Source organism: Chinchilla lanigera, unplaced genomic scaffold, assembly GCF_000276665.1.
Source record: "Chinchilla lanigera isolate Chin_1 unplaced genomic scaffold, ChiLan1.0 scaffold00002, whole genome shotgun sequence".
NCBI classification, from domain to species: Eukaryota; Metazoa; Chordata; class Mammalia; order Rodentia; family Chinchillidae; genus Chinchilla; species Chinchilla lanigera.
In genome coordinates this window covers 43,640,172-43,706,420 of record NW_004955403.1, presented here as the reverse complement: position 1 = coordinate 43,706,420, position 66,249 = coordinate 43,640,172, and the positions used below count along the sequence as shown (strand labels likewise).

At 39.1% G+C, this 66,249-nt stretch overlaps 1 protein-coding gene across 1 annotated transcript; it reads right to left on the bottom strand.

Annotated features, from left to right (window-relative positions):
• Positions 1-34,304: 34,304 nt before the first annotated feature.
• On the bottom strand, positions 34,305-60,337 carry Lpl (lipoprotein lipase). The gene is made up of 10 exons (XM_005373625.2): positions 60,024-60,337; positions 52,150-52,310; positions 48,278-48,457; positions 46,907-47,018; positions 45,497-45,730; positions 44,049-44,291; positions 41,876-41,996; positions 40,312-40,494; positions 38,350-38,454; positions 34,305-36,208 (listed from the first exon to the last, which is right to left on the bottom strand). Coding segments are annotated over exons 1-10 (1,428 nt in total). The 5' UTR covers positions 60,112-60,337; the 3' UTR covers positions 34,305-36,207.
• Positions 60,338-66,249: the final 5,912 nt, after the last annotated feature.

The following is a 66,249-nucleotide window of genomic DNA, read 5'->3' as shown; positions in this document are numbered from 1 at the left end:
GCTTGCCAGGCAGGCGCTTTTGCTGCTGAGCTAAATCCCCAGCCCCCAATAATGTCATTCTAAATGGTCAAAAAATGGATAGTTTTCCCTTTAGTGTCAGGAACAAGACAAGGATGTCTACTGTCACCACTCCTATTCAGTACAGTTCTGCAAATATTAGCCAGAGCAATTAGAAAAAGAGAAATAAGAGGTATAAGGATAGGAAAGGAAGAAGTGAAATTATCATTATTTGCAGATGACATGATACTCCACATAGAAGACCCCCAAAACTCCACCAAAAGGCTTATAGATTTAATAACCAAATTCAGTAGCATAGCTGGATACAAAGTCAACACTTAGAAATCAATAGCATTCTTGTACACAAACAACAAACAGATTGAAAGAGAAATGAGTGAAACCACACCTTTTGTAACAGCAGCTTAAAAATGAAATACTTAGGAATAAATCTACGAAAAGAAGTAAAAGATTTATATAGTGAATATTGCAGTACTCTGAAAAAAGAGATTGAAGAGGATATCAGAAAATGGAAAGATATTCCTTGCTCATGGATAGGAAGGTCCAACATTGTGAAAATGACAGTACTCTCAAAATTGTTGTACAGATTCAAAGCAATCCCAATTGAAATACGATTAGTATACTTCACAGATCTAGAGAAAACATTCCTAAAATTCATCTGGAACCAGAAAAGGCCTACACTAGCAAAAGCAATCCTGGGTAACAAAGGAAAGGCAGAAGGCATCACAATTCCTGACTTGAAATTATACTACAAAACTACTGTGATAAAATCAGCATGGTACTGGAAAAAAATACCAGACCTGAAGATCAATGGAACAGATTAGAAGATGCAGACACAGCTACAAATACACTCAGCCACATTATCTTTGACAAAGGGGCCAAACATATTCACTGGAAGAAAGATAACCTCTTTAAAAATGGTGCTGGAAAAACTGGCTTTCCACATGCTGAAGACTAAAACTAAGACCTATGTCTATCACCATGCACTAAACTAAAGTCAAAATGGATCAAAGATCTAAATATTAAAACAGAAATACTAAATCTACTGGAAGAGAAAGTAGGTAAAATCTCAAAGACATAGGGGTAGGCAGAGAGTTCATGAACAAAAAATAAACTGCACAGGAAATCCTTCAAATAATCAACAACTTGGATCTTATCTTATTGAAAAGTTTTGGCACATCTAAAGAAATCACCAATAGAGTAAAAAGAAAACCCACGAATTGAGAAAAAATTTAGCCAACTACCCCTTAGACGAAGGACTTCTATCTAGGACATATAAAGAATTTCAAAAAATCAGACCCCCAAAATTCAAAGACCCAATCCAAAAATGGGCATCTGAGATGAATATGCAATTCTCAGATGAAGAAATACTAGTGGAGAATAAATACACGAAACAGTGTTCAACCTCATTAGTCATTCGAGAAATGCAAATTAAAACAACACTGAGAGTCCTTCTCTCCCCAGAAAGAATGGCTATCATCAAGAAATCAACCAATAACAAATTCAGGAGAGGCTGTGGGGAGAAAGGAACCCTACTCCACTGCTGGTGGGAGTGTAGACTGGTGAAACCACTGTGGAAATCAGTGTGGAGATTCCTTACAAAACTAGGTTTAGAAGTCCCACTTAACCCAGCTCTTCCCCTTCTGGGTATTTTTCCAGAAGAATTAACAACATCATACCGCCATGATATATGTACACCCATGTTTATAGCAGTGCAATTTGTCATAGCTAAATCTTGGAAACAACCCAAATTCCCATCCACTGAGGAATGGATAAAAAAGATATGGTATTTTTATACAATGGAGTATTACTCAGCTATAAAAAAGATAAACTCAAGGCTTTTATAGGTAAATGTATGCAACTAGAGACCATACTCATAAGTGAAATAAATCAAACTCACAGGTGTAAACATCATACTGTCTCCCTAGTGTAAGAACATGAAAGAGTAAATAAAATCCAAAACATACAATAGATGATAAGAAAGGGAAAGAAACTGCTCAAAGGAGGGAACAATTTGGATGAGGGAAAGAAGAAGAAAGAAAGTCTTAAGGCAATATATACATATATATGTCTACATAGAAGAATAACTGGGATAACTGTACTGCTGATGTCTATTGGCTTGTTGAAGGGCACAGTTAATGCTTGAATTTTTTAAAAAATTTTTTTTGCAGTTTGTATCTGGTTTGTATCAGTTTTGCCTGTTTGTATCTGGTAATTTGAGCAACAGATGTGAGGATAACAACATGAAATGTGACAACTGTTGGTGAGTTCCTACCATCCTGCCTAGTGAAACTTTGTATTGTCTCTAATTTTTTTTTTAATTATTACATTCTTATTCTCTTTAATGATTTGAGCAATGTTTCTGTCTTGCATCTGGTAATCTGAGCAACTTTGTTGAAGATACCAATATGTAATACAACAATCACTGTCAATCCCTATCATTTGGCTTGAAACCCCATATCATTTGTTAATGTCCTTCCTTCTTTTGTTTGTATTTTGCTATTGTTCTTTTTTTTCACTACTCTCTTTGAAATAAGAAAGAGAAAAAAATAAAAATAGCAATAAAACAGTTTCAAAACAGGTTAGTAGGAGAGTTTCAATAATTATTTTTGTTTTTTTTTTTTGGTACCATGAATTGAACTCAGGATGTTGTGCTTGCCAGGCAGGCACTTACACCACTGAGCTATATCCCCAGCCCCGAGTTTCAATACTAAATACATTGTGCTTTGTGTCTTTGTAGTAGGTATTCAGAGTACAAGATATAAGCACGATATCTTGTCCAAATAATATTAACACAAACCTTTCTTTTCAAGGAACTAAGAGAAACTAGCTGTACAAGTGTCTTAACTATCTTGTGTCTACATATATTTTTTCTTTTTCCCTTTCTTCTTTTTCCGTTTTCCCCATCACAGTTTGCCTTTTCGTTTGAAAAGTTTCTTTCCAATTCACTTTATCTATTGCTTATTTTGGATCTTATTTACTTGTTCAGTTTCTCACACTAGTGAGACAATATGATGTTTACACACATGGGTCTGATTTATTTCACCTGTAAGTATGCTCTCTAGTTGCATTCATTTACCTATAAAAGTCTCCAGTTTTTCTTTATTCTGCCAAGGTTTAGAGTATCTCTCTGAGCACACACAGCTTTCTTCAATAAGAATTGGAGGTGCAGCGTCTGCTACGGGGTTGTAGGGGCTTGCAACAGCTTGCAGAGGGGATGTCCCAGGACAGCCCATGGGAGGAGAGCCTAGGAAGTTTGGGAAGAGAAGATTTTTTATAAATCTGTGGGCTGAATCTTACAGACATATTAGGATTTGCTGAGCCAAGGTGAGTGTGGAGTACCCTTGATAGATGGCTTTCTCTTGATTATGTCCAGTTAGTTGCCAGTTATTAAATAGAAATACTGTTAATAAAAAAAAAGAATTTTCCTGGCTCTGCTAGAGGCCAAATTGCTTTCCAGTATTCTATTATTATAGTGGATGGCTTATTGCTATTAATCCATGAATAACTATGGCAATAATAATCACTACCACTTCTTCAGCAAATGAGCTGAGCTCCTTGGTAGGGATTTTGACTGCATTATCTCAAATCTTTGTAGCAAATGCACAAAGCAATTAGAAATATGTCTCTTTAAATGCCTTTGTACTTTGAGATAACTGGCAGCCTCATAACACTTTTCTCTACATTTTTGGACTTGGCTTGTTGACATTCTGCCTCCCTGCTCATGTTTGCTGTAGCCATAAACAGTACCAAAGTTGGGCTGATGTCATCCATCTTTGACATATGTCCTGTCTGCAGAAGCTGACAGAGACAGCATGGAGCATTGTCCATGCTCTCTAGATAACAGGTCTGTTTAATTCAGTAAGCATTGACTGGGTACCTAATGTTCAAAGTTCTAGGTCTCTGCCAGGGTAGGTGACCCAGGGATTGCAGACTAAGGCATGATGCCAGTCCTGTGAAGACAGAGCCAGGATATACAACCTAGTACAGTGTAAGTCAGATCATGATAAATGCAAATAGAAATAATTTAAATTGGGGATGGGGATTTAGCTCAGCAGCACAGCACCTGCCTGGCAAGTGCCAGGTCATGAGTTTGATTCCCGGTACCGGAAAAAAAACAAACAAAAAAAAGGAAATAATTTAAATATACTGTAGGGAATGCCATAAACACATTCACAATCATCATTTTTTAAGCCAGTTATGGAACCATATTTACAGGGTCTTTGATTGCTGCCGATTTTGTGTTTGAAAATATATAAATACATTTGAATTGAAAGTTAATTCACAACTAACCCTTAAGAGTCATAAAAATTTCTCCATTGTCATTTCACTGAGAAAAATTATTAGCAGAATATTTCTTAACATGTAGGCCAAAGAGATAACCAAATTCTGCTTTCTGTTACCTAACAGGCTGTCCAGTAATGGACTACTTGATGAGACACGGAGAAGGCAGATCTGGAAAGTCAGACTCCTTCAGGAGAGTTGGAGAAGATGAGAGGGTTGAGTGGCTTTAGGTCCCAAGCCATGTCCAAGTTTGCAGAGCTGTGCTCCATCTACCTTGCTTTATGATCATTCTCTTTCCTGGCCTGGGCCCTACATCTCGCCTGCTGGGACCCTGGCATCTCAGAAGGCTTCACACTGAGCTGGGACCTTCTACTCCCATCTCACCTGAGCTCTGAGGAAACCTAGCCAGACTCGTTCAACTTTGTTCAGGAAGTTCAGAAATAGTCTTCTGTTGTTCCAGATATACAAGCTAATCCCCCACAAGGTCAAGGGCTTCCAGTGTTTTGGAGTCTGTTTTTCTCGCCTACTCTCCATGACAAGCCTCTCAGTTCTCCTTTAGCTAAGGCTTTTGAATTTAAGATATTCTTTTCCAATGAGCCCGGACCAGGCAGCCAAAAGAAGCACTGTCACTAGTTTGGCTTTACAGCTTCTCCCAAGTCTATATGTATATCTCACTTAAAACTAGAATTCTCCCAAGGCAAGGGTCACATTCAACATTCATGGGAAAACTAACATTTCTAGAGCCATCTACCCTCATAATAGACCCAGTGATTAGAGTTATACACCAGTAACCTAGATAGGTGTTGTCTGTATGTTGGAGTCTTGTCTGGTAGGGATTGCTATTCTGTTGTTTTAGTCAATTTTCCATTGCTATGAAGGAATACCTAAGACTGAGCTATTTATATAGCAAAGAAATTTGTGTAGGATCACAGTTTTGAAGGCTTGGAAGTCCAAGATTGGACAGTTGACTCTGGTCAAAGCTACAGAGTCAATAAAGTAGCTAGGTGAGCACCTAGGTCTCTTGAATCTGGGATCTACTATGTGCTGTCCACCCTTTAACTTTTATAACCTATGAAGTAGGTCATACATCTACTTAAATGTGAAAAATGGGCCCAGAGGAGTTAAATAATTAGCCCAATGTTATGGGGCTGGTAAAGGATGGAGCTGGTTTTTAGAATACACATCTTTAAAACAGTTTTGCTGCCAATCTGGGGCTTTATCTGTTATACCTGATATCTGTAAATTGTTTTGCTTATTATATTTTTTTTGGAATCTGCTGAGTGCTGTGGATCTTCTCCCAAGAAAGACTGGTATGTGCCAAGTATTTATTAAGTATAATTTAACCTTCTGAAAAGCATCCAAGGGCAAAAACTTCCTAGGAGGAACTTCTGGACCCTAGATAGGATCAGTTGTTTTGGCAAGTATTTAACAGTTTGCTCTGTGAATGTAATTCTGTCAGGAATATTGGTAGCGCTTTTTACTGAAAACAACTAAGATGAAATGAAATAATGAATAAACAACTTCTGTTGTTTCAGAAAGGACTTGACTTTTTAAATTTTGTTTGTTTTTTGCTAAATCAGATAACAGTTGGAAAATATTTCCCAAATTTTGGGTTATTTATAATATAAAGCAATAGTCAGAGCTTACTTTAAGTTTAATTTGCATTATAATATTTGTCCATCACATTCTTAAATCCAGATAGTCCTCAGAACAACAAATTAATCCCTGATCTGCAGTGCTTACTGATTTTCATGCTGTAAATTCTCTCATGAGGGCAATTTGAAGGTGCAATATGATGCCATTGATTGCATACAAGTTTCCTAAGAGCTATGTAGTAGCGCACAATTATATACAGTGCATAGGCAATACACATACTGTCAAGAGTACAGATAATAATAAAACATAGTAATGAGGAATTGAGAAGTTTTATGCATTTCTTGTTTTTGTTAATATAATTTATTTAATTTTAAGTAAATGTAATTTAATTTTTAATAATGGCTGAATCTAACCACTGGCTTATGAAGTTCTTGAAAATGTTAACAATGGGGTCTTTTGACCTAGGTATAAGTTATTTCAAAGTCACAGCTGATGAAGAGTCACTAAATTGTACTGTCCACAGTGCTCACTGTGACTTGCTTCACTTCTGTCCTCAAATAGGCCAGACAGAGAGTCCTCAGAGTAAACCAATACCATCATCATTTCTGAGAGTTAGTAGGATATATCTGCAATGGTTGATTGAGTGTGTCAATCTGAGAAGTTTAGAAGCTTAACTAAGTAGGCTCACCAATTCTACACTCTAGGATGTAAAGGAACCACCCTAAGGAAGCTCATCACCTGGATGGTATAAAGGGGAAATGAGGAAGGACAGACTTGCTTCTGTTCTTCAGAGGAGCTCCACTCTTTACTTTCAACTTGGACATCATCTCCTGGCTTCTAGAGCAGATGCTTCAGCTTCTCCCTGATATCCTTCAGCCTCCAGTGTAGTCTCTTCAGCTTTCTGGCATAGACTCTTCAGCTCTTTGTTATAGACTCTTCAGGCTTCCATTGAAAACACATGGCCTGATATGGACTTGCATAGGACATTATTGTGGGTTCCAGGTCTTCAGATGGACATGTGCAGGACATTGTCATGGGATCCAGGCCCTCAGCTGGATTCTTTGGGTTTCTAGCGTGTTGACAGATCTCCTGCACTCTTTTGACTCATTGGGTGAATATTAGAAAATAATCCTATACATTTTGTCTCCTAAATTTAAATCTTTCACTGACTACAAAAAAAAAAAAAAAAGGTACCAGAAGTGGGGTCATTGCTGTGACATTGCCTAGCCATGAGGCTTAAGAGCCTTGGGAATGAATTTGGAACGATTTTGAGAGACTGGCCAAACAGGCAGCCCCCATACACTGTGAACTATATTGGAGACTCAGGTCAGAGTCTGGAAAATCAGAGTACTGATGGAATGCTGCTGGTTAAAATGAGGCTTGGGAGGCTTCTATTGAGAAAGACAGCATTGGCTGCTGGACTCCAGGTGGTATATGTTGTGCCTTGCAAGGAAGTTGGTCTGAATTTTGTTTCTGTTAGAGATATTGCCTAAGTGGTAGAAAAATTTCACTGCAGTCTACTTTTGGAATGGTGGCGTGCTTACTGTTGAGGACTTTTGGTCAGATTTATGTTTGAAATTAAGATTGAAGAGGCAGCACAGTGATTTGAAGCACTTGGCCTGAAGGAAGGCTGTAGTGGAGCTGTGTATTGCAAGGATGAGCAGAGAAGAACATGGTTGTTGAAAAGGAATAGGACAATAAAAAAATGACCTAAGACCTTTGACCAGAAGGGAAGAGTGATTTGAAATTCAGGAGATCCATTGGGGCATTTCTTAGTGTCTCCATGCCCTGTTGTTAAGAGTTAATGAGAAGCTTGTTAAAAGTTAATGGGAACTACATTAAAACTACATTTTAATGTAGTTTTTAGATGCATGTTTGTAATCAAGTTAACTAGTCAGAGTATTGTCTTAATCTTGAATTGTAATCACTCTTTGAATATTTTGCTTTTAGTGCAGAAATGAGTGCAATAAGAATTGTATATCTGTAATTGTGATATTAACATAAATCAGAATAGACCAAAACACGTTAAATTTTCAAAAATCTTCCACTGGAGACTACCATTTAAGGAAATGTGCCTGGTTATAAGGTTGAACAGGATTGGACTGTGGTGGATTAACTAATGGTCAACTTGGAGCACCCAGATGAAATGAATCAGCATGGTGCTGGGTGTGGAAGGCCCACCTGAGGATTGCTGCCAACAGCATAAAAGGAGAACTGGCTAGGAAGATGGTGTGCTATTTATTCTCCTGGAGAAGCTTGTCATGCTGGCTTTCCTGATATGACCTCAGCTGTTATCATCAGAAGAGCTCAGGACCTCACCATTGCTGAGTGTGGCCATGTTCTTTTCCAGGGGATCTCTCTTCCTTACCTTGAACATTGTTTCCTGGCTCCAGTGTAAATCCTTTAGCCTGCTTGGATGGATCCTTCATCCCACTGGCACAAACTTTCTAGCTTCTACCACTAACCTGTGTCCCTTCCCAGTGCAGACTCCTGATACACACTTGCATGAAATATTCTTATGGGCTCTAGGCCTCCAGCTGGGCTCATGCAGGACATTGCTATGGGATTCAGGCCCTCAGATGGATTCTTTGGGTCTCTAGTGCATGGACAGATCTCCCGCACTCTCTTGCATTTGACTCTTTGGGTGAATATTATGAAATAATCCTATAAATTATGTGTCCTATATTAAATCTTTTCCCGTGTAAATTCTGACTGCAACAATACCACACTTAATGTTTAATGGTACTCAAGGGTGAGTTCAATCATAAAGTTTTTTGACAATTTTTTTGTTGTTGTTTTTCATTTTTTTTCTTCCGGTACCAGGAATTGAACTCATGACTTTGCGCTTGCCAGGCAGGCACTTTGCCACTGAGCTAAATCCCCAGCTCCTCAATCGTAAAGTTCTATAGAAATATTTATAAATTCCAACAGTGTTCATTTTGGAAGGAAGATAGGGCTGAACTAGATGCAGAATGATTAATTTTATCCAAAATTTCACACATTCCGTAAGTTGTGTCAGTTTAAAGCTGAAATAGAAGAGCTGATACTGCCTGCAAACCTTGCCTTTGGGTTGGACACACACACACACACATCCAAATCCTATTTCTCAGAAACTATGCATATGTCAATGGCAAAAGGGACTTAGGAGGTATAATTACAGGATTTTTTTAAACAAAGAGATCATTCTGGTTTACCCATTTTGCCCAATGTGCTCACAAAGGTCTTTATGAAGGACAGAAGGAAACCAGAAATCAGAGAAAGAGATGTGTGTGTGTTTCTCTATGTGTATCAGAGAAAGACGAGAGAGAGAGACAGACAGACAGACAGACAGACAGAGACAGAGACAGAGAGAGACAGAGAGAGAGATTTCAATATGGAAGAAAGGAGCTGCAAGCCAGAAATGAAGGCAACCTATTAGGTCAGAACAGAAGAGAAAACCTTTCTCCTCTTCTCCTCTTGAGCCTCCAAATGAACAGATCGCGGCAGATGCTTTTATTTTTACCTTAAGGCAAGTGGTTTTTGGATTCTTTTCTTCAGAACTGTTATGGCAATGTATCTGTGTTACTTTAAGCAACTACATTAGTGATAATTTGCTATAGTAACAATAGTGAACTAATACAGCTGCTACAAATATCTATTGTAGGTCACTGAGTGTAAATGCATTTTCACTTCCCTTCAAGAGTGAAAACCTGGGTTCTAGAAATGTGCAGGTTTAACTTCACACGAATCAGCAAAACTTTTCCGAAGTATCTGTGCAGGTTAGTATTCCCACCAAATATATATGAAAGTACAAGTTACTCTACATCTTTGACAGCATTTAATGAACCTATGCTTGTGGTGGTGTCTGGTAGTAAGAAGGGTTCCTGCCCCTTAAAATGACTATTGTTATCACTGCAAAGTTGTTTTCTGTTTGTTTCTGGTAAGACCTTCCACAAAAACCTACAAAGAACCAGCCAAAATCACCAGCTCATTCTGCTCATCTCCCTTTTCATGTGACCTAGAGTAAATCTTGCTCAGTACAACACTAATTTCTTTACCTAGAGCTCTTTCCAGTCACTGTTTTTGAACATGTGATATATGAAGAAGCATGACCTGAAACCGAGTGTGCTCAGACATGTGCCCACTTCTACATGTGATGGTGATCCATAGCTACATGAAAATGTATGAGTTTCCCAAATAATCTGAGCAACTGATTTGAAAACAACAATATACAATGGAACGACCATGGTTAATTCCTACCATCTGTTTAGTGAAATTCTGTATTATCTCTAATGTTTCATCTAATAATTACTTTCTTATTCTCTTTAATGGTTTGAACAATCTTCCATTCTTACATCCGGTAGTCTGAGCAATGTAGCTGAAGATTACAATGTGTAATATAACAACTTCTGTTAATTTGTATCATTTTGTCTTGAAACCCTGTATCACTTTAAATGTCCTTGCTTTGGTTCATTTATGTTTGTGATGCTGGTATGCTGCTACTGTTCTTTTTTTTCTCATTTACTACTCTCTTTAAAATAAAATTTTAAAAAAGCCCCCATAGTTTCTTCACTCAGGAAGGCACTATGTTGGGAATTATCCTGTGTTCTCCGTGTTTGCAGCAAGCAATAAACCTTTCTTCATCCCTTCATTTCCTGGCTGTTGTTATCATCTTTGCACTCACTAAGGGATCAACTCATTGCTTTCAATAACAAAAATACTATTTGTCCCCTTTGAACGGTCTTGAACCCTTCTTCAAAACTGCTTGAACATAAATATATGGATCTCTTTGTGGACTTCTAATTCTCTTGCATTGATCTATATTTCTATACTGTGTCAATATCGCAGTGTCTGGATTACCATTACCTTGTGGTAAGTTTTGAAATCAGGCAATGTGAGCCCTCCAATTTGCTTTATTCCCCCCAAGATTGCTGACTATTTTGAGACCTTGGCAATTTCAGATATATTTTAGAATTAGCTTATCAATTTATGTGAAAAGACAACTAGATGTCCCTTCAAAGCCTCAAGTGCTCATTGGTGGAGCTTTTCAGAGCTGGCTGGATCTTGGGTGTGTGATATTGGGATTGGAAATCTTAACAGTGTTAGATAGTAACATTCCTCAAATTGATATAGAATTTAATGATTGCAGAATCCCAGTTGTCTTTTTGTTATTTAGATCCTTTTAATTTCTTTCAAAATGTAGTTTTCAAGGTACAAGTGTTGTATTTCTTTTGTTAAATTTATTCTTTAGTATTTATGATAATAAATGATATTGTTTCATCTTCAGAAGTGTATAAAATCTAATTGGTCTTTAAAACGGATGATTTATCTTGTAAACTTACTGAATTTCTTTATTAGAATAATCTGTTGTCAAATCCAAAATTGTGAAGATTTACCCTGTGATGACTTGCAAGAGTTTTGTAAATTAATTTTTGTACGTGATGTATGGCAAGTGTCCAAATTCATTCTCTTGCATGTGGTTATCCAGTTGTTCCAGCTTCATGAGTTGAAAAGATTATTTACTTAGTAGTTTTTCAGAGGACTCCTTAGCATTTACTGTGTATAAAGTTGTGTCATTTATGGATACAGATAATTTTGCTTCTTCCACACTTTTGGATCCTTCTATATTTCCCCAGTTGCCCTCATTGGAACCTCTAATACAAGGTTGAATGGAAGTGTTGAAGTGGCCATCATATTGATGTTCCTGACTCAATGGGGAGATCATCCAGTCTTTCACCAGAAAGCACCATGTTAACAGAGAGTATTTTGTAGATACCTTTTATCAGTCAGTACATACCCTTCTATTTCTAATATTTTTCAATTTTTTTATCATAAATGGATGTGGAAGTTTGAAAAAATAGTTTCCATTCTCAATTTGTTTACAGTACAAAATAATTCAAAATAAGTAGTATATATGTTGTACACAAATTTGGTATTACAAACAAAAATGTGATCAGTGGAAATGTACTATCTTTTGTAGATGTGTATCTTCAAGATAAATTTCTAGGAACAGCAATATTAGAAAAGGATATGCATTTATAATTTTGATAGCTGTTATGAATTGTCTTTCATATAGACTGTACCAATACACATTCCCACCAGCAAAGTAAGAGAGTTCTTATGTCTCTTTAGTGCTGCTAACATAGTGTATTTTTATTTTTTTTTATTTTACAGACAGTAGTAAAAGAAAAAGAAAAATAGCAGCATACCAACATCATAAACATAAAAAAAAAAAAAAACAAAGCAAGAACATTAAAAGTGATCCAGGGTTTCAAAACAAAGTGATAGGAATTAACAGTGGTTGTTATATTACAGATTATTATCTAAACTACATTGCTCACATTACCAGATGTAAGTAATTATTTGATCAATCTTGTATGTCTCTATTTGTTTTCCTGAGAAACCACTTTGAAGATATCAATATGTAATACAACAACCATTGTTAATTTCCCACCACTTTGTGTGTAACTCAGTATTGCTTGTATTGTTCTTATGCTATTTTGTAAATGGGTCTCTGTTTGTTAATATATTTTCCTTCTTTTATTTTTAAAATAAATTTTAAAAATGATGGAAGATTATTCAAACCATTAAAGAGAATAACAAAATAATTATGAGATAAAACATTAGAAAGCATACAGAGTTTCACTAGACAAGATGGTAGGTATTCACCAATGGTTGTTCTATTGCATATTGTGGTCTTTAAATCAGTTGCTCAGATTACCAGACATAAGCAAACAAAATTGGTCAGAATATAAAAAATTTTAAGCATTAACTCTTCCTGTCAATATACCATCAGACATCAGCAGTACAGTTATCCCAGCTCTTCTTCTATATACATATCTATCTATCTATATCTATATATACTTTGCCTTTCTTCTTTCTTTTTTCTTCTTTCCCTCATCCCAGTCATTCCTTCCTTTGAGCAATTTCTTTCCCTTTCATATCCTCTATTGTATGTTTTGAGTTTTACTTATTCTTTCAGGTTCTTCTACCACAGAGACAATATGACGTTTACACATGTGGGTCTGATTTACTGCACTTATGATTATGGTTTCTAGTTGCATACATTTATCTACAAAAGCCTCAAGTTTATCTTTTTTATAGCTGAGTAATACTTCATTGTATAAAAATACCACATCTTTTTTATCCATTCCTCAGTGGATGGGCATTTGGGTTGTTTCCAAGATTTAGCTATGACTACTTGCCCTGCTATAAACATGGGTGTACATATATCATGGTGGTATGATGTTGTTAATTCTTCTGGAAAAATACCCAGAAGGGGAAGAGCTGGGTTAAGTGGGACTTCTAATAGTAGCTTTTTGAGGAATCTCCACACTGATTTCCACAGTGGTTTCACCAATCTACACTCCCACCAGCAGCGGAGCAGTTGATTTCTTGATCATAGCCATTCTTTCTGGGGAGAAAAGGAATTTCAGTGTTGTTTTAATTTACATTTCTCAAATGACTAATGAGATTGAACATTTTTTCATGTACTTATTCACTGTTAGTATTTCTTCATCTGAGAAGTGCATATTCATCTCAGATGCCCATTTTTGGATTGGGTCTTTGAGTTTTGGGGGTCTGATTTTTTGAAATTCTTTATATGTCCTAGATAGAAGTCCTTTGTCTGAGGAGAAGTTGACTAAAATTTTTTCCCAATTCATGGGTTTTCTTTTCACTCTGTTGGTGATTTCTTTTGACATATAGAACAACACTTTTCACAATAGCAGCCAAAAACTGAAATACTTAGGAAGTAAAATATCTCAATACTGAAAATTACAGTACTCTGCAAAAGAAGGTCAAATAGGATATTAGAAAATGGAAAGATATCCACTACTCATGGGCAGAAAGAACCAACAACTGGGATTCACAAATGAGTTAGGGAGTACTGCTTTCCTTTCAATTTCATTAAAGAACTTGAGGAATATTGGCATTAAATCTTCTCTAAGTTTCTTGTAGAATTCAGCAGTGAATCCATCAGGACTTGGGTTTTTCTTTGTTGGTAAGTTTTTAATTATGTTTTCAGTTTCCTTAATTGATATTGGGTTATTCAGAATATTTATAACTTCTTGATTCAGCTTTGGTAATTCATATATATTTAGGAATCTGTCCATTTCTTCTGTGTTTTCCATCATATGTGAGTAAAGGTTTTTGAAGTAGGTGTTGAAGATCTTCTGAATTTCCACAGGATCTCTAGTGATTTCATTCTTTTCATTCCTCATTGCATGAATTTGAGGTTTTTTTTTTTCCTTTTTTTAATAAGGTTGGTTAGGAATTTATGAACTTTATTCTTTCAAACAACCAACTCCTTGATTCATTAATTGTTTGTATTGTTTTCTTAGTCTCAATTGCATTAATTTCTGCTCTTATCCTTATGATTTCCTCCCTTGTATGGGCTTTGGGCTTGACTTGTTCTTTTTTTTTCTAGAAGCTTGAGGTGCAGCATTAGGTTGTTTATTTGTGCTCGTTCTGTTTTCCTGAGGTGGGAATTCACTGCTATAAATTTCCCTCTGAGGACTGCTTTCATTGTGTCCCACAAAGAGCTTTATTTTTTGTTAGGTTTGGCATGAGTAAGAGGCAAAAGTAAAAAGAGCCTTTACTGCCTGGCATGGGAAGGCTGCTGAGAGATGCAAGGACATTCTGAGAGAGGAAGCTGGTTCCTTTTTCTGCCTTTGCCCAATCACCATCTGCCACATCATCCAGACCACCCCAGGGCTAGGTTGGGGGTGGAGTTTAGGGGAGCAGTCTGGGTGATGTGGCAGGTGATAATTGGGCAGAGGAAAAAGGAAGCAGGAAATTGTAAAAAGGAAACAGGAAGTTGTAACCTGGCCAGGGGGAGGAGGAAGGCAGGACTTAGAACATGGTCCTCTCTGGGCTGTGCCATGTTGGCTTGTTGCCATGGTTATTTGGTCAAAAATTTTGTATGAGCGGAAACCCATACTTTTTTACATCAGCTTTTGGGGAGCAATGTTGTTGTCTTGTGACTTTGTTTCTGGTGTTTGTTTCCAAATGAAAGTAGCACTGTGGTTTTATCAGTACCTTTAACAAATCATCTTGCTAAAAAATGTCCACAGGTGGTAGCATCTAAGAGTTTAATTTCTATTTTTCTATTGCTTGGTTGAACATCAAAGTAGTGAATTGACAATGTTACTCCAACACTTATGCCAATTCTTTATTTAACTAATGCTGCCATTGTCCTCAATGTATGACACTATCTCCCATGATGTTGGTACATGCAGTAGTAAATAAGAGATATATTTTCCTTTAAAATAAATATCAATACTGTCTTTTATTGCTCTACAGAAAGAAATAGTTAATGATTACTTGTTTGATCAATCTTGTATGTCTCTATTTGTTTTCCTGAGAAACCACTTTGAAGATATCAATAAATAATACAACAACAATGGTTAATTTCCTACATCTTTGTCTGTAACTCTGTTTTGTTTGTATTGTTCTTATGCTATTTTGTAAATGGATGTCTGTCTGTTAATATGTTTTCCATCTTTTATTTTTTAAAATAAAAAAATAAAATAAATATCAAGCTATTAAAATAATATAGCACCATGACATGACTTTCTTCCTTCTTTCTAACTTCTGTTTTCTATTTTTTAACCCCAGTTCAGGTCACCCACTATTTCCTAATGGCTTTTTTGGTCAGTATCTCAGTTCCTTTTTGTCTCTTTCTTCTTAGGAAATACAGGGAAAATACTTCCTAGAACTAAATATATTTATGTTTGTTACATTCTTGAGAAATTCATTTTAATGAATCAAAGACTATATTTTTAGAACATCCTACATATCCCGTTCTCAGGACTAAAATGTACATTTGGTCAAGTCCAACTACACCCACTACTTGTAGAAACCTATAGAAGTAGAGACATAGAGTGAAATGAAAGTTTCATTTATTTATGCCACAAGTCAGAGTTTAAAAATATTTATTTGTGATCGTTACCACTTATTTACACATTTATTTAACAAAAAGAAGTGTAAGTACATTTATGTTTGTACCCTTAAATTGTTCCAAGAAGCAAATAAGTGATATAATCATTATCACCGAAGGAACTTGGTGTCCATTTGACAAGGCAAAGCACAAGATGACAGAAATCAATTTCTGGAAAAGAGAGTGGTTGAGGCAATGTAGGGCCACAATAACTGCAGAATATTATTTTTACTTTTCTAGGTTCCTGATATCTTCAGCATCTTTAAATCTTTCCTAAGTAATCCAGGTGAGGGGTGAGGGCAGTAAGTAAAGAAAATGTCAGTGTGTACTATGCCTTCACATGATTACTGAAAGATGCTATTCTGGGCAGATGAATTACTAAAAGGTGCTCCCTTCTGAGTGAAGAAAGCAGATGGAGACCATGACATATCAGCTTTCTTGTCCACTCCTATATGTCTGGTCAAACTTACCAGGCACACCATAATCTTTGCACCTTTAAAATTGTCTGCACATAGTAGGTACCTAGTAAATTTGAACTCATCTTTCATTTTGGTTCCTTTGTCCCTCAAGTTGTTAATATCATTGTCCCAACCCATCACCAATGGGTTGCTTATCAGCCAGAGCTGTTAAGGTTTGCACCGTGACTGATTCTCCAAGTCAGGGCAGCTTACAAAAGCTACTGGAGACTTCAATGAGTTAAAACCTTGCTGGAAAGACATTGGGACAACTTTTCCCACACTGTGGATGCCCACCTTTCTCATCCACTGACTATCATAGCTCCTCTGCCTCAGTCTCAGGTGTGCTTCCATAGGGGCTGAGTTGCAGAACAACAGGAGGGACACACACCACAGTACCTGAGGTTATTTCTCTTGTCTACCCTAGTCCCTCATCCTTGAGTCACTCTTTTTTTTCTGGCTCTCTAGACTTAGAAGAAATTTTTACTGATAATAAATTTCTGGGTGACCATCTCCAAGTATTCCAGATAAATTCAAACAATCCCTAAACTTAGAGGAGATTTATAAACCCCAACAAAACTGACTTTGAGGCCAGACATGTGTTTGAATGCCAACTCTCCCACTTCCTAGCTATGAGCATTTAAGGCAGAGGTACCTCACTTTATTCACCAATAAAGAGAAGATAAAGATATCTATCTTATAATGCTGTTGAGAGAATAAAAAAATGCCTAGCACAGTGCTTGGCACACAGTGGATGTAGAAAAATGGTAGGAACTAATTTTATTAAAGCAAGGACTGTTACGCTTATGATGACAGATTTTTGTGGCACTGCAGCAATGGAAGAAAACAGTTTGACAGAAACTCACTCAGAGGAGCACAGCTAGTCATTAAAGTTACTGAGGAGATATGTTGGATATTGTTGGTAACAAGAGGCACCTGAGTCAATATGTAAAGACTAGAATTAGAAACGTTGTTTGAACAAAGAGTAAGAGGCCAGGTTGAGAGCTGTAGAGCTTCCATGTCAGGAAAACTAACTGGAATGAAATGGAAGAGTATAGAAAGCACAGCGGTTTACTGTCTCTCTGTTTATCTACTCCTCTTGACTTGAGAATTACACCGTTTGGTCTCCATTAAGAGGAAACTCAGAAAATGACACAAGTCATCCTGACTTGAGAAAAGGTCTGGGATTGCATCTCCAGTGGGCATATTCTGTTTGTGTGAACGTGACTCTGCACATAGCATTTCTCAGCTCTACAGGGGCAATGATCTCATGGGGTTATTACAAGTAATAGGAAAGAAGAGATAACACCAGAGTGTGGAAATGTAGCCTCTGTGTCTCAGGTGCACAACACGAGTTGGTTTTCATTGTTTCCTCCATGATGTGATTTGTACTCTGGGAACACAAAGACTAACGGCAATTTCACCATCCTTGGCTTATGCAATCTAATTTTACAAATCTTAGTATTGACCTTACACCCTTTGGAAATTTCTCCCATTGTGAGTTTTATTTGGGTTTTAGTATCTTGTGCTTCACGTTTGATAGAAGAGAAATTGTTTCAGCTTAGTAGTCAAGACATTGCTAAACTTGCAAAAAAAAACTCTAAACTTGTTGGAACTCTGTCAGAGGAATGGGAGAAGTCAGCTAAAGAGCTGATCTCATAGAGGTATGAAAGAGAGTCCTACTCACCAGAGCTTGCAAAGGGAGCACAGGAAGAGGAATGGAGAGAGGATGGTTAATAGGTACTGGGGTGTAGTCCAATAGGAGGAATAACTTTTAATGTTCTATAGTACAGTAGGTAGAGACAGATAAGGTAATTTATAAAAGAGAACACAGCAATTGCCCGATAGCTGGAGAAGATTTAAGGAAGTTTTGTGTTATTTCTGAGTGGGAAGCACATATGCTTGCTTGATGATAGAATGACCCAATAGGAAGACAAAAATTAAGGGATAGAGAGAACAGAGACACTCAAAGAGCAAAGTGGTTGTATAGGAAAGAGGAGGTTCCTCTTACCCACTTTGTCTAAGCAATAATTTGTCTCATAAAGATAGGGACTGGAAAAGCATCACTTATAACAGGAGGGAAAGAAGAATAGGTAGACATAGTACTAGGGTAACTGAGAAAGTTAAGAATGAAGGACATAGATCTCCTAAGATTGCCTTTGTGTACACACAAAAAAGCTAAGCCATCATTTTTGAGTGCAGAAAGATGAGAACCTTTGGAGGTCTGAAGTTGAGTAATCACCTGGGAGAGAGAAGGAGGGTTTGGACTGAGAAACACAGTAGGGTTTCTATACCACTCCATGGGACCATTAGAGTGAGTGTTCACAAAGCTATGTCTGCCGTGGTGTGTTTCCCATCACATTCTGTTGCTTACATGCAGTCTTGAAGAAATGGTGATTTGGATTTATTCTGGGTTTATCTTCTTCCCTGGACAGTTTAATTCAGGGAGAGGAGTTTTAACAATGAAATAATAACAAATTCAGGCTTTGAAATCTAAACTGAGGAAGCATCAAAGTGAAAGATATGAAAGAAAGTGAGAGATGGACAGATCAATGAATTGGAGGTCTAGGGCAAATGAGAAACTGTTGAAGTAGAAGTGCTAGGTTGATTTCAGTAAAAGGATAGGTAGCGGCAGTCAAAGAAGAGAGAACAGTTCAGTTGATGAGTTTGCAATGACATGATGTGGTACATGACTGAAGGATTCCATATAAAAGCCAATTAGAAGATAAGATTATGGGAAAGGAGGAGGGAAAAGAATCATGAGGCCGGAATATTGGGAGCATCATCTGCATATGTTCCAAATATCTACTGTTACCTAACAACTTCAAAGCTTCATTGAAACAATTTATTGTCTCTCCTGGTATTTCACAATTACTAGGCATATCTGGGCTGTTTGCCCCTGGAGTTTCCCCTGTGGTCGCATCCAGATGCTGGCTAGAGTTGCACACCTTGCTGGAGGTCCAAGATGGCTCACTCACAAGGCAGATGGCTGGTGCTGGCTGTTGGCTGGAGCTTAGCAAGGCTTTGAACCAGAGTGCCAACATATGATCGTTCCTGTAGCTTGGACTCCTCACATCACAGTGCTGGGTTCCAAAGGAAGAGTCCCAAGACTGAAGCCAAAAGCAGAAGCTAGTGAGCCAGTGAAGGACTGCACCCTAAGCTGGTACAGTGTCCTTATGTTACGTTCTGTTAGTAAAACTGACATCAAGGTCCACACTGATTCAGAGGAGTAAGGAGAAGAGATCCAACTCTTGATGGGGTTGGCATGATAACACCACTCAACCACATGTGGAATGGGAGATGCTGTTGGTACCATCTTTGGAAAATAAAATCTGTCACAGTGTCGATACTGAAATCAGGGAGCATAATGACAGGACTAGAGTTGGAGGGAAAGACTGTGCACCAAGTGCTCATATAATGATTAATGAGAGAATTCGAGGGTCGATAGATATCTGCAACAAGGAAGAATAGAAGATAAAGGGTTTGCTGACATGAGCTTCAAGAAACTAAGTTTTTAAAGAAAGAGAAAAGAACAGTGGTCAAAAAGTGGCAAGGGGGAGCAAAAGGCTGCCTACCTACCCACTTTCTGGACAAGTGATACAAGAGGAAATAAATGTCTACGCATTGAGAGGGCTCAGGAAAGAGGTACTCTCAAGCGACAGCTGAGTCTCAGAGCAAGAAAACAGAGACTATGTTCAGACAAGAGACAGAGGAGATGATGGATTTGCTGATAACAAATAAAAAAGCATTATGAAAGGATGTGTAGGAAATAGACTCAAATTAGCAAGGGTGGGAGACCAAGTCAAATTGAGCAATATATGGAACGTTAAGGAAATGAAATTAGGAGGTGACTTGAGGATCTTCTGGTTCTTTGCTCAGCAGGACGGAATGAAAGCACAAAGCCATCTAAGACACATTAAAGCTGCCTGTGCTGGGCAAATGACAAGGTATTCTCGAGGTAGCAAATACAATGTGAAAGCCTTGTTTACCTTCAGTATTCTGGCAATCACTGATCTATTCTCTGCCATCATATATTAATTTGAAAATATTGGAGTTTTATACAAGTGTAATAATACAGTATATACTCTTACATTGTCTGGCATCCTACACACAGGGAAATTATTTTGAAATTCATCCATATTATTGAAGGTATCAATAATTTTTCTGTCACATAGTATGACTATGGCACAGTTTGTGCACACATTCATGTATTAACAGATATGAGCTGTTTCTAGTTTATAGCTATTACAAATAGAGCTGCTGTGAATATTCATGTATAAGATTTATGAACATAGGATCTCCTTTCTCTTTACAACCTATCTAGGAATGGGTAGGCACAGTGGTATGGTAAGTATTATGTTTAATTTAAAAAAAAACAACCTGCTAAACTCTTTTCCAAAGTAAGTGTGCCAGTTTACACTTACACCATTGTCTATGAGAGTTGTAGCTGCTCAATATTATTATTAAGCTATCTAATGATCTATGTTTTTATTTAGGGGTATTTACAGCACTCAATTAATATGTTGGAAACAGTTCTATTTAAGTATAGCATCTGGCTGTTTGTTTTTCTGTTCATCTAGTGTGATCATTGTTCTCATTTCCATCTTTTTAAAGCCTCTTTTTGCATTGAGTATATTTTACTGCCTCATTTTATCTTTCTTGCCTTGTAATTTTATTCATTGCTTTACTTTTACCTTATCACAATCTTCGTTTTAATGATGTTACGTGACTTTGTTTGTGGCATAAGAACCTCACAATAAGAGTACAAAAGGCTTCCATTCCCTTCCATGTCCTGGTCTATTGTTGTCATCTGTTTTCCTTATATACATTATAAACCCATGAATTCTTTTTTTATTGCTTTATAAAGATTTCAATTTTATTTGTTGCACGTTCACTGTAAGCAACTGTTAAGTCTTCAAAATACAAGGCTTAGTAAATATAACTTTATCTTCAAGGACTGCTATATTCAAGAAATAAACAAACTGTGTAAAAAAGTTGTGTGTGGAAGCATATAGCAGTAATTTGGATTAGAATAAGGTGACACTGGAGAATTTAGGATGAATGCTTTAGCACAAGCAAGAGTTCAGCAACTCCCTTAGCACTGAGATAGCTTCCAGCCATCTTTTTGCGTCAGGCCTCCTCCAGTTCTATTTTTGTCTCTTTATATTGCAGCTCTCTCGGTAAACTTTACTCTAGTTCACCATATTTCTATTCACTACAATGTGACTTTTTTTAGGAAGAACACTTTAGCAAAGCTATTTCAAAAGTGTGAAAATTTCAGCTGCCCCAATGGTTCCCTTTTAGGAATTTATTTTTAAATTTGAAAATATGCCAGATAAAATATTATATATTTATTGTGCATAACATGAACTTTCAAGGTCTATTTGTATTGTGAAATGGTTAATCCTAGCTAATTAGCAAACGTATTGCCTCACATAGTTACCATCTTTTGTAGTGTGAGCTCTTAACCTTCAAGAATATATTATCATTAACTATAGTCATTGTACTGTGCAGTAGATCTCTTGAACATATTCCTCCTGTTTTACTGTGTTTACATACCCTTTGAACAGCATCTCCCTGTCTCCCTACTACCACTCCAGACTCTGGAAGCTACCAGTCTATTCTGTAGACATTCTACCAGTCTATTCTGTGACATCAATTTTAGTTCTATTAGATTCTACATATGAATAATATCATGAGATATTTGTCCTTTTATGCCTGACTTCTTTTATGTAACATAGTGTCCTCATGTTTGTCCATGCTGTCATGACAGTTTTTCTTTGTTTTTATGAAAACCTATATATATATATACATATTATATATAGTTATATGTACATCCTTTCTTCATCTAGTTGTTTATTGTTAGATACTAGGGTTGATCTCAAGTCTTGAATATTGTGAGTAGTTGTTGTGGTATGGATCTGGAATGTCCCCCAAAACTCTCACACACTCAGATGTGTGGAGTCTGAGGGTGATTATATCATGGGGGTCCTGTACATGTTGATGGACTCAACCACTGGTGAGTTCAGTGACTGAGCATGCTTTGGGAGGTGGAGGAACGATCAGAAGAGGCACTTCACTGGGGAGATGACCTACAAGAGAATATCTCACTCTCTGGCTTTTCCCTTCTCTCTCTGCTTCATAATGATGTGCGCAGCTTTCCTCCTTGGCAAGCCCTTTCAACATGTTGTTTCTGTGTTTGAATCTGCTACCCATGAACTGAAACTTCTTAAATGTGAGGCAAAATAGACTTTTCCTCCTTTATATTGTGAATATTTTGCCCAGAGATGAGAAAAATGACTAAGATAGATTTTGGGGTCAGGAGTGGAGTAATTGCTGTGACTATACCTGACCATGTGATTTAGAAATCTTTGGAAGTGGTTTGCAGAAGTCTGGAAAAGTTTGAGTACTGGATAGTGAAACCCCAGAATGCTGTAAGCAAAGCCTGGTGCAACTTTCTGGTTGGAGCTCAGAAGAGCAGAACGTTGACCATATGCAAATATCAGAGGCAAGGCTCCAGATGTTTCAGTTGGGAACAAGGACTCCATCAGCAGTTGGACTCCTATGTGTGCTATAATCTGGAAGAAAATTTGTTTATATCTTTCCCATGACCTGAGACTTTGTGGAAGATTAGGCTTAAGGGCATGGAATAATTACTCTAGAAGAGGAAATTTCAAGGTAGCTCAGAGTTCAGGCTGTGGAATGGATACTGCTGGCAGTTTTTGTGCAGGTTTACAATGAGAAACAAGAGGAAAAATTAGAGAGGTAAAAAGTGTTCGGTTTTGCCAAAAAGGAAAGTGTTATAAAGTGGGAGCCTGAAAGTGGGGGCTTATAAAGTTGGGGGTCAAGAAGAGCTTGGTTGCTGAAAAGATTAACATTAGAAAGAAGCCAAGTGCCTTGTGTCAGGACAATAGGAAAGATGGCATGAGAACATCCCAAGAATCAACAAGACCTTACATTTCATAGACTCAAAGGTACAAAAGTGGAAGACTTTAAGTGGAGAGCCCGAGGGAACACAGTTTGAGAAGGGAACTCAGGGAACTGATTCCCTAGCATTCGTTCATTTCACAGTGCTTAGCCATACAGACACTCAGGGCTTCTACAGTCATAATCCAAAGGGATTTAGCTAATGCTTGAGCTTGCAGCACACTTCAGCATCTTGCATTCAGTGCTGGCTTTACAGATACACCTAATGCAAGAGCTACAGGGTCCTGGAGGCATTCACCTAGATTTCTGAAGAAGGTCTGGAAAGCCAGGCAGTGTGCCATTGAGAGGAGAGTGTGTGAAACTGTGAGAAAGAAGCCAAAATTGCAGTGGAGACCCCAAGAAGTTGAAGAAACCAGGAACATGGAACATCTGAGAAAGTTGCAGCAGTAATCAGAGCTACCTAACAAGGAGGCCCGAGGGTTGCAACCAGCAATTCTGTACTACTTCTCACTACCACTTGCCCAGCATGCTGGGCATGGACCTACAGGATTTACTGTTTGCCCTACTGGGTTTCAGTTTTGTTTTGGCCAATTCCTTTCAAGCCTCCTATTTCTCCCTTTTGGAATGGGAATATTTACCTCATACCATTGTATGTTAGCAGTTTTTTACTTTCTTTTTATTTTTGTGGGGGTTCACACCTAAGAGTTCCCCTTGAATATCAGTGGGGACTTTGGACTGGAACTTTTCAGCACTGCTAAGACTTAAAGCTGGTGATTCTTAGAAATGAAAAAATGTATTTTACATAGAGATACACACAAGAGTCTTTTGAGGGCCAGGGTCTGAAAGTTGTGATTTGGGTCTAGAATGTTCTCCAATACTCTCCTGTGCTCAAAGGCAGGACATTTGAGGGTGATTGGAACATAATAATGTGCTACACATTGGTGGATTCATACACTGGTAAGTTCATTGCTGCTGGAAGGCAGGACCTGGTCAGAGGTGGGTCACTGGGGATGTGATGTACAAGGGTGTATCTCCTTCCCGAGTTCCTTCCTTGTTTCTCTCCTTCCTGGTCACCAAGACATGGGCAGCTTTCCTCTTGGGCAGGCCCTTTCACCATGCCATTTCTGCATTTGAACCTACTAAGTATGTGCTGAAACTTCTGAAACATTAGCCAAAATAAAACTCTTCTCCTTTAAGTGGTGGATGTCAGGTATTTTGTCCCAACAATGAGAAAAGTAACTCCAACCATGGTGCTAATGAGAACCATGAGAATGTATGTAATTCTTACTCATAGTGATTTCTTCTCTTTTGTATATGTAACCAGTAGTGGGATTGCCAGATCACAGTGTAGTTCAGTTTTTAATATTTTGAAGAATCTGCATAATGTGTTCACTGTGGCTGTACTCTCTTATACTCCCATAAACAGTGTACAGATATTACCTTTTGCTCATTTTTTTCCCCAAGATCTGTATTATTATCTAACAGGAAAGACCTGATTGTAGTTTAGATTTTTATTTTACATATCTTTTTAGCTATTTGTCTTCTTTTAGAAATGTCTGCTCAGGTATTTTTCCCAGTTATTTACTTCCTTGCTCTTGAGTTTTTTGAGTTCCTTATACATTCTGCATAGTAACTTCCTATCAGATGCATAGTTTATAGAAAATTTATCCTATTCTGTAAGGTGTCTCTTCAACTGTGTTACTATTTTCTTTGTTATGCAGAAGCTTTTTAGTTTTATGCAATTCCAGTGTTTACTTTTTGCTTCTTTTGCCTATGTATTTGAGGTCTTATCAAGAAAATTATTGTTCTGCCAATGTCATGGAGCTTTCTCCCTATGTTTTCTTCTAGTAATTCTGTAGCTTTGGGTCTTATGCTTGATTTTTGAATAAATTTTGTGTGTTTTCTGTATAAGGTAAGAGATAAGCATCTAATTCATAACTCTGCATGTGAATAATCCAGTTTTCCTAGCATCATTCACTGCATAATCTTTGCACTTTTGTCAAAAATCAGTTGACTGTAAGTGTATATATTTATTTCAGTGTTCTCTATTGTATTCTATTAGTCTATGTGTCTGTTTTTATGTCAGCATTATGTCGTTTATTTTACTTCTATAGGCTTATCACATATTTTAAAGTCAGTTAAGTACAATGCCTCTGGCTTTGTTCTTTTTGCTTAAGATTGCCTTTGCTAATTGAGGTCTTTTGTGGCTTCATAAAAATTTTAGGATTTTTTTTATTTCTTCAAAGAATGACATTTATAGTGCTTAATTTGAATCTACTGATCATTTTGGTTAGTTTGAACATTTTAATAACATTTACACTGATCCACAGATACAGGATATCTTGCTGTTTATTCATACCTTCTGTACTTTCCTTTATAAGTGTTTCATAGTTTATGTTGTACAAATATTATACTTTCTTGGTTAAATTTATTTCTATGTTTTTTTTGTGGCCATTGTAAATGGAATTGTTTTCTTCATTTTTTTAGGTAGCTTGCTATCTTGTATAGCAATGCAACTAATATTGTATATTGATTTTGTGCCCTGTATCTTTATTAAATTAATTTTTAGATCTAATAATTTCCTACCAATAAGATCAGTTTTCTATATATAAACTTGTGGAGTCTTTAGGGTTTTCTCTATGCAAGATCATCTTGTCTCCAAAATAAAGATAATTTAAATTCTTTCTTCCCAATTTGGGGCCTTTTCTTTCTTTCTTGCCAATTGCACTATTAGAATTTCCAGTACTATGTTGAATAGAAGTGGTAAAAGAGGATATCTTTGTCTTGTTCCATATTTTACTGGAAAAGTTGCAACTTTCCACATTCAGTATGATGTTAACCATAGGCTTTTATATTTGCTCTTAATTGTGCTGAATATATTCCTAATTTACTGATCATTTTTAAAAGTAAGAAATATTAGTTTTGCAGGTCTTTTCTCCATATCTATGGAAATGACAGTATGGTTTCTGTCCTCATTATGTTGCTATAATATATCATCTTTATCCATTTGCATGCACTGCACTATTTTTTTCATATCTGGAATAAATTCAGCTTGACCATGGTGAGTGATCATTTTATTGCACAGCTGAATTTGGTTTGCTAGTATTATATTAAGAATTGTTGTATCTGTGTTCATTAGGTATATTTGCTTGTAGTTTTCTTTCCTATTGTTGTTGTTGTCTTCTTCTTCTTCTTTTTTTTTTTTTTTTTTTTTTGTACCAGGAATCTAACTCAGGACCTTGCACTTGCCAGGTGGGCGCTTGTGCCACTGAGCTATATCCCAGGCTGCTATTGTCTTCCTATGTGGCATTTATAACAGGAGCTCCTAGAAATGCAAAGGAAACAGGCATGCTTTCAAAACCTTAGGTTACTAAGTGTTGCTTATATGCACTTGGAAATCTAAACCTTAAATACTTAAAATAGGGAATTCAACAGTGAACATATACTCAGAAGAAGAAATTTAAATCTCAAAAGAAGAAATTTGAATACTAAAATTTGTTTTTCAACAAATATATAATAGCAAGGTAAATAACATATGCTCATCTAATATGTAATTTAAATCATTGCAGTTAAATCAAAACATCCTGTTCATTAAGTGAAAGGGACCTCTGCTATGGGATCATATCTGATACATAATTAACAATTCAAAACTTCAGAAATTGAATAGATGCCAGTATTCTCTCCGTTTTTTTAATCTGGAAAAAGAAAATTCCTTTGAACTTCATTCAAAGGTTGAACAAAAATTCCATAGTTGGTGCTATGGATCTCTCTGAAGAGTCTTCATGATTCCAATGATACAAGGGAAACTTCAAGTCAACCTTTTAGAGAAGACATTCCAGCCCTGATGACCTCATCAACCAGGACGGTGTTGGTGGCAATTACAGCTCAGGGGCAGAGAAGCTGTTTCTGTGCACAGTGGTTAACCCACTTGCCTACTTCTGCTACTGCTGTTCACTCACCTATGTTCATGTCCACACCCCTGGCTTACTAGATTGTGAATATTTATCTTGAACTTAAATAGACATTTCCTTGAAGGCCAAAATCAGCACTGTTAGCAAGAATCTTGGGAATAACGAGCAGTGTGTCAACAAGTGCTTGGATGTAAGTCAGATCCTGCCCTTTACCCTGGCTTACATTTAATCAGGGCTTCCGCTACTTCCATGCCACTTCTGCTACGCCAACACCTGGAACCACATAGCCATCATCTGCAGCATTTTAAACAGACCTCAACCATCTCTAATTGCATCTGTTATTTGAATGACTGTGTACTTTCTTTATCCTTTGATCCGTAATCTAACATTATGTGATGGCTACATTTCTCAATAAAGTTGAACTTCTAACAATATGTACTCATAGACAAGTCCTGAAGGTCCCAAATAGGTCACCAAAAGAATTTAGAACTTCCCAAAGGCTAAGCAAGTTAGCCTTTCCATGTTTTCCCATTTAGATCTCTGAAGGACTTCTATGACTTTTTCTTCTCAAGCATCTAAAGAAAAGGGTCAGTTTCATTAGTAACAGCAAACACATTATGTAAATCACTATATTTGTTTAGTAGTTCTATCATTTTAAAACTCTATCTTTGATACATTTTCTTTCAGAGTTTACTAGTTTCTCTCTCCTTCTACACTCACAAAAAGCAAGAATCCACTCCCATTTTTTTCATATTCCAATGAAACATTATATATGAGGATGGATGCAACTTCTACTTTAAAAAAAATGGAAGTATATTGTTACAGTCCAAAACAGGTCCTCCAATGAAGCTTGTGTCACTTTCAGGTTTATGTTCATGTCCATGATCTCTACCATGAAGAGAATGATAAAAAATATCTTATTTTTTTACTGTTGAGAATAGAGCCCATATTAGGCTTTGTTGAGTGAGGTACTAACAAATTCATTAAGATTATAGCTGGTTTAGCAGAAGAAGAGGAGGAAACCCAGCACACAGAATGCTCCAAATCAGTTCAGCCAGATAGGATGGGGTAATCTGAATCTTCTGAATGCCTCACAATTCACTGTTATTACTTTTGCTTTAAATAGTTAATTGCTTTTAAAAATTTAAACAAGAAAAGTAGTTTCCTATTTACTTAAATATGAGTAGATGCTGTGCTAGTCATTCTTGAATCACTATGACAAAATACCAGAAGCAACGTATTTAAGAAACAAGGAAGATTCATTGAGGTTGTGATTTGGAGAGTGTAGTCTAAGATTGGGAATCCTCATCTGTTTGTTTAAAGAGAAGTTATTGTTGAATGGCAGTAGCAGGACCAGGAAGAAAATTGTTCATATCATAAGCCAGGAAGCACAGAAGAAGGAAGGGAGGGAGAGAGACAGACAGGCAGACAGAGATGGGAGACAGAGAGAGAGAGAGACAGAGAGACACAGAGACAGATAGAGACAGAGACACAGAGACAGACTGAGATAGATAGAGAGAGACACACAGAGAGAATTTATCTCGCAGTCCCTTTCACAGGCAAAGCTGTAATGACCTAAGAACCTTTCATGAGGCTCTAACATCTAAAGTTGACAACTCCTCTAAATGGCACTTGCTTGGGAGCAAAGACTTTAGCACATAGGAAGAACATACAGAAAGGTTTTGCCTCAGTAATGAAACAATATTAGCTCCCCTTAGGGAGACACCATCCATGTTCAGATCATAACAGTTACCATTTCCAGTGAGCTTTATTATGTTGTATAGGTTCATATTTCCACCTGGAAACCTGTCTGTCCAGCTTAAAGGACATTAGCATTTTTTAATCATGTCTAGTCTTGTGCATATTTTAGTGATGAATTCTTTCACTTTTGCTTGAGAAAAAAAAACCCTTACTTTTTGTCTTCATTTTTTAATTTTTTTGCACTGGGTACAGAATCATAAGTGACAGATTTTCTCTGAGTACTTAATAGTGTTGCATGAGAATCCCATTTTTTGCATCTTTCTTCTCTAATGCCTTTTAGATTTCCCCTCCCCCTTGTTTTCAGCACTTTGATTATGATGTGTCCTTTTCTTGTACCTTATTTTCACTGAATTACTTGAGTCTGAGGATCTAAAGTTTTCATCAGATTTGAAAATGTTTCCACCATTTTATTACTTGGTATTTTTCCTATTCCTCTAAACCACACTGTCATGTGAAATCTTCAGTTACACATGTAATAGGCCCCTTCAAATTCTCTCATAATTCACTGATACTATTTAATACTTTTCATTCTCTTTTTCATTTTGTATAGTTTGTCTGCGAGCCCATTACTCTTTGTTTTTGTAATGTTTGGTTTGCCATTAATTCAATCTACTGCAGTTTTCATCTCAGACAGTGTAGTTTTCATCTCTAGAAGTTTAAATAAGAAAATAAATCCCATATTTCCATTTACCATGTTCAATTTTATCTCCAGCTCTTCTAATATATGGAAATATAGTTATTACAATAATTTTAATATACTAGGCTACTGATTCTATCATCTGTGACATTTCTACATTTATTTTAACTGAGTGATTTTTTTCCCTAGTTAGGGGCTTTATTTTTCTACTTTTTGCATTCTGATAATTTTTGACTGGATACGTTATGAATTTTACTTGATAGATGCTCAAAATTCTTTTAAATATCTTTGGTGTTTACTTTAGAGCTAATATTGTTCCACTAGTGAGATAAAACTCTTTGGCATGCTTTTCCTGATAATCTATAATTATGAAGTTTTCTAATCTGTGAGAGGATAGACATTATTTTTAGACCTAGGTGAGCCAAAATTACAGTACCACTTCCTTATTCTTTTTAGTTAGTCCTCTCCTGAGCTTTTAACAGACTCTCTCTCCCTCCGTCTCTCTCTCTTTCTCTGTCTGTCTTTTTCTGACACACAGATATGCAACACACACTCCAGTACTCCAGTACCACCGGAGTCTCCAGTTTTTATTTGCTGTCTTTGCTTATTTGTTTGTTTGTTTGTTTTTTCTTTTTTTTTTTGGTTTTTTTTTCCGGTACCGGGAACCGAACTCATGACCTTGCACTTGCCAGGCAGGCGCTTTTGCCGCTGAGCTAAATCCCCAGCCCCTTATTTGTTTGTTTTTTGAGCAGGGTCTCATTGTGTAGTTTAGATCAGCTTTGAATTCACTATGTAGCCTAGGCTGGCCTCAAACTCCCAGTGTCCTCCTGTCTCAGCCTCCCAAGTGCTGGGATTACAGGTGTGCACCACCATACCCCGGATTTTGAAGTCTCCAGCATTTTTACTTTCTCAAAAGCAATTACAGAGATTAGATAAAATTTGGAATACAAAAATCTGGATTTGAGCTGAAACACTGAGTGCTGTTAAGATGTAGAGCCCTAGCAGAGAGCTGCAGGAGCACAGTTAGGGAGTCATGTTTCAAAGCCTTCCCAAGATGATTCTTTCTAGGGATAACTTTCCCCTAAGTATATCTGTTAAGGGAGCTTTCCACTCAAAGGCTTGGTGCTGGTGAGAGTATTGAGAAAATCAACTAGAAGACTTTTTATGTTGTTGAAATTCTGCTTTGAGAATGTATTACAAGTCTCAAACAAATTCCATTATCCAAGACCAGAATGAATCAGTAGTCTAAAGCAGTTTACGTGTAGGGTGGCAATGAGAACATCCAGGCACAGGTACTGCATTTGTTATGTCCAGCGGGCAGAGTCTGAATGCTGATGAGGTGGATGGGAGGCTTATGGTATCCAAGAAGTGTTGGTAAGAATAACATATTGGATGGTGTCATTATACTGTAATAATTCTGGGAAAGTCTTTCCCTAATGAACTTAATAGATACTATGTCTAGAACATTAGTGACTTATTTGCCTCTAAATACCTTAGGAGGTCAGAGGCCTGTGCCAAGGAGTCACATGCAAACACATGCAGAGCATGAGAAAAGCTACCTGGCAGTACAATAATTTTAAATTCATCTCTTCTTCTTTTTTCCCTTCACATCAAAAAACCATCCATGTTTCTCAGGAACCAAGAGCCTCGGCCCAAGTCATTTTTTCTTTGGGTTGCTCCTTATCTCTGGGTCAACCAGGCTGAGCAAGACAGAATATTTACCACACCCAGTACAGTGCCTGGAACATGGGAAGATATTCACTAAGCACAGTCAGCTCTTCTGAGACAAGTTTGACTGGCTTTTCTGTCTTCATCCAGCTCTGCATGTGGATCTCCATGAGGACTCCATCTGGTTCTTCAGGAAGCTCCCAGCCCATGAATTGAGGACTTCACAGTGCAAGTGACTGTGGGCCTGCCTGACTAGACAGGAGACTGCCCAGAAATGTGTTCAGCAATGAGGATGCTACTGGATAAGAGCTGCGATGGCCAGGGGAGGGGTGCCAGCTCCGACACAAGGAACTTCCAGACCACCCGAATCTCATGAAATTGTCTGTGTAGAAACAATTTTGAATGGCAAGGCTATGAGGAAGAAAAAAAAGGATTTTTAAATTGTAAGTTAGGTGGTAATTCTCAGCTCCAAATCTCACTGGGATGTAAGCCTAAGTCTGACTTATTATTTATAATCCTATCTTGTGAAAGAATCATGCTACATATAAACACAAAAATGAACAGTTACAAAAATAAAAACCATGGAGCTGATTATCCATTATCTTTCATCTTACTGAAGGAAAGATACAGAAAGAAGGGGGCTTCCTTCAAAAGGATCCTTCCCTGCTTCTTTTAGAATATGGTTTTCTAAATGTTTGCCTTATAAGAAACAATTGAGGACTTCTCTATTCTGCAAAGCAAACTGTGCAGTGTGGTTATCCAGCAAAGTAACAAATTACCCCAGGTGAAAACAACCAACATGCACTGTGTCACAGTGCCTGTGGGGTGAGAGTCTGGGAGCATTTTCTCTCTGCTGAGCTCACAGTTGAGCTGTGGGCCATTGTCTCCCTCCCTGCAGGTAGACAGAGTCCAAAGGAGCCACCTCAAAGCTCATTCAAGTGGCCGGAGCAGCTCAGAGGCTCCAGTTCTGTGCTCACACGTGATTTCTCTCCACTAAGTGACTCGAGACAGCATGAGAATCACCACAGTGGAAGCTGCCATCCTGCATAACCTCATTTTGGGAATGAGATGCACGCACAGGTTTCAGTGTCAGGACTGAGTGGGGGTGAGGTCACTAGGAGGCATGGATCACTCGTGCCATTTGGCAGCTGTTTACTCCCCTTCCCAATTGCTCTACATGCATGTCTGGTCTGCAGCAGGAAGTTCACCTATCTAGGAGCATGACAGTGAAATAAAGATCCAAGCAAGATATGGTGAATCATCAGCACCAATGGTTCAGTGTGAACTTCCTGGGAAACCCCGAAACCATGTGCAGTGGGCCACTAGTCACAAAGGGGGTGAGATGAGACTGAGGCAAGTTTGTTTTATCTTAGACCATGGCACGTATCTTCTGATAGTTGAGGCCATCATGTTTTTGTATATGAAGCATACTCATAGTTAGGCATAAAGTTTTTAATGTGTTTAGAAGGCAAGGTGATGTCAACCAAGTAGGACACTGTGGGTTATTAATTAGTAAGGAAGACTAGTTTTGTGTTATTAACTAGCTCTTCAACAGCAATCAAGTTACTTAATCTCTTTGTACTTGTCATATCTATGTTAAAAAGTACTTTACTGAATGTAGTGATGTCTACTAATACTGTACTGACAAAAACGTTCACTTTAATGATACACTGATTATAGTAGAACTTTCCCAAGGAAATTCGGAGGACAAATGGCTGAGTAATGACCCTTCTAGAGCAAGGGAAGTGCTTCAAATATGGACCCGCTCTTGAGTTAGGATTAAATAAGACATTTTAAATACAGTGAGGTTGTGATAACACTCACAGCAAACTGCCATGGGCTGGACTCCTTGGGTAGACAAATTTAGGGTAAGTGGGTAGTGGGTAATCCTGCAGATTCCTGGTTTAGTGGCAAGAGAAGGATCTCTTCAAGTACAGACTTTGCAGATCATATCTGCAGCTCATGGCTGTCTATTCCCACAAGCTGTGCATGCATTTCCAAGACCCTTACTGAGGTAAAATTGGCCACAAAACTCATTGATTTACATCATATAATCCATGAATTTTAGTAAATTTAGAGTTGTACAATCATCACCGTAATCTAATTTCCATCACCTCCAGAAGATCCTTCATGTTCATTTGTCATCAGTTGTTTTTCCAACTCCCAGGCTCAGGAAACCACTCATCTATTATCTTTCTCTCTGAATTTGCATTTTCTAGAAATTCTTTGTAAATGGAACTAGACAGTAGGTAATTGTGTTTCTGGTTTTGTTTTGTTTTCTTGCTTCTGGCTTCTTTCACAAGATAAAAAGTTTTGTGGTGTATCTATAATGTAAATTGTTCTCAATAGTTTATTTTTTACTTCTAAATACCATTCCACTGTAGGAATATATCACGTTGTACTTCTCAAGGATAGATCATGAGATAGGCTCTATGCTTAACTTTTTAAAAATTAAAAAAACAACGGTAAAACTGTTTTCCCCAGTGGTTGCACCAGTTTACACTCCCATCAGCAACACACACATCTCATATTTCTCCATGTAAATTGTCTCTTTCATTATGTCAATTGGTCCACCAGTCCAAGCCCTGGAAGACCTTATCTTAACTGACAATAAAAGCTTGGGTCAGTGTCCTGAAACAACTGTAATTTGGACTAGATGATTCATAACTGTCTCAAGAAGCAATTCCTTCTTAGTTGCATGGGTGGACTACTACTCCTTTTAATTATTAAGGCAACCCAGTGCAAAGTCCTAGAACATATACCCTCCTATCCCAAATAGTTCCTTTTACCGCATAAGTGCCCCTGATAGTGGGACCACAGAAACAAAGAAAATAGGGCCAGAGATATTTTAGATTAACCTAACACTTTACGTGTGAAAAACAAGGAAAATCTGGTGCATTTTATTCAGAAAAAAATCCAAATCATTTTCCACTATAGTTAGCTTAAAGGATATCTAAGGCTTTGAATAACTATACAAATATAAGAAGACAAAATGTACACTGTAATTCTTCAAAGCTACATTCCTTACTAAGTATAGCAATTACTTGGTCAAAACTGGCTGGATGAATTTAACCTAAGAGTAAATTTACTTCTTCTAAGGGGCTAAAATGATACAAAATAATGACTTAGTGTTGTAATAAAATGTTGTCAATTTTATTAAAAGCAGATTTAATTTCTGACATAGTTAAGTAAATTTCTTTTTTTTTTTTAAAAAAAAAAAAAGCCCATTTCATTGTATTACTTCATAAGAGTAACTTGGCTCAGTGAGACCATCATTGATCAAGACACATACAAAGCACCACATATAAATAAATGCAGATAACCATTACAAACTTTCCTATATGTACAGGCTCCCTTACACATCCACACATATATTTACAGCTAATAAATAAAGTTCAAAGCCAAAGCATCATTGATCTATTTTGCTATATATATCAGCATATATATATAGCAAAGTCTATACAAGCTAAAATTTCCAGTGCCATGTACTGATTTGCCAAATCTTTTAAGTTTGTGCACCTTTGATCAAAACCCAAATCCAGAAAATCAATGAACTAGCAATAAAGGGGGATGCCAGTGACAAATCGTACATCATTTTATTGTTAGAGCAAATTCCAAGCCTGATGGAGTCAATCACAGCATTTATCCTACATTATATAGATATAATTATCTTTCTCCAATAAAGGGCTGATGTTCTAGCACATCTGGAATTATTTCTACTCCAGTATGTTCCAGTACATCCCTTGATTTTTTATGTTCCAAATCATGCTGAATGACAAGTAGACATGTGGGGCTTCATATATGAGTTTGTGTTCAGACACCCATACATGTTCACTGATTGGGTTCCCAGCAATAATCTCTGATATAGATGACTTCTTTATCATTTTGTATTAATATATAGAAAAGCATTCTGAAAATATGAGATCTAGCTTACAAGTAATTGTCCACTCACTTTTAATTAGTCCTTCAAAACAATAACAGCCCTGCTGGCACCTGGTATGGCTATGGAAATCAAGGGTTTATACTCAAGGGTTTATAAGCATTGCTTATGCATAGATCCTAGGCACATATTCTTTTAACTTGGTAAAAGTGGTTCCTGTCTAGTTTGTACTTCACATGATGCAGAATTTGAACTTGAACACATTCAAGCCATAAATGAAGAGATATGCTCAAAGTATGACTGAAGCGTGATCATAACAAGCCTAAATAGTGTCAGATGATAAATTAGATGTAAATGATTTGAAAGATCTGAAAATACTGTTATGATTGTTTTCTTTTTCCATCATCCAACTTATGTGTTAGTTGAGAATTTACAGGTTCATTTTCAACTTTTATCCAGAGATCACTGTTAACATATAATATTAAGACAAAGAGAAAAGAGGGATAGAGAGACGAGGCAATAAAATCACCCGTAACTTTGTCATGATGCAAGTCAAGGGGGCCAAAGCTCAGCACCTCATCAGCCCCATTGTCTCTCCCTCTTCCTCATCATGTACTCTGGTTTCACTACTGGGCCACGTCCCAGTGGCAAAAGAACCATTAAAAAAGATCTGATATTTTCCCTGCTGAGTAAATGGATCTGACTCACGCTACAGAAAACCTTTTTCCATATTCAGACTTGAGGAAAATTTTGAGAAAACTTCAGTCTCCAGAGCCCAAAATTTAATTAAAATAAGAAGTTCTAACTAATTTGTGACCATAGCCAAACCAGTCACATGAAGAAGCCATATTTTACTATGCGTAGGTGAAATTTTTTTCTTCAAAGGACAAAACACAGGGCTTTTCATGTCTACCGTCTTTTAATGGTGGAGGTTGTGCAATTTGCCCACTAGACTCCTCGAATGGAAGTAGCCACTTTTTAGTATTTGAGATTGTCTCCTGACTGAACTAAGAAGGAGACCGCTGGGATAAATACTCAGGGAAATCCACTTTTAAACACTCAAAGCACTGGGCATCTCTCATAAAATTCACTTTGTTCACTTCATTCTTCACAGAGTTCATGTGCTAGTCTTCTTTCTGTACATTTGCTTGGTGTCTGAGAAAAAAACAGAAGGAGGCAATTTATTCTGTGCTTAGTGTTTTACAATACCTTCCCCTCGCTACCATTTTAATGATAATAAAATGTACTCAACTGGAAATTCAGAGGCAAGGTTATAAGAACAGACCAGGGCACCTGGGGAGAAGTTGATAATGGATCAGAGGAGGTGGTAGACCCCTGGGAATAACAGACACTAACATTCATGTACCAAGTCCTAAGAAGGGCATCATTTTCAGACAGAGCCAAGTGACTTCAAAAGTTAGGAGGATTTCCTACTTCCAAAATTTATCTAATGAAAGACATATTTCTTTTTTTTCTTATGACATGAGACTGCTGAGGAGTTATCAGAAGATGCCAGAAAAAGAGCCTTTTGGTTAATTGATGTTGGGTCAGAGTGGAAAGAAACCCCAGAAGATTATTAACCTGATTCATAATTATCTTCTAGATAAAATTAAGATGTATTTTAATAAAGCTACCTAAATACTGGTTCAGCAATCCTATAATCAGACAAGGATGTACCATGAGACTTTCTCTGTTAAATTCTGGCAATTTATATGAGTAGTATGACCAGAGGTACATTATAAAGAGCTGGAGTTACTTACTGATTTGTTCAGCTTTGCTTTTACATTCACATATGGATTTACAATTGTAGACAGTTTAGGGAGAAGGTGTAGGTGTATGTTATGCGTGTGTAACTTAAATGCTTTTTCTAAATCTTCATAGGAGAGCCTCTTTCTAAGAACTGAAGCAAATGTGAAATTATATCATGTTTGTGATGAGTGAAAGCGAAGTAATGAGCCTCTTAGGAGAAAAATGTCCATATTCACAAGAATTGAATGATTCTGCCTGGCTCAATACCGTAATCCCTTTCTGTATTGTCATCTAGATAACTTCACTTTATCATTCAAAGTGTATATACTATTATTCCCTCTTCATAAAAGATGAAAAATATCATATATGAAAGAAGAGCAATCAAAATGCTAGTTGGAGTAACCCATGAGTCATAGGATTTTAGTAATTTTATTTTCTTTTTGTCTCTTTCTCCTAATCTACTCAGAGAGACCATATATAAATTATATTATAGCGACTTTTTTTGTGTATACTACCGGAAAAAAAACTCAGGACCTTGCGCTTCCCAGGCAGGCACTGTGCTGCTGAGCTATATCCCTGGCCCACTAAATTATATTATGCAGTAGAAATTTACATAGAGATATTCCATATTGGATCTTTAATATATGTTTTCTGTAGACACATTTCTTACTGTACTTTTGTCTATAAATGTAAGAAAGGAAACTTGAAGCAAAAGTATTTGCTTTTTCTATCTCCAGATGATGCTGTGGCCAATCTTTGCCATTGTCATATTGTGTGACATGATCTAATGTTTTTCTTCTTTGTACATGTAACCCATTAGCACTTGGCACCTGGCAGGGGGACCAGTGGAGGAATGAAAATGACATAGCCTGAGAACTCAGGAGGGAATGGAGACAGTCACATGCTTGGTCTCCACTTAGCACTGACGTTCTGGAAAGATTCCGCTGCCAGCTGCCCTGGGGATTAGCTTTAAAGGTCAGGTAGAAAAGAGCCAGAAGTTGTTTTGAGATAGAAAGAAGGATCCCCCACATTCTCATCCTACTAGCACCCCATCTTTGGGGGTCCAGAGTTGGGTTCTTGGGCCTGCCTTTTTGATTCTGTGTCCTGGAGCCTGCTGGCACTTGTGAATCGGATTGTGTGGCTTAAGTTGGTGTGATGAGATATTTTTATCCCTGGAAACATCCTGGAAAGTTGCCATGGCTGTGGTGGCAAGCACCCACCCTGTGGTTCATGCTCTACAGGCAGCATGTCCAATGCGAAGAGAGGTGCAGGAGTGGGAAAAGCAAAAGGGAAGATTTGGGACTAATTCAAAAGGTAAAATAGATACTGAAGTATGCACCAGGAATGAGGATCAGGATGGAGAGGGGAAAAAAAAGAGGTATTGCAAGAAAGCAAATGGGCCCATCTGCTTTGCAAGCAGACAGGCTAAGAGGGGGCTTGGAGGTTCGGACCATGAGACTCAGCTCAGGCTACTGGCCGTAGGTGAAATGCAGAGCATGTGGCTGCCTGCGGCACAGGCTCAGACACCTCTGGTCTAAAATGCTCACCAGCCAGACTTCCTATTCAGAGACTTGTCGTGGCATTTCACGAACACCGCAGAGCCTTTTCCCTTCTGCAATTTTGACACTTTCTCTCTGGAACAGAAGAGCATCCTGTGGAAGAAGTGAGAAGTGAACACATCATGTAGAACAATAAGAACAACTATTCTAAAATGTGTTGACCGGTCAGGGCTGTACAGATCCTCTATAATCATGCTGACAAACTCTTGGTATTTCCAACAATTAACTCTGGCCGCATCTCAATGAGAGGGTCATCCAAGGGTCTAACCCAGTTCAGCAAATGAGCATGCTAACCAATCTAGGGAGGCACGCCCTTGGACAGCCTCAAAATCACCAGGTTCTGACCAAGGGAGGACACAAGTCCAACTTCACCACCTCTCGGTGTCTATATTAGTGAAGTAAGGAATTGGTTCTGCTGGAGGTTGAAGGTTCTACACAGCTTTTCCATCTACTTCATTTTTTCTTTTAGTATAAAAGTAAATGATGAAAGAGGAATGATTTTTCAATTTCAATTTAAAGGGTTATTTTTCTTAATCCCTGCACATTTAGTGTATAAATTTTAAATCTTAAGAGGCTCTCTGTGCCATCTGTTTCATAGATATATGTGGGGCAGAGCTGAGGAGACAGCATGAGATTTTCTTAGGCATCCTTCTTAAAGAGATTGGAGCCAGGCATAGTGGCACACACCTGTAATCCCAGCACTCAGGAGGCTGAGGCAGGAGGATCGTTTTGAGTTTGAGACCCACCTGGGCTACAAAGTGAGATCAAGGCCAGCCTGATCTGCACAGTGAGACCCTGTCTCAAAAAGACAGAAAAAAAAAAGAGATTCGTTTCATTCTTTAAGTGTCAAAGTTACATTTCTGAGATTTGTTCCATAAACCTTTTGTACTTTCAAGAAATAGTGTTAAATAGATGCTGAAATTTTTAACTTCTAATCTCAGCTCTCTCTCTAAAAATGACTGTGACTAATTCAGAAATTATATTTTGTTTCTTTTTTTATTTTAAAGAGAAAAAAATAAAAATATTGTTATTTTTATACTTTGTTTCTTGAAATGCATAGATTCTAATGCTTGAGCATTGCTAATATAAAACCCTGAAATCCAGAATGTCCCCAAATCTGACCAACTTTGCATGCTTATGCCTGATAATCTGAGCAATTGATTTGAAGACAACAATATGCAATGGAACAACCACTGGTGAATTCCTAGCATCTTGTCTAGTGAAACTCCATATTATCTCTAATGTTTTATCCAATAATTATTTTCTTATTCTCTTTAATGGTTTGAAGAATCTTCCATTCTTACATCTGGTAATCTGAGCAACATAGTTGAAGATAACAGTATGTAATATAACAACCACTGTTAATTCCTACCACTTTGTTTTGAAACCCTGTATCACTTCTAATGTTCTTGCTTTGTTTTGTTTATATTTGTGATGTTGGTATGCTGCTATTATCTTTTTTCTTTCTTTTACTACTCTCTTTAAAAAAAAAAAAAATGTCCCCAAATTGAAAACTCCTTGAGTACCAACATGGTACCATAAGTGGAAAATGCCACACCCCTCATATGAAGGGATCATAGTCCAAATGCAGGTGTACTGGAAACTACCTTCAGGCTGTGTGTATAAGGGGTATATGAAACATAAATGAATTTCATATTTAGACTTGGGTCACATTGCTAAGATATCTCATTATATCTATGCAAATACTCCAATATATGAAACAAGCCAAAATCCAGAACATTTCCGGACCCACAAATAAGTGACACTCAACCTGCATTTTTCTCTAATAAAAGAATAATCACAAAACACAATAGGTATAATGATCTAGGTTACGCAGTACTACAGATGAGGCTTGCTAAAGTTTCACTTGAATGTGGAACCTCCTGAAATATCATCCCCTGGTGATAACACTGGAGTCTAAAGTGAGTGGGCCAAGATCGGTTGACTCACTTCTTCTGTGTCTCTCCTGCTTTTACTCTGATCCTCTCAATGGTGAAGCCGGGGCTGCTCCACCAGCTTGGCCAGCTGAAGTAGGAGTTGCTCTTCCATTTCAGCTTCAGCATCAGGAGCTCTCCAATTTCCACCTCCGTGTAGATCAGGAAGGAGTACGTCTTATTCGTGGACACTTCAGGCCTGAATAACAATTCCACAACTTTGGTTAATTGTGGAAATCAATTTCTCTTTGTAAACAGCTTTATTGTTTGGGAGACAATTTTTAAAAATGCAAAAACTATCCAACAGATACTGGAGATGAACATCAAAGACATTTTATAAAAGCAACCCCATCCCTTTAACGTCTTTCAGAATTTATCCTAATAATGTGAACTATTTAATGCACTTCTTAGGAGAAAAATTCCACTTGCTAATCATTCAGAGACATTTTTATTTCCATGTATTCCTCTTCAATTTGCACTGATATGTGAGCATATTTCCATTTAATTACTATCAAAGTATACATACAATTCTCTATTTTTCTTTGTTCTTGTTATATATTATGTTTTACTTTTTACAATGCTTTATCTAGTTTTCTGTAGGTATACCTTTTAAAGTTACATTTGTTTTATTGACTTGATAAATCACAATTAATTTAACCATTGTTTTAATGTTATATGTTAGTTTTCAATTTATGTTATTGTATGTACCACTGTAATAAATGTACTATGTTTTAAAATATTTCTTAAAAATTTCATGTGTGTGTGTGTGTGTGTGTGTGTGTGTGTGTGTGTTACTGAGGATTGAACAGAGGGCCTTCACTCTGATCTACATCCTTAGCCCTTTTTTATTTTGAGATATGATTTTTTTTCTGTGTCTCTCTGTGGTCCAGGCTGGGCTGAAGTTTGCAATCAGTCCTCCTGTTTCAGCCTCCCAGTGTGCTGGTGTTGATTATTTTTTAGGATAAGTATTTAAAAAAAGATTACTCCATTCCTTGCTATTACATGTTATGTCTATGGAAAATTACTGGCTTTCTCCCTTCCTCACTTGGAGGTGCTAGCAATGAATGACAAACCTAGTGTGGGAAAGTGTACCTCCTCACCATCTCACCAACACTGGGTGTTTTGGGGATTTGTTCATTTAACAATTACCAAAGTATGTCACAATTTTGGATGTCTTAGAACAACAGTAGGTAGCATTTTGGCATGGGCATTTTACTACTTATATCTTCTATGATTATTATATTGACATCTATATAATGGCTCCCTGTTACTGTGCTTATAAAGTCAAAGCTCTTGAGGAAATTTAATTGCTTCATTTTATTGCTTTGTATAAAAGAAATAAGCAGTCATAAACTGATTAAAAACTGGGTGATAAATGAAAATGAAATGATCAACTGGAAGACTATTTTTCTGAAATATAAAACACAGCAAAAGCTTCAGCTTTGAAATTCCAGTTTCTTAAACTAGAGACTGGTTTTCTAGATGCCCAAGTCCACTTCTGCATCTCACACCCGGGGTCATGGCAGAAAGCACGGCCATGGCCAACCCTCACGCCAGGGCTGCATCCCACGGCTACTCACAGGGTGAAGGGGATGTTCTCACTCTCGGCCACTGTGCCGTACAGAGAGATCTCGAAGGCCTGGTTGGTCTGCTTGTCACTTTCAGTCCCAGAAAAGTGAATCTTTACTTGGTAATGGAAGACTAGAAGGGAGGAAATTGGAATGTGGGCTGATTAGTCCTCATGGAAACACTTAGTCCCCAAAGAATCAAGCCTTTAGTCCCACAGAGCATGTCTCACTGGCCCCCAAACAGGAAGCGCAGACCTTTGATGCTACCCCCTTTCAGAAAAATGTGGCAGCAGTGGGTAGGAAACCCAAGTGTATCTGACTTGCCAAGCAGTCCCAGTCTGCCGTAGAAGGGAAGGCCAATCAGGAGCCCCAAGCCCCAGTAATGCTTTCTCCACGGCTTCCACCTGCCTTGACCATCCTGTCCCTTAGTTTCCCCTCCAGGTCCTACAAATCAGAGGATCACAACCACCTTCTCCCCCCATGCAGCACAGGAAGACATGTGTGGGCTCACAGCAAAACTCATTTCACTGAAGGTCACAAGGCCATGAAGAGTGTCTTGAAAGCCTGTTTCCAAGGAGTTCTAGTTTAGGCAGAGCCTGTGGAACCAAGAACTGGAACTTCTGCATCTCCTTTCTGCCTCCTTCCATCTCTACTCCACACCCTGAGAAACCCATCGCACTGGGGAGAAGCTACAGGAACAGGAAGGCAGCAGCCTAAATACAGCGCCTCTGATGGGGAAAATTATTATGATGCTTTTCTCTTCCGTATCAAATTTTTGGCCCATTTTGGTCATTTTTTTTCTTATTTGTCCCTTAAATGCACTTTCTTTTAGGCTGGCATGCAGATTTCTTACCAGGAATGGTTTACAATATGGCAAAGTATATTTTAATGCCACTTTGAAATTTTTTCTAATGAAAGAAATTTCAATATGTTTTGTCTTGTGAGCTCTTGGTGACAATCTCTATTTTGTTTGGCTACATTTCTTTTCGTGATAAAAATAACTATAGCCAGGTACTAAACAAAAAAAACCCAGAAAAACAAAACCAAACCTCCTCAGCTACTGAAAAGTAAAGCCAAGTCAAGTTTCGGATTGAACAGAGTTCTTGCTGGCAGCACACAGACCACAGCAGGAGAGGCTGGGGGTGCTCATGTGTCCCAGGGGACAGGGCACACTGACAGTCCAGAGCAGAATTGTGAGGATGCGGGGAAGAGTGAGTTCCCCATCCCCTGAACCTCACACACCTGTCCTGGTTCCAAAAAGACAGCTACATTGAGGGACTGCTCACTGCCTAAAGGACAGATGCTCCAATTTCTATGCCACCAAATGCACTTCCAGAGTCCAACAAACCACCTTACAAGCAGGCACAGATGGCAGATATATTTTATTCCAGGAAACTATTCTTTAATATCTGCTCTTCCCTCAGGCTCCCGCCAGGGCTCCACAGAAGCCAGCCTTTCTGGAACAATTTACCTCATTACTCCCTCTTCAATTTCTCCTCCCTTCCTTAGGTCTCGTTCTAAGGAAGAGGTTAAGCTTGAAATGCAAGTGTGAAATGAATTCAGGGCAAAACAGACGTATCTTGGCAGATTTGGAATTCTCTTGCCTCCTATGTATAGTTGAATTTTTAAATACAGATGGTCTTTGCCTCTGTAAAGTGAAACTTCAGAAAGTGGCAAACTTTCTGAAAAGGGCCAGAGTTAATATTCTAGGCTCTGTGGGCTATATCATCTTAGTCTCAACTACTCAGCTCTAGGCTGGTGGAATGAAAGAAGCCTTAGATAGCCTGGAAATGAATGTGAGTGGCCATGTTCTCAGAAACTTTATTTATAAAAGCAGGTGGTAGGCTGGAGTAGGCCCAAGGGCTGTGGTTTGCTGACTTCAGGGTGATGGTTCCAAATTAGCTCTGAGCAGTACAGACAAGCGGGCTCATGGTAACATTTACAGTTACAGAGGAAGAGAGGAAACAAATCCCAACTGAGCACTGGAGCTTTACAGGCATTGGGAATAAGGAACATCAACAAAACAGACCAAGGCAATTCCCTCTGTATCCACAGAAATGCAAGTGAGGACTGAGGATTTAGCAACATCACTTCATTAACTCTGTTTCAGCAGACAGAATCAGCACGTGTAATGCAGCACACATGATAAAAACGGGACTCAGTGACCATCCTTTTTCCAGCATACCTTTGTAGGGCATCTGAGAACGAGTCTTCAGGTACATCTTGGTGTTTCTTTTGGCTCTGACCTTGTTGATCTCATAGCCCACATTGTTGCAGCGGTTCTTTCTGCAGCTCAGGCAGAGCCCTTTGTCAAAGGCCTCTTTGGAGGTGCACCTGTAGGCCTTACTTGGGTTCTCTTCATTCAGCAAAGAGTCAATGAAGAGATGAATGGAGCGCTCATGGGAGCACTTCACTAGTTGGTCCATATCTGGGGAAAAAGACATGAAGGGGAATTTTAATTCCACAGAAGTCTCAATGGATGCATTGTTTTTCATGTCTAAAATAGGGCAGATATGGTGTTAGGAGAAAATGCCCCCAGGATCTGTTTTTACGCATCTAAGATTGTAGATCTCATATTAGGAGGCATTCCCACTGGGAGCTGCTCACCTACCTCAGACTGTCAAAGTTGCAAGTTCTCAGGGAACTTTTGTCTTTTCTTCTATAAGTATGTTTATAAAGTCACAGTTTGAGATATCAGGGTAGAGGGCAGTTCCCCGCAGTTTATCATGTCCCTCTGTTATATTGAAAGTGACAATGAGTTGTAGGAGTTTCTAGAAAGCTACAACTGGAAGCCACATTGTAAAGGGCATAATTGTTAAATAAATAATGCTTTATCATACCTACTATGAATAATGAGGGTTAAGCCCCTGCTAATGCATTTCACATCAAATGAATCATGGAAATAATTATCAATGTCCTAAGAATGAATTTATTGCCATAAAATTTTGTAAGACTTAAAAACAGAGGTCTAAATTCTACAACATGCACAAAACTACTGAGCCGACTAACCACAGGTAGGTTGCAGTGTCTGCCAAGGGCCCTTAAAAGCCATAAATTTCCCACAGGCTAACATTATTAATGAAGCAAATATTAAGCTAATATGAAGTTATTTTCTTCCTAAAATTGTGGGAGATTTATTGTAGGGAGTAGTAGTGATTTCTTTCTGATTTACCTGTCTCTTAAAAAGATTTTTAAAAATTGGACTAAGTAACACCTCCCAATATTCTCAGAAAAATTCAAATTCACTCCATGAGTTTTGCAAATATATTCAAATTATGAAAACACATAGCCAGATGACATTGTATGATGCTATGACAGAGGCCAGCAGAGTTCTCCAGTAGGGAATATAGTCTACAGTACAACAGACAGAAGGAAAGTTGGCTGGCTAGCAATGACTATGCCAAATATAGTAAAATCCTTCAGAAACATACTTTGTACACATGTGTATATTTATAGTTCCTCCCACCTTTTGTTTTAGTGTTAAGGATGGAATCCAGGGCCTTGTGCATGCTAGGCAAGGGTTCTAACACTGCGCTACCTCCCCACCCCCACACGTGTATATTAAAAATACACCCTTATGTCAATAAGGATTAAGGACAAAACCACATTTAAATGACTCTCAGTCATGTTTACCTCCAAGGCCCCTCTCTGCAATCACACGGATAGCTTCCCCAATGTTGCAACCAGGTTGAAAAGTGCCTCCATTGGGGTAGATGTCAACGTGCCCCACTGGTTTCTGGATTCCAATACTTCGGCCTGGTGACCCTCTGGTGAATGTGTGTAGGACATCCACGAATTCTGCGTCATCAGGAGACAGGCGGCTAGGAGCTTCTGCATACTCAAAGTTAGGTCCAGCTGGATCCAGGCCTTGATGGGGGCAAAAACACACAGATTTTTTTTTTTATTTTAAAGAGAAGAAAATAAACAATAAAAACAATAGTATAAAATTTCAAAACAAGATTGTTGGAGAGTAACAATGGTTAGTACATTATATATTGTTATCTTCAAAGTAGTTGCTCATCATATGAGATAGGCATGAAAAACCAATCAGAAAGTAAAATTAAATCAGTCATAATCAGATTTTACACACAGATTTTTAAGACTGATTTAATTTTAATTCCTGTTCATAGTATACATTGGCATCCTACTGCTCAGTGTTTGAATGTAGGTGGTAGCCACTTAGATTTTAGATTCTTGTGAGCTCCTAGCCCATAGCAACTGGAGCTTTAAATTACAGTACTAAGAAAGTCATAAAAGTAGGCTTGGTCCTTTCTTTTTCCATACTTGGTATTGAACTCAGGGCCTCATGCATGCTAGGCAAGCACTCTGCCACAGACAAATACACCTAACCCTTTTTATTTTATTTTACTAAATTGCCTAGGCTGGCCTTGACCTTGCTATCCTTCTGCCTCAGTCTCCACAGCAGCTGAGATTACAGATGTGTGACACCATGCCCAGCTTGGCTCCTCTAAGATGGAATTTGAGTCTCTGAAATGACCATTACACAGCGATTTTTACCCAAATGACTTGATATTCTTTTGTAAATTGTTTCTGGATCTAATGAGACCTTCAGATAGCTGTGGGGTCTCTATCTACCTATCCATCTACCTGTCCATCTATCTATCCATCTATCTATCTATCCTTCTATTTATCTATCTATCCATCCATCCATCTACCATTTATCTTGCCACTGTCCAGACAACTGTCTTCTTTCCAGGTGGCCTTGGGAGTTGGTCCTTTTTCACTCTCCCTGGTCCTGATGAGAAGCAAGAAATTATATGCATCCCATGACCAGGGCATAGAGCAGAGGGAGGAAGGAAACACTTCTCAGAGAACACATGGGCATTGTGTGCTTCCTTCTACTCTACGCCGGTGGTACAGCCAACACCTGGTGAGCCCAGGAGAGCATGAATCTGTATCGTACTCCATGAGATAATCATGCCAGGCACATGCCCCGAAGAACACCACACACGTTGCTCTGATTCTCTTTCAGACTGTCAACCACTTGGACTCCTGAGATAAGACAAACAGAAGTGCTCTTACCTGTAATTCTGTTGACCTTCTTATTGGTCCGACTCCCAGCAATGCCAGCAGCATGGGCTCCGAGGCTGTATCCCAAGAGATGGACCTTGCCCACAGGGTAATTAAATTCATCCTTCAGAGAAAAAAAGAAGTTTTTATACTTTTCTCCCAAGGATCAAAAACTAAAAGAAATAAAATGAATATAAATACTGCTTTCTAAACTATGGGTACTATAGTAAATTAGTTTTACAAACTTCAATTTTGTATTGCAGATAAAACAATACATACTGTCTAGTGGTGAGATTATTCTCTTTCTCTAACAACAGGTTTAAATTTTTCCATACATTTGAAATTATATTACACACACATATAGATATTTATGCAATAGATCAATATGCATGTGTGTACAGTTTATGTGTGTGTATATATATAAGCTTTAACCTATTATTCTTTAGTATAAATACTCTGAAATACTTTATTCTTTAAAGTTAATCAAGTAATGACGTACAATCAGAAAATTTGGCAGTGGGAAGAGATTAGGGACACATATGATCCCTCATTTAACAGGTGAGAGGCTTAGGTCTAAGGATGTGATCTAATTTTTCCAAAGTTCACTCAACTGATTAGCAAGAGAAGAACTTTTGTCTTTTGATGATTTGTCCAATAAACATGGCTTATTATTTTTTATCTCCAATACTCTGGCTCCAATACTCTGTCAAAATATTAGCTTCCTTCCTTCCAACCCTAAGTAACTTTTCAAAGGTAATTTTCAGAGCAGGGTCCACAAAAACGGGTGAGCCTCAGAAAGTGGGTAAACCCTGCAGCTATCTCAGAGCTCTGAGTCTACAGCCACCTCACAGCCTACACACCTTCCCAGCCATTGTCCTCCTAGCTCAATTCCATCAGTCCCCAAACCCACAAGGCTGGGCCACATATGTTTAAACAAAAGTCTGGATCCTTAATCCAACTAAGAAATAACCACTGTTGATATTGCAAGCAGAGATTGGTATTCCAACAGGAGGCAAAGGCAAGATACAATTTCCATGTGCCGCCAATGGGTGGGGAAGGACTTGGCTGAACAAGCCATCTTACCTCTGTCCTAAAACAACAACCTTTTGTTTGCTCTGTCCATTTATATCTTGGTCCCAGCAGATCTAGTCACTGAAAATATTAAAGGACACAGCAAGGCAGCACTATTTATTGGCACTGTAATCTTCTCACTCTTACCATAATGGTGCTTTTGACTAAAAAGTAAGCCTATGCTCATCCTGAAGATTTGAATTGCCCCAGAAAAGATCTACATCTAAGGCAAAAGGGAGAAAGGCCAGTCATTTTCTATCTCCAGTGGAGAACTCTAGTTTGCACATGTAAGGTTTCTTCTCCAGGTCTTACCTCCATCCAGTTGATAAACCTGGCTACGTCCTCTCCCACCAGCTTGGTGTAGCCCGCAGACACTGGATAATGCTGCTGGGCTCGCGTCAGCCAGTCTACCACGATGACATTGGAGTCTGGTTCCCTCTTGTACAGAGCAGCCACAAGTTTCGGCACCCAACTCTCATACATTCCTGTCACCTACAGAGATGGATACGTGATTTCTTAAAAGACCCACTACAAATTGTTACAGATACCGCGGTTCAATACACCTACATGAGATGCAAAAGTGAACTTTGACGACAGCTCACGGACTCAGACAGGAAAGTGTTCAGGTTGTGCCTGCTCCTTCACAGGCAAATCTGAGAAAGCTAAGAAGGGTGTATTGCACTCAGGAGCTGTGCGCTGGGGTTTTTTACACTCCCAATTTCAATCATGGTTTTTGGTTGATTGTTGTTTTTGGAAATTCAGTAAAACTTCAATAATTCAGACTACTAAAAGGAAACATCATCTGAATGAATCAAAATTTTATGTTAGAATTACAGGTTGTTTTTAAAGAAACAGCTTCATTGCTGTCAGTTAGGCTCATGTTTCCCAATAGAACCGTTTTGAGAAATATAAACACATTTTTTATAAAGAATATTTTGTTCTTATGATGCGTAGCCACAGTAATGGTTACTTGATTATGCACTAAAATGGACAAAGAAGATTCTAAGATTCATATTTAAAATCGTTAATAGGAGACCTGTAAAAACCGAATTATACTTAGTGTAAGTCCAATAGAAAAGTAAGTGTCTTTGATTCCCAAACTAGCAAACTTCATTTAGAACTTTGACCTCATATGGTGGGTTCTTTCATATTTATGCTTTTTTTCCTCATCTGTTTACTAGACTCAAACTACCAAAACATTAGCTCCAGCTTCATTCTTGACACTAAATACACTGCCCCATTTTTCACCGCTTGGCTGTGCTTGTGGTGAAGATACCGGGATGTACACAGTCCAGTTCTATAGTTTCTATTAATTATTTCTGTAAGTTATTTTAACCTTCCCAGGCCACCAGTAAGCAAAGGGGTTGGTCTCAGATGATCTCAAAGTTCTCCTCCACCTCAGAAATTTCTAGTCATGACCGTTCTGGTTCCCCACCCATCAGCAGTGAAAAATGCCGCCTCTGTAGCTATTTTGAGCATGGAGAGAAAACAAAAAAGAAAAAGCATAAAGGTAAATGTTACTCCACTAAGAATTTATTTAAACCTCCTCTGAACAGTCTTAGGAAAACTACTTCAAGTCCAAGTGCAGAGTGGGTCTTTGCAGGAACCAGCTAGACACCCACTGGGGGTAAAACCTTGAGAAAATGGTCCTGCTCCACCCCCTTGACCCCTTTCCTGGCTGGGGTGCTGCCCACCCTTTGTAGCTGTCTTTCCAGATCGAAGGGGGATGAGTTCATTTCTGCAGAATTCAGTGTCAACTATGCCTTGTTTCAGCCACTCTGAGGCCCTTCTGCTTCGCAGAGAACCCTGTATAAGCAAGGAAATCTGAGCAAGCAGCACAGCTCCAGCCCAGCTGTGTCTGAGCTGTGTTCTGGGATTTGCCATATGCATGCATAGCAGGGTTTGAGGTCTCTCCCAGTGTGCAGAGTGTCCTCGCTTCACCCAGGTTGTGCCTTTGAATGCCCCAATGGCTTATCTAAGATAAGGCAGGAAAATCCTATTTGCTCCAGGCCTCTAATGTTAAATGTTTCTACATTATCAATGTTTCCAAGTTAGGCAGTAGGTAAAAGGGCAAATATCACAGGAGGTGATACTTTTATTTATTAGTTAGCGACTAATCTAATCATTTCTCTCTCTCTCTCTTTTTTATTCAACATAAAATACAGATAAAAGTAACCTCAAACAAAGGACATGAAAATTCCGAGAACCTACTCTCCTCAACTGAGAAAAAGTCTTATTTTCTAGGTGTTTCATCTGAAGTAAATCAAATCAGTACAGCTTTTAGAAATTGTTGATTGTACTGTCAGACATACCACTGACCCAAAGCCCTCCCAGCCCCCTGTACCAACTGGGTCAACAGCACCCACCAGCGAGTTTACTGAGTGAGATAAGCCAAGATCAGCGTGTCTGGCTCTGTTATCATCACAGAACAAACAGCTCTGGGTGATAGGGAAACTCTGTCCTCTGGCCAACAGCCCGGTCTCTGAGCCCAGCCAATGCCCGGCCACTTAGAACATTGGGACACAGGACATGAAGAATATAAGTGGGCTCGGTGGGACCACAGGACCAATGAGAGAAACTGGAACTGTGTGTGGATACTGGCCTCCTTGTGTCATCTCAGTACGAGGAGAAAACATCTTTTCAGATATACCGAAGCGTAAAATTCTCTCAGGGACAAGAATGAGATGCTTAGGAATATACAGTTTATTCCTATTGCAGAAATGTATTTATTAAGCTGATACTTTTTTCAAAAGTGTTAAATGCCAGATTGTATATACAACCAAATGCCTCTAAAACCATGAAAAATTACTTTGTTCCAATTAAACCTCTTAAAATAGAAAACGATTAATGCTGAGTTTAAAATTTTACAATAAAATATGTAACTTACTACACTAACTCCAGTAAAGTGATCTATTTTTTCAAAATAAGCATCTGTGTGGATTCTACTGACAGCTGCCTCTATCTCCATAAAAGTTATAGCAACTCTTCTATAATGCCAATAATGAAGATATTTTAGTTTTATAGGAAAATAAATCAGGAATATATATATATATATATATATATATATATACGTATATGCATATATACATATTAGCTAATTCTCATTAGAATTTAGTATCTGCTATAATATTTACAAGATTTGACATTATATTTCATTAACAATCTGTTCTATAAATCTTTTTCTTCTCTTCTTTTCTTTCCTTTTCTTGCCCTACTAAGGACTGAACCTAGGGCCTTGTGCATGCTCAGCAAATGTTCTACCCCTGAGCTACATCCCTAGTCCTTTTACTGAAATTTAATGTTGACGCAAGATCTTGATAAGTTGCCCAGATTGACCTCAAACTTATGAACCTCCTACCTCAGCCTCCTGAGAAGCAAAGATTACAGTCATTCACCACCAAACCAGCCTATAAATCCTTTTTAATAAACAATCAATCTACTCCCTAAGGATTAGGAAGTTTAAAAGCCAACTAAAGTATTTAAACAAGAACTACATCATATAAAGCAACTATATGGCAAACAGAAGTACTTTAAAGAGGAGTACTTTATGAATATTTTAAGTGAGTACATTTAATCACAATTTGCACTTTCCTAACACCTTGCATGACAGTTCCCTGCCTAGCCCTCTTCCCTCCTTAGAGTTTAAACTGGAGACCACTGGACATGGAGGGACCTTAGGGAAGTCTAGTCCAAGCGCTTTGTTTGACAGGGCAGCAAACCGAGACTCACAGACAAGGAGTGAATTGGATGTGTCACAGAGCTGGAGAATGGCCAAGCAGCACCAACACTCATGCTCCCTCCTCTGCTCTGGCCTCTGCGCACTCTCCCAGGTGACCTTCTTCAGGAAAGGACTTTTGGCTCTGTGCTAGGTGAATCGGGGCCACACCACCTTCCACCCACTTCCCACAACCACACCCTACATTTTGCTCTGCAGCGAAGCACAACCTCTTCTCTCACTTCACAGGAAGGCTGCTTTGTTGAAATAACTGCAGGCATTATTCCAAGGAGGTATTCATGAACCTGTAATATTAGATTCCACCCTGGCCCCAAACTGTCTTTTATTCAGATGTCAAGCAAAGCCATCATAGAGCAGGTAGAAATATGGGTTGCACACCCACCACTAGGTCCCCAACTATTAGGGCCTGGTGGATCCCAATCCATGCTTTCCTGTGGAGCCACCTTACCGTCCAGCCATGGATCACCATGAAGGTTTTGCTGCTGTGGTTGAAGTGGCAGTTAGCCACAGATTGGATCACTCCAGGAATGAGGTAGCAAGTGTCCTCAGCTGTGTCCTCAGGGGTCCTTAGGGCAAATTTACTTTCGATGTCCCTAAAATCTCTTCCTCCTAGTGGAAAAGGAAAGGTTGGATTGGTGGTTAACTGGAGGGCTGCTTTTATTTACTGGAATGGTATATTTTAGGTTCTGTAAGAACCCACTGCCAATGCTATGTTTGTTTCTACAGTGCTTTTTAAAAATTGAATGTGGATTATACAAGAAGGACAGATGCACTCATCGTGGTGAAGTGGGAGGAGATGACTTTGACAGTGAAGCAACACTGATCCCTCTGTTGTCCTCCAGCCTTCTCAGCAATCTTCCATTGACAGTGGGTACATGTGTGTCCACAGTTTCACACAAGTGAACTCCCATTTGGGGATGGCTTAGTTAGTTCAATCTTTTCAGAAGACATGAACTTAAGTGACTTGGTCAAGATGAAAAAGACAGGGAAGACCAGAATGCAGGTGTCCTGATTTCAATTCAAACCTTATTCTCTCAGACGATATAGGCTCATTGCTCTTACACTGTATAGTTCCCTTTATGTCACCTAATATGTCACTCCCTTTTGATCTGATTACATACTGTGTTTTCCAAGGACATTACAACATAAGACTTTTTCAAAGAAATATTATTTCATTTTCACTGGAAAAAATTAAATATTAGCAAAAAGAAAATTGGGAGCATAAGGAAAATTTTATATAGAATTTACTCGGTAGAAACAATATATTTTACACCGGTAAAAATATTCAGAGAAATCATTAGTGGATTGTTCAGAAATCTATGCAGTAGGTGAACCCTAGCTAATACTTTCCCCAGATATTTCTTTTCCTATTTATGTCACTACAATCTTCCAACAAAGCCAAAACTTAAAAGCTGCAGCAAAGCTGGTTGTAGAAAGAGGTCACTTTGGTTCTTTATAGCTAATCCCAAACCAAATAAGGACAGAAACAGAACCTAGCTTTTGAAACTATGGACAAGAACTCTAAATGTTGATAAACCTTCATGGGTAGTGTAGATGGTGCATATTATATCACAGAAGGCACTTGAAGTAAACAGTATTGCAAATACAATCAGACTCTTCACAAAGCTGAACACACAGAGAGAAACTGTGTGACAGGAAATTACCTGCTACTCATTAAGTTAAAAAAGTGAAAAAACCTTATTTATTATTAAAAGGTAGTAACTTATAGATTTGTCATTCAAAACATTGAGAAAGTGAATAAATGCATTTACCAGGAACAATTCTAATTTATTCATCTAAATTTATTCTTTTTTCACAACCCAAAATTTGAAATCTATAATTTCAAAATGACATTGCAATACATAGGCCATGAATAAAGATATGGATAACACAGTAGCAGTGAAAATATAGATATTTGAATCAAGCTCATATAATTAGCTGGCCTGGCCAATATTTTCCTTTTCAATAAATATTTTCCAAAATTCCTTATACAATACAGTAATACATATATTGGTTCAGAAACACTTTTGTTTGGGAACAATTTGATTCACGAAGAGAAGTGTTGGGCAAAAATTTGCTTCTGTCCTCAAGCTATACATCAGGTGAAGAACATGACAGCAGCTATCTTTCCCAGAATTTTGGAATGAATTAAGTTCATGAGTCATTGAGATACAACTGTATCCTGATTGCTTGCCAAGTGATTCACTGTATGCAACAAGTCGATAGCACACACACACACACACACACACACACACACACACACACACACACACACCCCTTTACTGCCTAAAATGTAGGAGACATTTTTTCATTATTATATCAGTTAGAAAGAAATGAGTTTTGTTATAGTTACTAACCACTCTAAGGTCATTTATTCAAATAAAAATCTGTGCAAAACTACTGATCTTTCAAGTTCTTTTCACTTCCATACATATAACTACACTGAACTCATCCATCCACCAAGAATACCCTCTGCTTCATCTTATTTGAAGATATAGGCCTCCTTTTTCGTTTCTAATCAGAAAATGTTGGCTTGATTAGCTAGTGAAAAAGAACACTGCATATTTTTATCTAATTTTGCTTTGAGAGACCAAAGAAGTTCTTTTATCTTTAGAAAGTGTCTTAGAAAATGTAAAACTAATTTGCCTTGTTCCCACACCTCTCCACCTCAAATAACTCATGCCTCCTCCCTACCAATCTTATTTTAACATGATTGATTATCAAGCTTTTAAAAATAGAGGTCTATTGTCACACTGTCACATTAGACAATTGCCTTGTACAGTTCCAGAGATGTCTTTCACTTTAGTCTACTTTTCATGGAATTATTATGCAACTGGGTGACCCTGGTGGTGGTTTTGAAATGACCAAGAAAATTCTCTGAAATTACTAAAGCTGGCTCTGTGTACTTCCATGAAAAAGAAAACAGAAAAAGTCTATTCATTCTACAGATCCTCTGTCAGATTATATGCATGGCTCACTGACAGCTTCCATTTGCTACAACTGACATTACTGCCTATTCTGTTGCTTGCAGAGATAGGTAGAAGAAAATTCATACATTCTCAAGCCCATTTATATGTGGAGACTTTTAAAGGCAAGGATTTCTCATTTCAAGTTCGAGAGAAAAATAGTGCAACTCTGTGTTATCTTATGGTTTCACTGCTATGTTAGATATGAAGTCATAAATCTTATTACAGATTAGTCAAGACTTCCTTGTATCTGGTGTCCTAATATGAATTTTTATATTGCTTGTGTTTGCAACCCCTCAAGGATATCTCAGCATCCTAAAGATTGATATACTTCCCCAAACATCTATCATCCCTCAGCCACTGATTTAGGCTAGGAAGAGACAGGTGGGAAGAGGGACCCACCTGTGGGTCAGTCCATGTGCTTAGCCGTCTCAGTGCATGCAGGAATTGCTACTGGGGTGGCACATGAGCTGATCTGATGAGGCTGTTACTAAAGAAACTGTTGTTTCCCACACATCGCAATGGTATTAGTGATCCCCTAGTTATTCAACTACATTGTCTTTTACCAGATACATTAGGGATTAAGGCCATATTAGAATAGAAGAAGAGAGAGAAGGAAGGAGTGAAGAGAGGGAGGGAGGAAGTGGGGAAGGGAGGGAGTCTGAGGTATATCATTCATAAAGGCCTCCATCTTGAATTTGACTGGCACAGCCATGCCACTCTGCCAGCGGAGAGAACCCCGCAGACACGTTCCCTCGAAGCACTAAAGGGAGATTCTTGGGTGCCACAAAAACAACAAGTTAAGGCATTCTTGGCTATGCAATTTTTACTCCTAAATTTCAAAATAGATAGCAAAAAATCTGTGTGTAAACAAAGAAGCAATGTATCTCAATGTCCTCAATAATTCACAAAGATGATATTATGCTGAGTCAAAAAACCTAAGGAAACGTAAATATTTTCAGTGGGGCATTATTGTTGCCAGAAAACGAGGTGCGCTGAGCATTTTAGGAGTTAACAGGTGATACTCTGAAGGCAAATCAGTTACCTTGTGGATAGGAGTAACGTTCGTATGAAGACAGAAGGTAGCAGAGCTCAATTACAATGCAGTGACCTTGGAAGTCTCCCTCCCTCTCCCTCCTCTCCTCCTTGCCCCTCCTTCTCCCTCCTCCTTCCCTTCCTTTCCTCTTCCTCCCTGTACCTCTCCCTCCCCCCTCTGTCCTCCACCTGTAGCCCTACACCTCCCCCTTTTTCTCCCTCCCTCTTTCTCAGCACAAACACACCTACAGGAATTTATCAATAATTCATTTGCTTCCTGAGACCAATGGTCATACTTATTAACAAGTTCAGTGTCTGTAGGATGCCAAAGAAAACAGGTTCAATTACTGAAATGGTCAGTTTGGAAAGCAAAAAAAATTAAGATTTCCATCTGACTGAATTGTTGGTCTGTTCAGATATCCCTGTGTGGACAATGTTCCAGACTAATCTAACAAGCACATTTACTTTTTCTTCTTATGAAAAATAAATTTGTTTTAAAAATTAATTGAATCGTGAAAAGAAGACCTGTACTTACTATAGGTATTTTGTGCTGAATTTTCTCTAAAATTAGGACTAATCTTCCACCCTCCCCCAAAATAAGGGTGACAACATAGTTTCTGAGATGTGTTACTGCACAGCTGAATTAGACCATGGGGAAATGATCAGTGTGAAGCATCATTACTCAAAAGGGATCTTGTGAACTGGTTAATGAAATATTTTCTTTGTGTGCCATCATGTAGACATATCTATACTCAGATTTTCTGCCTTGAAATACAAACTTCTTTTACTGGTAATCAGAAGTTAACATTTTAAGAGAGATAGCAAACAGAAATATCCAATTGCTTCAAATGAACACAATGAAAGTCAGTTATTACCTTGCTAACCATTGCTTTTATTTGAGGGAAGGCTGAATAAATTGTGGGGCTCTATTCTTTTAATTAAAATGTAGGTACTAACTCATGATTTTCCCCACCATAGTTAACTTTGCAAACTAAGTTTTTTCAAAAAGTAGATTACTGATTTCACAGTGGCTATATTGTGGATGAAGCGCTATTGAGAAACACTGGATTTTGAGTCATGTATCTATCCTCACTGTTATCCCTCGAAAAGTATGGCCTTTCATGTTATTCTCAAGCTTTTGTAAACTTACATATCAGTCTTAAATTAATCTGAGCCAGAACAGTATTGCATCGACATAGACTTCACCATCTAAGACAAACACACATAGGAACTCACTAAACAAAACCAGACATGGGATATGGATTAGATCAATTGCAGCCATGCTGAATGGGCCGTCTTTCTCATATTCCACTTACCAAGGGGGGATATCTTCTGCTATTCATTCAAAAGTAAAAATCACTAAACTAGCCAGTAAAGACCACTCTGAGAGAACAAACTGGGAAGAGCAGAGTAAATAAGTTGGCACACATCAAATAAGCTCATTTCCAGTAGAATATTAAACATACATTAAGCTCTATATACTACTATCTTAGGTGATCATATAGATGATATGATCACCCTTTTCTCTCTTTCTTCCCAACAGATATTTATTTCCCCCAGGAGAATGAGGAGTCACAGTCAAATGCTGTCACTTCACACAAAAAACCCCCATTCTCAAAACGGCCACAAGATGGTAACGTGAGGTCATATAGTCCAGTGAAGAAACAGCACACAGGGAATTTCAAACAGTCTCTGAGTAAACTGGACCCTTAGAGTATCATTGCTTCCAAAACTAACAAAGCCTTCAACTTTGGCCATGACAGAATGTGACAAGAACCACTTTTCAGAAAGATGTGCTATAGAGTTAAAAAATGCCATTGATTTAAAAAAAACTATTACAGCCCTGTGGTGACAAACCATGTTTGGTGAACAGAACTGCCCCAAAATTTACATTGATCATGTTGTGCTTGCCATGGAAGTTGGAAAATACATTGTGAGGAAATTCAAATGGTCTGTCCACTTAGATCTGAAAAGTAATCATGCTCAAGTCTTGAATACCTTCCCTACATGTTGTGAGCCAAAGTCATCACCAGCCATCATTGTGATGGTAGAAGCATCTTCACATTTCAGTGCAACCTTGAGAGGACTAATGCAGGAACAGGTACTGGTAGAAGAAGAAACAAACAGAAAAATGGGGCATGTTTCAAGACACTTTTGAAAAAACAACTTGACATATTAGGAGCAGTAGATTGTATGGTCCAATTTCTCCTCCCTAATAAAGCAAGAATGTAGGGCTGAGCTAAAAATACACTGCTTCAAAGAAAGTGAAAAAATCCTCCATTGCAACTCTCTCCCTCAACCTAACTCCCACCCTTCAGAACTGCTATTAATCAGTTGCTCTCTGGCTGAGCTCGACCTCAGTGACATTTACTATTTTGCTGTCATTGTCCATCTTGTTTAACTCAGACACTAGCCTAGAAATTCATCATGGCCTGTGACATAAAACTGCAGCGACGGAGCAGGGACCCAGAGGGTCCCCTCTTAGCTCTTCAAGTTTCCTGATTGGAGCCAGCAACACTGCAGTGGCTCCAAAAATAAAGAACCTGACCGCAAAGCCTCTGGTCTGCACGGTGTTCCTAGAAAGAAACCAAGATGATTAAGTAAACTCAAAGCCTGAGGGAGGAGCCAGTCACCTCCCCAGGATGTATGCTTCTCAGCTTGATACTGGTACGCTCCAGGAGGAATACATCCCAACTCCAGCAGAAAGCACTGGAAAGTAGCTAGAGGCATAACATAAAGAGTGGGTGGCTCAAAAATGGACAGGATGAGAGGGAATTACTTCAAGTCTCTTAGAAAGAACCATTCCTAAGACATTTTACAGGCGGGAAAAGCTCAAGTCAATTAAAAATCAATTCAATTAAGTAGTCACTGAAGTCCATTTGAATCAAAGAATGAAAGGGGCCTCAGAGAATTTTCAGTCCTCTCAGCTCCTGTTTTTAGAGTTGAGGAAGCTAAACTCAGAGAAGTAAGACCTACTAACCCCCAGAGTTAAGGTCGCCAACTACTAAAAGAGCACAGCAAAAGTTTAAATGAGGTAACAGATTCCTGTGTGTGTTTTACAGTACAGAAAATTGGGCTGGTCATTTTCCTGCTTCTGTATGTCAGACTGTTCAAGAACCGTGCCTTGTCTTTGTATTCAATTCTTCTTTGATGGACTCTCCTTCTTTCTCACCTAACAGAAATTGTTCACAACTTAATGCAGAAATTTTAAAAAGCTTTCAGGTGCAATCTCTGTCAGACTGAAGCCCTGTGGTCACGCCGCCTGGGAGCACCTCCAGTTCCACCACCCGCAAGAAAAGGAAATGCTGTCCCTTTTATGACTGGCTCCAGGTCATAAAGTTCTTTAAGTTGCTCCCGTGTGTTAGCTGAGCCAAGGTTCGGTTAACACAGGCTCGCGATTGTGGGCGGGTCTTGTGCGGGGCTTTCCTCACACCACAGTCCAGAAAGTCGCCTGCAGCGCCAGAGGTTTTCGCCCCGCGAAGCGAGCGAGCGGCGCCCTGGCGTGGGCCGAGGTGGTGCCCGCGACCTCCGGGTGCTGCCGCACATCCCACGCGCTCGCCGCCACCCGGCGGGTCTGCGCGTCCCTGGCGAACCTCAGCACCGAGGGCGCGAAGGATGGCCAAGTGCAGAGCCGGCACCCCCAAGTCATCGGCCTGGACTGCTGGCGGCTGGGCCACGCTTTCCGAGGATCAGCTCTCCGCCCGCGGCACTTAGTCTGAAGTCTGGAGCCCTTCCCCGGGCGCGAGCTCGTGCAGGACGCTGCGTCCCGGGTCTCAGCGCCACGCGCCCCGCCAGCCCCAACTTGTACTCCCCCCACCCCAGCAGAGCGCGGGGCTCCGGACGGCGACAGTGCCCTGTTCAGCTAAGAGGCGGACAGCAGCGGGCTTCCTCTGAAGAGGCCGCTGGCCACCCGCACTTCCACCGGCCGGGGCCAAGCCCGGGTCACCTTGGCCCGCGTGCCTTTCATTCCAGCCGCCACCCTCGCGGAGAGGTTACTGCGCCTTCCTCCCGCCTTCCTCTCCCGCGCACAACCCCGAGCCTCCCCGCTGAGCCCGCGAGCCCGATAGCGGTGGCGGCCAGTGAAGGGACAGCGCCGAACCCCGGAGAGAGAAAAAGCGGGAATAGGAACCGCTGACTGCGCGGAGCCCCGGCAGCGTCCCTCCCGGCCCTGCCTGGCTCCCGCTCTGGTGACCCCACTTAGCGCCAGTGCCCGGGCTGGGAGTCCCCGCTGCGCATCTCAGCTGCCCTCTCCAACTTCTTCCTATCTGCAGCTGATGTGCAAGCTGGCCGGGTTTGCAGGTGGAGCGAGCCCAAAACCTACCGTTGGTGGCGGCGATCACTCCCCAGGGGGCGGTCAGACTCTGGAGCCACAAGCCCAGGACCACCGGGAGCAGTGCTTTGCTCTCCATCTCGGCGCGCGCCCTCCTGCAGGAGCTGCGCGGCGCGGCGGGTGCACGGAAGGCTGGTGCACAGGCTGAGCCGCAGGCGAAGAGGGCTGGAGCTCGGCACAGGGAAAGTCCTCCTTTAAAGGGGAGGGCAGGACCGCTGGAAGTGGCAGATTTCCTCCGAGGAGGAAGTGGAGGAGGAGGAACTGAGTCTGACACTGTCTCCACTCCAGGGTGGTTTAAGTGGCTGGAAATATGCAAATAAACCTCATCACCTATTGGTTATAAACTCATAAGTTGGGGGGAGGGCCCAAAATTCACTTCCAAATATTTGAGCAAACTGCAATGAGGATCAACCCTGCCAGCAGCGAGAAGAAGGGGAAAGGGCAGAGAGGAAAATGTGCTGTTGTTCCATTAGGTTCCTGCTGGCCCTACCCATCCACTGCCCAGAGCCCCCTGTGCAGGCACCAAGTAGGTCTACACTGATTTAACTACTCGCAATCGTCAGTTTGCCAGGGAGAAAGAAATTTTGTTCTTAAACAGTACTCGAGCAACAATTTAATCCGCTTCTCTTCAGATGGCTCCTGATTGTTAACTTGCAGTGCCATCCCCCACCCCCATAAATCAACAGTAGGGACCCAGGGACACGCAGTGCTCCGCAGGGGGCCCTTGCACAATGTGGTGTTTTAACTTTAGCAAGATGGAATAGCGTGTGTGGTGGAGGAAAGCCCACTTGCTCTAACTAGTTTCTAATTTTTATCTCATTCAAATTAGCCTCAGGTTCACTGAGGAATGCACGAACATGTTCTCTTCAGAGGCAGAATATCCAGGCCAAACAATTTTTAAATTATACTGAGCTCTAAATGAAAGAAGAGAGTCACAAAAGATATATACTATGTGGTTCCAAATCTATTGAGACAGAAAGTAGATTAGTTGGTTGCCCTGGGGCTAACGAAGACAGGAGAGGTTGGATGGGTTTGGGAATGGTCTAAAATTACATTTTAGGGTAATGGTTGCACAACTCTGGAAATGTACTAAAACCTGTTGAATTATGCTTTTTCAATGAGTGAACATTAAGCTATTGTGAAAAGTGGATTGAGCCATGCACATAAAATAAGAAGCAAAATAAAATCACATTGAATACTGGGGCTTTTTGCCAAAATGCTAAGAGTGCTTTCAAAGGAAAAGGAGTTACATTATTTCTGATGGACAATTAATTCTGTATGTCTCACCTTATGGCTGAGAAACTGGTTCGTAAAATCAGAATCTCCAATTCATTGTCTTTACTGGTCTGAATGTGTTCCTGTCTGTCCCTCTGCCACACACACACATGCAATGTGCATTTGTAGATTAGGGTGAAAGGTGATGCGATTTAAACTAGGCTCAACTTTTAAATTTTTCTCAAACAACCAAAAAGCTGATAATGCCCCAGTAATTCAAAATTTGATGTTCCATAGACCAGAGAGCTAACTTTAAATTGATGCATGCAACACCACAACAAATGTATCACAATTAAACAATAGTCCACATTCATTCCATCCTACGAAAAATGTAGAGAATCTTGAAGCCTGCCAAGAATTAAACCCCACAGAACTATTTAGAAGTGGCAGAACAGATCGCCTGGAAGGATAACTATGATATGGTTTTCCTCCAAAATTTATGTAGTAAATTTTAACTATCAAAAAGCAAAAGAGGAGTCCAATTGCTTTCGATGTGCTCATAAATGAAAGACCTAAACAGAAGTGCAGAAATGCCTCTTAGCATATATAGAACACTTGTATCACTTATTTTCATGCATAAAATCATTGATTAGGCAACCAAACCAAAGTGCCTCTTTGTATCTTCCAGAGAGCTGCTAAACTTTATGTGACTACAAAAGGGCAATCTGGTGCTTATACGGGCTTTTTACAGGCTAACAGATAACAAAATCAAAATATTTAAGAGCTGGGGTACACTTTTGTTTGTGTTAAGTGTAGCCTTTGCGGTTATGCTGCATATCCATTAGAGCTTCAGAGATTTCCAGGAAGGACTAACCTTCAGCAGCTGGGCCTGGTGGCAGAACAGATCCGCTGGCTGCCTTCCCACGGACAGGGGTGGGCAGGTGGGTGTGGCGGCAGCGCTGTCTCCTGATTGGCTCTGCGCTGGGAAGGATCAGGTGCCTGAGTTCTCACTCATAGACTCACATGAGCTCTGGGTCAAGACTGCATGTGCGTTAGAGAAGGGAATCCTGCCCAAACTTCGACAAGGTTATTTGGTCAAGAATAGCCTGCGGCTTGGCTTTTTCTAAAAGTGATATTCATTTGTAACAAAATTTAAAAAAGAAAACTTTAACGAGGCTAAGCATTTTATAAACGTTTAGGAGGCATTATATTTAGGGTAGGATACTTGGACCTGATAAGGCTAAAAACGATGCAAGTAAAAAATTTAACCTAGGTACTTAACGAAACAACTGAAATTCTGGATATGAGGAAGCGTTATCCACCGATCTATCTATTATCCTGCCTGCCTGCCTGATGTTTGCACAAACTGGGCACTTTTCCTCCCGTTCTGCATTCAGTCATTACAAAAACATGCCTAGAATTAAATAATATTCTCATTGTACAGATGAGGGAGGATGAGACTCAAAAGAGCTTAAATAACAGTAACCATAAAGTGTTTTTTCTTTGACAGTCACAGGAGAGAAAGCAAATGTATTTAATGTGTTAAATTTTAATATAGCTGTAATTGCTAGCCAGAAAAGGCTGGAAGCAGATGCATATTTTTTGTTTGTTTAATGCATATTTTAGTGAAGATTTAATTTTGTGGTTAAACTAAGATATGAAATGTCTAAATGGGCTGTAAAGAGCATCGGTTCTGAGGTGGATGTGGATCACAAAATAATTATATTGAATGCAGGAAGAAATAGTTCATACAAGTAAAATTTACAACTGAAAAACTATCCATAAATTTTTTTTAATTTATTGACCTTTTAAAGAAAAAAGTGAACCAAGATGCTTACCAAAAATCGCTCTTAAGGGCTTTCCAACACCATTTATCAATCCAAGCAATATTACACAGTAGACAGGGAGGAACACAGATTGATCTGAACAGACACTGCGATGGTCATATTATATTGGTGATACTATGGCAAGGCTGGGGATGGAGTCAAAGGAATCGGCTGTGGATCGGATGCCTGAGGACAGAGCTGTCCTACTGGGCCGGTAGTGGATAGAGACGCTGGTGCTGCAGAGCCCTTCTCTAATTATAGCCCAGGAAAACTGTGCTGAAGTGTCCAAATAGCATGTCACGAATATTCAAGTCAGACGCGATACAGTTAGGTAAAGTTGAGTTTTGAGCCCTGGAAAAGTTAAAAGTATAAATAAAATGTTAGCTTTGGGTTCTAGCCTACTAACCGTTTCCCTTAAACAGGACTAAGTTAAAGAGTCAGTGTTATTTTCTTTGCTTATGGGAGGAGGAGCATCATGGGGCGAGGAGAGAATTTCTCCAAACCAAAAAGTTATCATTAAATAATCTGGGCAAATTTTAAGGATTTTATTCTTCCAATGTTAGTAATATCAACATTAAAACATTTGTCTGAATAAAGTTAAGTAGAAAAATAAAAGATAGTTTTCAAAAAGAAAATTTTAAAACTCTGAAAATCAGTGAATTGTTGTAGTACTACCAGGAACAAGGCTTTTTGATGCGTGGAAGAGAACAGAAATACTGAACAAGCTGGGAATGGTGGTGCATGCCTATAATCCCAGCACTCCAGAGGCTGAGGCAAGAGGATCCTTGCGAGTTCGAGACCAGCATGGGCTTCAAAGTGAGCTCAAGGCCAGCCTGAACTGCTAGTGAAGCCCTGTCTCAAAAAGACAGGAAAAAAAAAGAAAGAAAGAAAGAAAAAAGAAACACTGTCACTGCAGAACCACCAGAGAGAGGGATGCAGCCCTTTCCTAGAGGACAGCTCATAAAATCTAAAAAGAATGCCCACAAATAATTTATGTTCATTTATAAATAGATTTCCCCCTTTTTGCAAAAAACAAGATTAAAAATAGTATAAGTCCACGTGAGAGGTTTTGCTCTCTGTGAGATCTACTGAATGACTTGAATGCTTCAGAACATGAATTCTTATTGCTGAGGGTCTCACAGTTAGAGATAATTTTCCGCTCAGCATCAGAGGCCTGCCCTGAAAGGAGGTAGGCTCATCGCAGAACATGTGTGTAAGGTGCCCCCTGCTGACACGCTGGGGACACTGTCAACCTCAAAAAAGCCATTGACTTGATTCATTACTAAGCTATCATGTTGTTATCTAAGTTATCTCATTCCTTTTGCTAGGTGTAAATTATGTGAAGGGAAGGCATTGCTCCTTCCACCCCTGAGTGTGTCCCAGCACACCTAATGGTGCAAGCACGTTGAGAGGTTCTTAGTCAATAGGTGAATCAGTAACATGGAGTAAAAGGTGACCTAGCATGAAATGAGGAGAAAACAGGATTCTTTATTTCAAATTTTCACTAATTTACTGATAAGGAGTCTTTAAATACAGGTGTGCAGGTGTGCACATGTGTATGCATGCACACACACACACACACACACACACACACACACACAGGCCTTGATGTAGGTTTTTATAGGCAGGCCAAGTCTGTATTAGAGAAACTGGAGGCCAATCTCACTTGATAGGCAGAATTGCTGGCCTCTGTTTTTTCTCTTCTTTCTTCCAAATAACCTGTTAGTTTGAAAAGTAACTTGATGCTGACCAAAAACAAAACCACAAAAGTAAAAACCAAAATTTCAAGCTACTAGTTAAAAGTGTGAACTATACCTAATTGCGTGGATTTGCATCTTTCAGTTTTTAAATAAGGTTGGTTGAGGATTTGTCAGTTTTATTTAATCTTTCAAAGAACTAACCCTTTGATTCGTTTATTCTTTGTATTTTTTGTTAGTCGCCATTGCATTAATTTCTGCTCTGATCTTTATCATTACCTCCCTCCTACAAGCTTTTTGCTTGACCTGCTCTTTTTTTTCTATAAACTTGAGCTTCAAAATTAACTTAATTATTTGAACTTGCTCTGTCTTTTTGATATGAGAATGCACCACTATAAATTCCCTTATAGAGCCTCTCGCATCATGAGTCCTGGGCTGAGTGAGTGAGTGCTCAGGGAGCTACTGGTCCCGCGGTTTGAGTCCATGCTTTGCTCACACCACCACGGTTCCCAGCTAAAACTCACAGAGAGCCAGGTATTTCCCATCTACTTCCTGAGGGCAGAGCAGGCAACCCAGGACCCCACCACCATTACAGACTGAGTCTCTCCCCTCCCTGCACCCATGGCAGAGAGGAGGTCCTCACTCAGAAGGCCCAGGGACTTCTCTGGCTAAGAGAGGGTGTGTAGCTTCTCCCAGAGCCCATGCGTCCTGCACTGAGTGAGCAAGCGCTCCGGAAGGTGCTGGCCCTGTGGTTCGAGTCCGTGCTTTACTTTCACCTAGACCCCATAGCAGGTCGAAGGCATGGGCAATCTGTCACTGCTACCCATTTGGCCTGCCTTTGGTTCCTGTATATGTCCTGAACTGACTGGACACACAGAATCAGGTGGTTCACAAACTGTTGATCCTGAAGTTTGTGTCTGGAGTTTTTGCCTGTACCCTAACTGCCTGGGGACATAGGTCCACTGGACAAAGATTGTCACACCAGTGCAACCCAAGTCTGGGTCGTGCACGGGCCCTGAACTGCATGCGCCCTGAACTGAAATGCTGGATCAGGCGGTTGGCCATCAGCTGACACCAATGCCTGTGTCTGAAAACTGGGATAACTAGATACAAATCAAAAACTGCCAGAAAACCCCACACTAAGTAGCACTTCTCAGAGGTCATTCGGGGAAAACCTGAACAACAGGAAAACTACAGACACTAGTGGCCTTTGCTCTGCAGCTACTGAAGAGGGAAACTGAGCTTTCTGCATCCGGTAGCAAACATGACAAAACGAGCTACTAAAACACAATCCCAGAACTCCACCCCACTCAGAACAAGTCCAGGAGACATCAACATAGGAGAACTTGGTAAACACATGCCTGAATTAGCTGAAATGATTGCAATGGAAGTAAAGAAACAACTCCATAAGGCCATAGAAGAGATGAGATCAGAAATAATCTCTCAGGCAAAAAATGAAATGACAATAATAATGAAAGA

Coding starts and splice junctions, on each gene's coding strand:
- Lpl (XM_005373625.2), bottom strand. CDS start 60,111: ATGGAGAGCAAAGCACTGCTCCCGGTGGTCCTGGGCTTGTGGCTCCAG. Junction 44,292..45,496: donor TGCAGAGAGGGGCCTTGGAG/GTAAACATGACT, acceptor CTTTTTCCCCAG/ATATGGACCAACTAGTGAAG. Junction 38,455..40,311: donor GCAGGAGAGACACAGAAGAA/GTGAGTCAACCG, acceptor CTTCTTCCACAG/GATGCTCTTCTGTTCCAGAG.